Below are 72,089 nucleotides of genomic sequence, written 5' to 3'. Positions count from 1 at the left end.
GCGCCTAATTAGGCCACGACAACTTCGACATCACCCCTGTGGACACTTCTATCACCGTGTGCCCCTGGACACCGCAGCACCACAGAGCAGCCGTCACACACCAGACCATCCGCCTGCCAGTAGCCCTGGTGAAGATGACTGCAATCCGCAATCTTCCAGTCGTCATGTGTAGAAGTAGCCGTTGTAGGTGCTCTTCTTGTGCCGGTCCTTGACATTCACCTGCTCAAAGGGGCACTGGGACGGCAGGGGAGACGCCGCTTCAGCGTGTGCGGCCGTGTGCCAGTGTCAACGTGAGGGTAACCACATCCCTGTGTCCACGTACATCGTACACGTACACTTAGACACGGTTGGTACTCAAACACCAGCATACATCGGCTCGGGAAATAAGAGGGAATAAGAGGGAACGGAGGGAAAAGTTGTGGAGAAATGGGAGAGACGAGAGAGACAGATGCTGCATCAGGCCATTTATGGACTCAGTCTATTGTACTATCATCTTATAGCATCCCTGGCACGTAATCATATGTTACACAGTGGCAATGGGGGTCGCAAAATGCCGATTTATTACTAATGAACCCCAAGAATCAGATCGAAATCCCTAATTTCGATCGGATCATTGGCGGGGGGGGGGCACGTGCCACCCCACCCCCCCCCCCACTGGCTCCGCCAGTGCATACAGTGTTTCGTCAACTGGGGTGCGCGCACCCCCTGGGGGTGCGAGACACGGCCAGATTTGTTTAGAAGGTGAATCATCGTAAACACAAATAAAGCATGGCCACGTAAGTACAACTACTTTGTTTCATCAAGCCCCATGCATGTATTAACACTACAAAAGTTTTAACCATCGAGAACCAAAGAAGTTGAAGACTGCAGTAATGGTGAAGAACCACTGCTCGAATAGAATGGTGATGAGACAGCAACTCGGTCGCCACGTGCGTTACTTTTCGCGCGCGTTCCTACTGCTGCCGTGATCATTGGATAAATCAATGGTGTGCGCGAATACAGGACAGTGTGAAAAAGAGCTTCATAGCTCATCGGATTTTTTCCCATGAATAAATAAAGATTCTGATTCTGTGCCCAACCGGGGGTATGTGAGAGTCGCCTCTGGCCCTCGGAGAGGAGACGCATGTTGAACGTCATTCACGCACCGTACGTAGCCAACCGTGCTCATCGGCGGTGCGGGGGAAGGACAACAAACTAAACACAACAAGCAGTTCTCAAGAGCCATTCAGAGGTTTTTTTGGGTTAGATCGTGTAAATATAAACGTGTCCTTGAACCCGCCGCCACCTGACACAGCCAATTAGTAAAGGTTTGTCACGGAAACAAAACGTGCCAATTAGTTACTAGTTCAGCACACCGGTGTGTTGGAGTATAGCCACAACATCTACAATTCGAGTACTGTGACGTTTCACCGGTAATTACAACCAGCCTCACCAGGCGACAGCCAGAAATGTGGAAAAATCCTCCTGTTTCGCGGTCTTAAATAGAGGGATCAGTTTTAAAGACATGCATTTTCAATCTAGATTTGAAAGTGCATAGCTCCAGTGCCTTCCTCATATTGGAAGAGCGTTCCAGACGGTTCTCCACCCGCGCCATGGGACCGTGTGCGTGTGCTGTGCGACTGGCCGCTGCGTGCGTGCGTACGTACGTGCCTGCAGGCCGAGCCGCAGCACTTCCCACGCAGCAAGTGAGAGCGGCTCGTGAACACGGAGTAGCCGGACACGGGGTCCACGTACGTGTCCTTGCCTGCCTGCACGCACGCACGCAGCGTTTCCATTCCACAAGGTCCCGCGCGTGTCAGTTACTGCGCTGCGACGGTATATCACAGTTCATTGAGTCATCGATGGTGGACGGCAGGATGGGGGTGGTGCAGTGGTGACACTTGTACATCACAGCAAGAAAAGGGCTGACTTCGATTCCAATTTCGGGTGCCTTTGTGTGGAGTTTGTATGTCCCTCCCTCCCTGTTAATTCTCCCCGCTCTGAAGAGTGTGAGTGTGAGTTTGTATGTTCTCCCTCTGTTCCACACAGGTTTCCTCCGGGCTCTCTGGTTTCCTCTTAAATCAACAAAACAAAAGGCACACGAAAAAACAGGTGTCGGCCAAGACATCCCCAATGCTGAAAAATTACCTGAACAATTACTCAACTGCGATCACATACAGCAACATCACCCCCTTACGTCGTCCCAACATCACAATCTTGAGGCCAGATGGATGGCGAAGCCTTACTGGCAAGACCTTACTGACAGAGCGCCACAGGACACATAGCTCTTGTGGGTTAGGGGCCGTCCATAAATGACGTCACGCGATTTTGGACGATTTTTGACTCCCCCCCCCCTTCGTCACACGGCGTCACAAAAAGTCAGACCCCCCCTCAAATATGACGTCACAAAGCTCTGCCCCCCCCCCCCCAAAAGATATAAAACATGCTTCAAATCGCTGTAAACTATTGTCATTGTCGTGCGTATTTAATGTGGCGCTGCACTCTGATGTTGTAGGAGAAAACATTTATTAATAAATTTTGATTTAAAGCTTTCGTGACTGCAGTAATTCAAATTCTTAGCTCTTTCGGTAAAGTCACGTTGAAGGGAAACAATAAAATAATAAAAATATAAAACAATAAAAATTCTCACGACGTTTCGACCATAACGCAAACGGTAATCATGGCAGCATCAGGTGATGACCGTTTGTGTTATGGTCGAAACGTCGTGAGAATTTTTATTGTTTTATATATATTTTATTATTTTATTGTTTCCCTTCAGGTGATGACCTTTTGCGTTATGGTGGAAACATCGTGAGAATTTTTATTGTTTTATATATATTTTATTGTTTCCCTTCAATGTGACTTTACCGAAAGAGCTAAGAAAATGTATTAATAAGTCTATTTACTTAAGTAGAACGTGTTGTCTATATTTATTTAAAGTTGCACAATTTGATGTCACGTCACATTTCTTAAACCCCCCCCCCAGGTGCGTGACGTCATTTATGGATGGGCCCCTTAGCAGGGTCGAGTGACTGCTGGCTGTGGGTGTTACCCGTGTTAAAACTACTCAAATCTACTCAGCGCTCTGCTCACTTCTCAAGGAGAAATTTCCATGCACAATACTCCCGGCACCTCTGCTCATAACGCACGTTTATGGATAAAGATGCAGCCCCTGCAATTGCACTATCACACCAATGCTGCCAGGACTTCCACTACGTATGTCGAACTTCTTTCGCACCGTACGTAGCCAACTGTGCTCATCGATAGCTCGAGAGAACCCCTTCACAGGGTGTTTGGCCTACTCTTCCACGCTGGCCAGACATCTTAGAAGAGGTGGAAGTGCCCACACTATACCCCCGCCATATTAGACGTGTTGATCGACAAACTATCGTCTACCCATTCACACTGCTGGGTGGACAGACACAGAGCATTTAACACAAAAAAACTTGCACAATGGTTTCAAATGCCGTAACAGGAGTTCGAACTGACGACATCTGGATTGCAAGTGCAGCGTGCTGCTATTACACCACAGTGGCAGCATTCAATTTCTGTTCGTCTAGGAATAAAGTGTAGAGGAACGCTTCCTTAAGAGTTCCAAGGAAACGTGTAGGACCCTATTATGCCTGCAACTGCTGGGTCACAAGTCGGTGTGCACGGCTGTGTTTTCACCAACGCAACAGGGGCGGCTGTATTATTGTGATATTATTATGCTTGTTCATGCTAAGTATAATTCCAATTGAGTGATTTGTGGTGCCATTTTTAGAACTTGGCAAATTTGGACCGTGACGGCGGCATAACGCTTGACCTGCTCTTGCAAATCCTGTCACAGGGTCTTTTAACACCCACTGTGAAGCAGACGCCAGGTATTTTTGGTGGTTAAACACCGGCAGTAATAACCAGGGCGGCCGATTGGAATCAGACCGTGAACATCTGCAACAAGCGGTGAACGCGCTACCCCGTCACAGGGTAATGGATGGGGGGGGGGGGAGGCGCTTAGGGTGATATGCGAGGGATCATCGAACATCTAGGGCAGTGTTCTTCACTGCGAGGCCATTGCGGGCCATTGGCGGCCCTGGAGTGCGGCCCATGACATGCGGCCACCCGACAATCCTAATATATAAACACCCAGGTCTGTGATTGTCATTGTGACTAACGCGGCACGGATTGGTTTAAGTGCCTCACGTGACCGGGACCAAGCAGCCAACCAACGCTTGGCGGGGCTATAGAGGGGCGGGTGAAAGTCCGCATCGAACCAAACCCCCAGCAAGGCCATCTACTTAACGACGAGAGGAAATTCACACGAAATGCCGTTTTCAATTTAGTTATTCCAGATGTAAAATGATATAAGCGTATAATGAAGAAATCAAATTATCTAATTCAAAACATAATACAATTCAAAGATGTTTCATTTTAAAGCTTCAAAACGGAGCATCGGGTGCTTGCGCAAATCTGTCGTTCGTGTGCAATTTTTTTCGTGACATTCCTGGCCGAAGGTCGTAAATGGTTGTGAGGGGTGCCACAGGCGCCCCCGAACAACCCCTAGGTACACAATGTGAAAACACCCCCCTTGCAGGCAGTGCGGCGGCCCTCACACTTGTCGGCGAAAGTGCATCCCCTGACTCTGAAAATGAGTCAACACTGATCTAGGGCCTTATGACCATGGAACTGTAGCACCACTCCTGACAAACGGGCGACACCGACCGTGTCATCACCCCTCCCGTGTTTCGTGCTGAATTAGCAAAGCCAAGCACCTGCTCCGGGCCAGCGTTAAAAGCCACCCGACTGCAGCGTTCTGGCCGGATGTCAATAAACCAGGCGGCCCATTCTCACAGACTGTGGCATCATCCCACTGCCTGCGCACGAGAAGGATTCTCAGACACTTGACAACGAGGTGGGGGGGGGGCAGCTTAGCAACACTATTGAGGAAGTGCGTCGGCTTTGCTTCTCCACTCCACTACCGACAGTGACACGTTGTACACGTACAGTCCTTTTGTCAACACACTGCTGGACGAGGGCCCGTGTCCACCCCTGTGTGGTTCAGTGGAGTTGTTTCACCGTGCTTCACCACGCTGCACAGTGCGGGTCGGTGACGTTGGGGAGCGCAGGCAGCGGAGTGTAGCACGGTACAATGAACTTTGTTGCACTGCCCTTTGCCAAAAATGTCGGAATCAATGAATGTATTCATACTGGAGGAATCTGATGAGCTATGGAAGCTATTTTTCACAGATGTCCAGTCGGGGTGGGTCAGAACGTTACAAAAAAAAATACGAAAACACGATGAGAGTGAAAATTAGTGTATAGGAAAGGTAAAGAAATATATTTTAAAAAAATATGCAGTCCTCAGCAGCCTGTAGCACCTATTGTATGCACGGTGGTCACCCATCCAAGCAATATCCATGCCCAGCCCAGCTCAGCGCCTCGCAATATTGGGGCGAATTCCTCGGTGGTTTGGTCGTACGAGTTGACGCGATGCATTGTGCTGAACCAACTGGGACTGGGAGAGGCCCAAGCCAGGTCCAGATGCCAAATGATCAGAAGTGGTAATGTGTGTAAGGAGAATATGTAACAAGACATTAGGATATTGTAGTGCAGCAGTGCCTACATACCTACGCCAAAGACAAAGATGCCCCGTATAGCCTGAACACACTGTTGGGGCAAGTGCTGTTAGCGAGAACCTATGAAGGCCCGGAGCGGTACACGAGGGCGTGGGTGGTCAGCACCACGCCCGGCCACCTTTGTCTCCCCCAGTGGCGGTGTTTACACACATCCCATCAGGTCCTCATTTGAGGCTGAGTCGACCGAGGGGAGGCCCAGGACCAATTCAGATAATCATCACTGGTGTTGGCCGTGAGCGCGGATCGAACTCGGGTCGCCGGATTCGTAGTGCAGCACGCAAACTACTACACTACCATTCCCCATGCGGAGGAGACGCACGCACACAGGATGAGACACATACACAGGGATTCCATAATAAAGGTTTTTGGGTTAGATCGCGTTATTTCTAAATGTGTCGTAACCCTCCGCCACCCGACACGGCCAATCAGTAAAAAAGTGTCACGTTTACAAAGGACAAATAATTCACTATTTTAGCCCACCGGTGTGTTGAAGAGTGAATCAACATCATTTAAAATTTGAGTACGACGTTTCGCTGGTAATGACATCCAGCATCATCGGGCAATTTGCCAGAATGGTAAGGCCTTCCACTTGCTCCCGGTCTTAAATAGAGCAGCAGCAGGGTGACGTCATCATTTAATTAATTCAGGTGCAGTGATTTGAGGCGGAGAGGGGTATTGCAATTATATAATCGATTGGTAATCATTCAATTGTTATTCATTGGTATTTGTTTCCCATAAAAAGAATTGTGATTGTATTACATGAATATTTTTCTTTATTTAATAATACGCTTCCAGGCCGCACTAAGCCTGTAGCTGTCAAACCGACAGAGATTCCACTCTGTTCCTGCACATAAACAGAATCACACGCGAGCACAACGGAGACGCACCAGACAGGCCTCTGTGTGGTTTCTCAGAATTTTCTTCTCCTCCACTGTCAGATTGTTGCCTTCCATTGCAGCCGCAATGTTTTTATCTTTGGATTTCACTTCCGTCACCTGCACACTCCACACACACGCACGCACACGCACGCACGCAACTTTCGTTCGAATGCAATTGGAAAGAATTCGGGTGAGAGCCTGCGGAGATTCACAACACCAAATGTTATATTTTAAATGATGTCACCTTTTCTGCTGGCTCCACCGCTTTGGCTGCATGCTCAATACCTATTGGGCGGCCACAGCACCTCACCCGTGACATCACCACAGCCAGGAGTCTCATGCGCCAGTCACTTGAGGGCCAGGGGCTGCAGAAGAAAATTGTTCCTCTGCGTCGCCTCCACCCCCAAAGGAAGGCAAACGACACGGTCTGCGAAGACAAAAATAAAACCAAATTAAACTCGCACGCACGGCAACGGTAGACTTCAACTGAAGAGACGGGATATTACCAAAACAAATAGGTCGCTTTTGTAAGTTAAGATTCATCCTGGTATCTTGTTTGAGTTCTAAACCTGGTGAAAGAAAATAACACTTGAAACTGGTGACACGGCTCCTTGAAACGGCACAAAGGAGGGTGAGAGGTGGCTTCGGGTCTAAAGCAATGCCCTGTGTATGAGAGATAAGCGAGCGATGGTGAGGTCCCGAATTAAAATCACAGTTCCCAGCTGGAGACCAAAAAAACCCGTGTTCTCAAGCACAGCGTTTGATAGTCACAAACTGCATACACCAAACCATGCGAACAGTCCAACCCATTTCCTTCGGCACTCACTGCTGTCACGACAAATTCTGAGGGCCCATTTGACTTTGCACAACTTTAAACTGATACGAGTTGCTTCAAGTAAGAAGCGTGACAGGCTTTATACTTGAAGACACAAACCTGCACTCTGTGTTCTGGGCTTTCTGACCTTTGCCACGCTTGAACATTTGCTAATGAGGAACACAACCAAATTATCCGTGCCATGATAGCACTATAGTTACGTTTAACACGAAGGCTTTCGTGACCAATATTATCCACATATTTAAGAACGAAACAGGAGGATTTCTCCACGTATCTGGCTGTCGCCTGATGAGGCTGGTGGTAATTACTGGCGAAACGTCGTACTGCAATGGCAAATGTTGTGGGTTTACTCACCAACGAGTCGCCCGCGAGGTGAGTGGTGAGTCGCTCGCGAGGTGAGTGAGGGGTGAGTCGCTCGCGAGGTGAGTGAGGGGTGAGTCGCTCGTGAGGTGAGGGTGAGGGGTGAGTCGCTCGTGAGGTGAGGGTGAGGGGTGAGTCGCTCGCGAGGTGAGGGTGAGGGGTGAGTCGCCCGCGAGGTGAGTGAGGGGTGAGTCGTCCGCGAGGTGAGTGAGGGGTGAGTCGCCCGCGAGGTGAGTGAGGGGTGAGTTGCCCGCGAGGTGAGGGTGAGGGGTGAGTCGCTCGCGAGGTGAGTGAGGGGTGAGTCACCCGCGAGGTGAGGGTGAGGGGTGAGTCGCTCGCGAGGTGAGTGAGGGGTGAGTCGCCCGCGAGGTGAGTGAGTGGTGAGTCGCTCGCGAGGTGAGTGAGGGGTGAGTCGCCCGCGAGGTGAGTGAGTGGTGAGTCGCTCGCGAGGTGAGTGAGGGGTGAGTCGCCCGCGTTTCACTCACCCCGCGCCGGCCCCACTTGATAGGGAACATCTGCGCGATTACGTCATCGTTGCAGCATAACATGACGTCATTTGCCGACAGTTAAACAGGCGTGACGTCGTGGGGGTACGTGCAGTCTCTCCCATCTCGTTCGTTATAGTTTAAGTTTCTATTTACATTGTTACACGGATGGTCTCGTTTAGCCTATCGCCCGACTATTTTACGTAGGAAGATCCGTGGTGTGTGGGCGCTGGGGTGGCTAGGAGATGTTAACTACCTCGCCTGGAATGGGGCCGTCCATAAATGACGTCACGCACCTCTGGGGGGGAGGGGTGGGGGTCAGACATTTGTGACGATTCTCGATTTGAAGCTTTCGTGACTGCAATAATTCATACTCTTTGGTTTTATCGGTTAAGTCACGTAGGTAAACAAACAAATTAAATAAAAGAAACAATTAAAACACAACACAAACTTCCGTCTTCAGGTTCAGCGATTTTTTGCTGTGACTGTTTCCACCTGAAGACAGAAGCTTGTGTTGCCTCCGAAACGTCGTGTTTTAATTTTTTCTTTTATTTAATTTTAATTTGTTTTTTACCTACGTGACTTAACCGAATAAAACCAAAGACTATTTGTGACGATGTGTGACGGGGGGGGGGTGAGAAATGTGGCGTCATATAAAAATGCGCAACTTTAAATAAATATAGACAAAACGTTCTACTTAATTAAATAGACTGTTTAATAAATGTTTTCTCCTACAACAACAGAGTGCAGCGCCACATTAAATACGCACTACAATGACAATAACTCATTGTTTTTTTCGGTAAAGTCACGTATGTAGAAATACAATAAAATTTTATTTTAAAAAAATCACGACATTTTATTGTATTTCTTCATACGTGACTTTACCGAAAAAACCAATGAGTAATTTTATGCAGTCACGAAAGCTTTAATACTTTATTACAATGACAATAGTTTTAAGCGATTTTAAGCATGTTTTAGTTTTGAATTACAGCTTTCGTGACTGCAGTGATTCATATTCTTGGTTCTTTCGGTAAAGTCACGTTGAAGGGAAACAATAAAATATATATAAAACAATAAAATTCTCACGACGTTTCGACTGTAACAGAAACAGTCATCATCAGGTGTGAAAACCAATGGCAAGAACATTTGAAAGAAGTGGCGGTTTGTATTTTTTTTAAACGTTAGCACCACGGAGAGCGATTTGACAGTTTGTTTAGAAGGACGAGTCCATCTATGTTCGGAAAAGAGGAGGGGGGAGACGAAAAATTAATGTATGCTGTCTGAAAGCCACCGTAAGCGTGAACAATCAATTAAGAGTCTAAATGGTTTATCAAATTCTTCCAATGATTGCTAAACCAGAATCCATCTTCTCGGTTGAAATTGTCTCTGTGTTTGTATATGTGGATAGCCTCATGAACGAATCTCTCATGGTAGCCAGATGGCTTGCAAAGAACCTCTGTCTTGGAGAAGTCAATGTCATGTGAGCCTACTGCATTATAACATTGATCTGTCACGGCCGAGGTGTTGCTCCTACCGTGTTTAAGGTCTGCTTTGTGTCACGAATGTGGTCCGAGACATGTCGTTTGGTTTCTCCAATGTAACTACTACCACAGAGGCAACTTAGTTTGTAGACAACAGGGTACTGTATGTCCGGAATCACATCTTTTACAGACGGAACCAGATCACGGATTTTATGTAATGTGTTGAAACGGACCTGGATCTTGTGTTTATTCAAGATTTTGGAGATCTTTTTTGTGATCCCCGCAATGTAGGGTAAAGTGATGGTTTTGAAAGGCTCCTCAAGAGGGTTCTTCTTCATGGTTTGAGTGATAGCTTTGCGGATTGTATAGTCGGAGTAACCATTAGCCCTAAGAGCTTGGTGTACGTGCTTGAGTTCACTGCGTATGTGTTCCTGGTCGGATATGCATTGGGCTCTATGATACAGAGTCTTGATGAGAGAATTCTTCTGTGATGGATGGTGGTGGGAATCCGGTTTCAGATAAGCATCCGTATGGGTAGCTTTCCTGTAGACAGAGTGGCTCATTGAACCATCAGGTCTCTTTTTAATTAGGACATCCAAAAAAGGTATTTTGCCATCTATTTCGACTTCCATGGTAAATCTGATGGCTGGGTGTATGGAATTGATGTGGTCGAAGAATTGGTCTAGAGCAGGCCGGCCATGTGGCCAGATGACAAAAGTGTCATCCACGTACCTCTTCCATAAGGTTGGGCGCAGAGTGGCAGTCTGGATGGCGTCAGTCTCAAATTTCTCCATGAAAATGTTAGCTATAACTGGAGAAAGGGGGGAGCCCATTGAGGTGCCCTCAGTTTGTTTGTAGAAAGTTCCATTCCAAGTGAAGTATGTATTGGTTAAACAGTGTCTCACCAGGGGGGTACCTCAGTGTTTAGTCCTTGATGAACCAAGTCTTCAATGATTGCAATGGTGTCAGGTACAGGAACCTTGGTGAATAAGGAAACTACATCAAAACTGACAAGCAGGTCGTCTGGGGACAGGGAAATACCCTTGATTGTCGATACCAGGTGAGTAGAATTTTGTACCGCAGAGGTGGTCTTTCCAGTGAAAGGACGCAGGATTTCAGACAAAAAACGAGCTAGTTTGTAGGTGGGGGAGCTGATAGTAGAGACTATGGGACGAAGAGGTGTATCTACTTTATGTATTTTTGGTAAGCCGTATAATCTTGGTGGCCTGGCAGCAGAAGGTTTCAACGAAAACTGTTTAGATTGATCAATTAATGCGGTTGAATCAGAAATTATTTTGTTGGTTTGTGTGACGAGGCTGTTGGTGGGATCTCTTTTTATTTTTGTATAACTACCATCGTCGAGTAATTTTTTAATTTTGTTGTTGTATTCTATTTTATCCATGATGACAGTAGCATTGCCTTTGTCAGCTGAGAGGACTACAATATAATTCCTCTTTTTTAATTTATATAATTCAAAACGCTCATCTTTGCTGAGGTTGCTAGCTGGCATCTTAGCGTTTTTGAGGGTTGCAGCGATTTCAGATCTTGCTACGTCTGCAGCGATGTGACCCAGGCCCCTGAGAGCAACGTCTACTTGGGCAATTATATCATTAACTGGTATGTGTTTAGGTGTGACTGCAAAGTTTAGACCTTTAGCTAACACGGATTTCAGACCATCGGAAATAGAACTGTTACTGCGATTCATTACGACTTTATTAAAGTCTAACTTTTTGGTGTGTGGGTCCGGTCTTTTGTTGAAGAGGAGGTTAAATTTGGAAATCAGGCTTTCCTTACATTTGGTCGACATAGTAGCAGCTGAAGAGGCAGTCATATTGTCTACATGTTCCCAATCCGATGTGGACATTATTGCCGTCAATGATAAGTGTGATTTGTAGAGTGTCTTGTCTAACTGATCTAGTTCTGTGCGTATAAGTCTGATTTTTTCTGAGATAAGAGCTAAGCTAGTTTTGAAAAGAATTCGTTTCGCATTAGAAGAAGTTACAGCAGCAGAGGTCAGTGTAAATGCGATTGGTATTACCCCAGAGTCGCGGCATCTCTTCAGGAAGGTGAGAGACTCGATCAGCTGAGCTTTCTTATCCCGGAGTTTGTTGAAGGATCTTAAAGTTATGTGAAAACCCTCCCCGTAGAGGCGATTAAATTTTGATTTAAAGCTTTCGTGACTGCAGTAATTCATATTCTTAGTTTTTTCGGTAAAGTCACGTTGAAGAGAAACAACAAAATAATAAAATATATATAAAACAATAAAAAATTCTCACGACGTTTCGACCATAACTCAAACGGTCATCTTCAGGTGTGTTGGTTTGCATAAATTTATTTTTAAACGGCGCATTTATTTATTTATAAAAAAAACGTTAGCGCCACGCGCAGCGATTTGGCAGTTTACCCAGGACTAGTCCATCTATATTCTGAAAAGAGGAGGGGGGAGACGAAATTTTTTATAATGTATGCTGTCTGAAAGCCACTGTAAGCGTGAACAATCAATTAAGAACTGAAATGGTTTATCAAATCTTTCCAATGATTGCTAAGATAGAATCCATCTTCTCGGTTGAAATTGTCTCTGTGCTTGTATATGTGGATAGCCTCATGAACGAATCTCTCATGGAAGCCAGATGGCTTACAAAGAACCTCTGTCTTGGAAAAGTCAATGGCATGTGAGCCTACTGAATTAGAACAATGATCTGCTACGGCCGAGGTGTTGGTCCTACCGTGTTTAAGGTCTGCACTGTGTTCACGAATGCGGTCCGAGACATGGCGTTTGGTTTCTCCAATGTAACTACTACCACAGAGGCAACTTAGTTTGTAGACACCAGGGTATTGTATGTCCGGAATCACATCTTTTACAGACGGAACCAGATCACGGATTTTATGTAATGTGTTGAAACGGACCTGGATCTTGTGTTTATTCAAGATTTTGGAGATCTTTTTTGTGATCCCAGCAATGTAGGGTAAAGTGATGGTTTTGAAAGGCTCCTCAAGAGGGTTCTTCTTCATGGTGTATGTGCTTGAGTTCACTGCCTATGTGTTCTTGGTCGGATATGCATTGGGCTCTATGGTGCAGAATCTTGATGAGAGAATTCTTCTGTGATGGATGGTGGTGGGAATCCGGTTTCAGATAAGCATCCGTATGGGTAGCTTTCCTGTAGACAGAGTGGCTCATTGAACCATCAGGTCTCTTTTTTATTAGGACATCCATAAAAGGTAGCTTGCCGTCTTTTTCGACTTCCATGGTAAATCTGATGGCTGGGTGTATGGAATTGATGTGGTCGAAGAATTGGTCTAGAGCAGGCCGGCCATGTGGCCAGATGACAAAAGTGTCATCCACGTACCTCTTCCATAAGGTTGGGCGCAGAGTGGCAGTCTGGATGGCGTCAGTCTCAAATTTCTCCATGAAAATGTTGGCTATAACCGGAGATAGGGGGGAGCCCATTGGGGTGCCCTCAGTTTGTTTGTAGAAAGTTCCATTCCAAGTGAAGTATGTATTGGTTAAGCAGTGTCTCACCAGGGGGGGTACCTCAGTGTTTAGTCCTTGATGAACCAAGTCTTCAATGATTGCCATGGTGTCAGGTACAGGAACTTTGGTGAATAATGAAAAAAGAGGGATGACATTGTAATCCTCTCAGCCGACAAGGGCAATGCTACTGTCATCATGGATAACATAGAATATAACAACAAAATTTAAGAATTACTCGACGATGGCAGCTATACAAAAATAAAAAGAGATCCCACCAACAGCCTCGTCACACAAACCAACAAAATAATGTCTGATTCAACCGCATTAATTGATCAAACTAAACAGTTTTCGTTGAAACCTTCTGCTGCCCGGCCACTAAGATTATACGGCTTACCAAAAATGCATAAAGTAGATACACCCCTCGTCCCATCGTCTCTACTATCAACTCCACTACCTACAAACTGGCTCGTTTTCTGTCTGAAATCTTGCGGCCTTTCACTGGAAAAACCACCTCTGCGGTACAAAATTATACTCACCTGGTATCGACAATCAAGGGTATTTCCCTGTCCCCAGACGACCTGCTTGTCAGTTTTGATGTAGTTTCCTTATTCACCAAGGTTCCTGTACCTGACACCATTGCAATCATTGAAGACTTGGTTCATCAAGGACTAAACACTGAGGTACCCCCCCTGGTGAGACACTGCTTAACCAATACATAGTTCCATTCCAAGTGAAGTTTCTACAAACAAACTGAGGGCACCCCAATGGGCTCCCCCCTATCTCCGGTTATAGTCAACATTTTCATGGAGAAATTTGAGATTGACGCCATCCAGACTGCCACTCTGCGCCCAACCTTATGGAAGAGGTACGTGGATGACACTTTTGTCATCTGGCCACATGGCCGGCCTGCTCTAGACCAATTCTTCGACCACATCAATTCTATACACCCAGCCATCAGATTTACCATGGAAGTCGAAATAGATGGCAAGCTACCTTTTTTTTGGATGTCCTAATAAAAAAGAGACCTGATGGTTCAATGAGCCACTCTGTCTACAGGAAAGCTACCCATACGAATGCTTATCTGAAACCGGATTCCCACCACCATCCATCACAGAAGAATTATCTCATAAAGACTCTGCACCATAGAGCCCAATGCATATCCGACCAGCAACACATAGGCAGTGAACTCAAGCACGTACACCAGAGCTCTTAAGGCTAATGGTTACTCCGACTATACAATCCGCTCAGCTATCACTCAAACCATGAAGAAGGACCCTCTTGAGGAGCCTTTCAAAACCATCACTTTACCCTACATTGCGGGGATCACAAAAAGGATCTCCAAAATCTTGAATAAACACAAGATCCAGGTCTGTTTCAACACATTACATAAAATCCGTGATCTAGTTCCGTCTGTGAAAGATGTGATTCCGGACATAGTACCCTGGTGTCTACAAACTAAGTTGCCTCTGTGGTAGTAGTTACATTGGAGAAACCAAACGACATGTCTCGGACCGCATTCGTGAACACAAAGCAGACCTTAAACACGGTAGGACCAACACCTCGGCCGTGGCAGATCACTGTTATAATTCAGTAGGCTCACATGACATTGACTTCTCCAAGACAGAGGTTCTTTGCAAGCCATCGGGCTACCATGAGAGATTCGTTCATGAGGCTATCCACATATGCAAACACAGAGACAATTTCAACCGAGAAGATGGATTTTGGCTTAGCAATCATTGGAAGGATTTGATAAACCATTTCGGGTCTTAATTGATTGTTCACGCTTACGGTGGCTTTCAGACAGCATACATTAATTTTTCGTCTCCCCCCTCCTCTTTTCCGAACATAGATGGACTCGTCCTTCTAAACAAACTGTCAAATCGCTCTCCGTGGTGCTAACGTTTAAAAATAAATAAATACAAACCGCCACTTCTTTCAAATGTTTCTTGCCGTTGGTTTTCACACCTGATGATGACTGATTGTGTTACAGTCAAAACGTCGTGAGAATTTTATTGATTTATATATATTTTATTATTGTATTGTTTCCCTTCAACGTGACTTTACCGAAAGAACCAAGAATATGTTTTAGTTGTTTGGGGGGGGGGGCAGAGCTTTGTGACGTCATATTTGAGGGGGGGGGTCTGACTTTTTGTAACACCGTGTGACTTGGGGGGGGGGGTCAAAAATCACCCAAAATCGTGTGACGTCATTCATGGACGGCCCCTAAGATCACTGCTACATTGTTTTTATAACTTTATGTTGGTGATTTCGAATACTTTTTGGTTTCGCCATATTTATTTGTTGTAGTACAGAGTTAGACTGATCACTTTAATCTAAATAGCCAGAGATAGCCGGGCTAGCAGCAGATAGAGCCCGGGGTCCCTATGAAGGACCCAGTGTAAGGGGCACTTACCTCTTGTGCTGTAATTGCTCCCTTGTGTTAATAAACCAGCGGAAGCCCTGACCTGGAAACCTGCCTCCGAGTCGTCATTCACCACACAACATATTCATAATGGGCCCCAAGCGTGGTGATAGTGTTTATTTATTTAAGTTTTGTTTACTTATTCTTACGTTTATTTTTGTTTCTTTTATTTGTTTAGTTAGGTATCGCACGTACATGTAATAGTTTTACCATCGTTATATGCATGTGCGTTTCTCGCCGGCCAAAATAAATGTGCAAGCTAAATATAAAGCTCTCTGTTTTTACATTCGTCCATGTTCTGGTCCCTCACCAGACGAAAGTGCAAGGTGTTCCTGTACCTGGTGGGCTGCGTAAACACCGCCACTAGGGGGAGACAAAGGCGGCCGGGCGTGGTGCTGACCACCCACTCCCTTCGTGTGCTTTGCCGGCCTTCATCGGCGGTGCTTGCGAGCAGCACTTGCCACAACAGCCTGTTTTGGGGATACGTGGGATCGTCGTTGTGTGCGTGTCTGTGTCTGTGTGCGTGTCTGTGTCTGTGTGTGCGTCTGTGTTTGTGTGCGTGTCTGTGTCTGTGTGCGTGTCTGTGTGCAATTGGGAGGTGGTCCCCCTTCCGACAAGCAAGTCAACGTCAGGACTTAATGTTTAATTTACTTTTCAGTATTATTATTGAGTTTCACATTGCTTACCTTTTGGTGAACTTTAACATATTTTGTAAAACTGTCCTATATGTACTTTAAATATTGTAGGTACATGATTACAACTTACGAACAGTTCCGGATGCGTACGGGTCTGAGGAACGGAACCAGTACATAAGTGGATAACGGTCCCGTGCAGTAATTTAGCACTTAATTAGCTAGTAGTCACATCACAAATTCAATGTCAAATTCAAACTAAGACTGGGGGAAAAAATGTCAAAAAGAGCAATGTAAAAATGTTATGAGTTAACATAGCAAAATCACAAAAATAAACAATGCCAATAATTTACTATCAGATGCCTATACAGAGTGCTTCGCTACGTGAACAAAAATGGCACCCTACCATCTAAACACATAAATCAAGACAGCGGGCAAGCAGGGTCACAGGTAGCGATTGTGGGGCGCGACGTCCACCCTGACGTCCACCCTGCCACCCTCGCTGGGCAGGTGGGGCACGACGTCCACCCTGACGTCCACCCTGCCACCCTCGCCGGGCAGGTGGGGCGCGACGTCCACCCGTTGCGCTCCTTCCTCCACCTTGTCGGTCAACTCCCGCCAGGCCCCCGCTGAGCGAGTGACGGGGGCCCCCGATGCTCGTGCTGCTGGCCTCGGAGCCACACGGGGCTAAAATACACGCCCGTGCACACCACAGCTGCCACTATTAGAGGGGCCGTGGAGCGCGCTATTACCTGCGAGCGCGCTCACACCTGAGCGATTACCTCACTCGCGCAAGACATGGTGACGATCCCGCGGTCACCACCCCGCGTTCACTCTCGCCGCATGTTCCCCCACCGCCACCGAGGACTCGGCTTGCACACGCAGTCGCTCCACACAGAAATTGCGGACACCACACCATCGACGGTCTGTGCTAACTTTTTATTCTTGGTGCAAACCACAATCCCTTAAAGCTGCCCAGTCGGCACTACCGGGGGGAGTATATTGCGAGAAAAGCCTAGGCCTACTGCCGTCTGCGCTCCTGCTCACCCAAGCGTCCTACCATGTACCTCGTAGCCGTACTCGCGGCGTCACACGGACGCTGTGAGAGGCGGAGGGAAGAGGACGAGAAAGACTTGCCTAACACGGCCTCGTAGTGGCGAATGAGTAGTGAATACACACTGCCTTTCTCGCTTTTTCCACCCCGGCTTCCCAGATGTCGTGAATGACTCATCGCGGCTGGCCCGGTAATCTTTTTGCGCCCATACACTATTAAGCCAACTCAGGGGCACCGCGATGTAACTTGTCCTGCGAGGGTCAGCCAATCCCCTGGCACCGGGAAACCGTGGGACTTTCCTCATAGGAACCCTTCGGATTAAAACCCGTTGTGCCAAGCAATCCCACGCCAGGACACTACGTGTGTGCGCTGTGTGTGTGTGTATTCAGTGTGTGGTCGCGGAGTTTGCAGAGTGGCTTCGAGGCCGTGGCACCACACAATCCCTGCAAACTCCAGCATATGTGTGTGTGTGTGAAAGTGCATGTGCGTGCATGTGTGTATCTGTCTTTCTTTGTGAACCCAAACAGTTTGACTTTTGAACAGGCCTCAGGAATAAGGAACCCGTTCGTAAGTCGGGGGACTGCCCGCTCTTTCATTTGCGTGGCCTTTCTTTCTTTGGTCCATTGCGGGATGATTTGTGTGCGCCGGCTTTTTTGGTTTGATTTTCCCGGGCAGGCTTCGTTGGATGCCCAGGCATCTTCACATCGGGCTTCTGTCGTTTCTGCTCTTCCGCAGCGTCCAATCCCTTTTCCATGTCGGGGGCAGATGTTGATTTTTTATTTCGCGTGAAGCACATTACTGAACATAAAAGGGGACAAGGGAGTAAACGGGTTAGTGTGAGCCACTAAATGCACATGCATGTAAGTATCTGTAGTTATCTATTTGTGCATGTGTGGGTTTTCTCCGGGTCAATTTCTGCCTGCATCTTTCCGCGTGTATCTTTGTACGTGTCTGACACTGTCCGTGTCTATAGCTGTCTGTATCCTTCGTGTCTCTCAAAGTGTTTGTAAACGTGTCTCTGTGTCTCTCTAGATCTTAAGAGATTGAAAACTAATTTCTTCAAGAAACTGCTCGTTGTTGTGTTTAGTTTGCTGTCCTTAACTCTGCCCCTCCGATTAGCACTGTTGGCTACGGAAATGTGTGAAAGAAATTCAACATACACACATCTCCCACGATGATCTGCAGAGGACTCTACTTGTTGTTAAAAACGGCTCTGCTATCTGAAGGAACAAGCTAAAGGCTCACCGATGCAGAAGACGATTAAGCATAGCATGGCTGGCACGATCACGATCAGTGCAATCACGCTGGTCTTCGTGGGCTCAAACTCAGGGTCGTAGTCTGGCTCTGGGATGACGTCGGGATCGACGTCGTCCAGAACCTCCAAAGGTGCTCGCCGTTGCTTTTCCAAAATAGTTCCTGTAACACAAAGACAAAGATAAAGGTCCCCCGTGTAGCCATAACAGACTGTCGGGGCAAGTGCTATTAGCGAGCACCTATGAAGGCCGGTAACGGTACACGAGGGGGTGGGTGGCCAGCACCACGCCCGACCGCCTTCGTCTCCCTAGTGGCAATGTTTACACACCGCACCAGGTACTTATTTGAGGCTGAGTCGATCTAGAGGAGGCCCGGGACCGGTTCAGATAATCGTCACAGGTTTTGGCCGTGAGCGGGAATAGAACTCGGGTCGCCGGGTTCATAGCGCAGCGCGCTAACCGCTACACTACCGCTCCCCACTTCCTGTAACACATACATGCATACACGCGCAGGTGAGTTAGTGACGTTTAGACACTTTTTAAAAAATCCTCGAACATTTTTACATCATTGCTTTTTGTAAAAACCTAGCAGAGTGAATTTAGACGTATCCCTGGCAGCAATGTGCAATGGCTGTATCTACGTTGAACTTCTTTCACACCGTAACGTAGCCACCGTGCTAATCGGAGGTGCGGCGGGCGGGGGGGGGAAGGACAACAAACTAAACACAAACATCAGCAATGTTTAAGAAGGCAGAAGCGTCGGGTGATACGAGCCGGCAGCAGCACTCTGGACAGCGCTGCTTGAAGGGCTCCATGCAGAAGTTGTGAGCAAATCTTTTTTGGCCATTCTCACACTCGTGAGGTTGCTCTGCTGTGACATTTTTGAAGGGTTTCTCTGCCTCCTGACAATAATGCCCAGAGTGCACCAGGAAAACAATTCAGAAGACAACGAAGTGCCCGTAAAGTGTATTGTCTTTTTTACTCGGCTTGATATGGAGACTTAGTAATGACATGGTGACACTTTTTTGTTTTAAATGTTACTGCGCTGACGTCACCACAGTGCGAGCGAAATTCATTGTTCCTACAATTTTGATTTGAAGCTTTCGTGACTGCAGGGATTCATATTCTTGGTTCTTTCGGTAAAGTCACGTAGAAGGGAAAAATAAAATAAATAAATATTTTTTCCCCTTCTACGTGACTTTACCGAAAGAACCAAGAAATTTTTTGATTTATATATTTATTATTTTATTGTTTCCCTTCAACGTGACTTTACCGAAAGAACCAAGAATATGAACCAAGAATGTGTTCCTACAATGTTTCTGCTTGTTGCTCTACCCCTGCCTAGTTATGCAAATTGAGCATCTCAAGGCATTGCACATGCATGGAACGATGCATCGATGTTAATGAATAAAATGAATACTTCGATTCATCGTACTTGGATTGCAAAGACAACGCGACAGATTTTACGAGAGTCATATTTTAGGAGTGATATAAATTGCACGCAGTGAGGCATTCCTGACGTTATAACTCCAGGATGACGTACGTTCACAATAAGACAGGCAGACTTCCTTATTCTCTTTCTGGCAGGATTCGCAGCGCAGGGCAGATACATACGTGGGTTCTGCGGACAAAAAAAACACATGGACGGAGTTAAAAGGCTGTTGATGTCTGCAGATTGCAGGGAAGATTGGGGTCACGAAAGTTCACGTGATGGAACCAGATGTCACGTGCATTTTCAGTAGGGGCAAATGTAAACGCTACGAAGTTCCATTTATCACCTTTTTGATTGACTTCATGAGCTTTTTTTTCTCAAATAGAGATAAAAATTTGAAACCAATTTGTACGCATGTTGAACTGCTTTCGCACCGTACATAGCCAACCGTGCTAATCGGGAGGTGCAGGAAGAAGGACAACGAACTAGACTGACTCCAAGCAGTCTGTTACGTTCAGGATAAGACTAAAAACAAAACTGTTGTTGAGCAGGGCCCTACATTTAGATGTTTGGCCAATTCCACGCAAGACTGTTTGGCAGGAAACAAGCGCACTTGGAGACTGTGCCTGCACGTGAGTTGAGAACACTCAAGAGCTCAACACGAGTTGACTCCTCGATACGTTGCTGTGCTGCCGTCACGCCACGACTTCGTTAAAATTGGGCTTTACTTTCAGGTAATCCTTCATTATATTATTCAGTTAGAATATTACAGTAGATCATCGATTATCCGGTGGCTTCGGGGGGCAGGGGGCGCTGGGTTTTCAAAAACGCCGGATAATCAAATCACTATTTAAAATTGCTTATTTTTTGCACGCTGTGTTTTTCGGTGTTGTGCATGTGCTTTTGCGTTTTAAATTTGTTTACTACATAACATTTGCATAAATATCCTACTCTAAAGTAAAAATCCTAATAAAAAAAAGTGACTATTTACTGTACCGTACTTACCACTCTAATCTCGAAGACTGGAGAATACACATGAAGCATTTTCATTGTTTAAATTGTATGTATGTAGTGTATAATGTACCGTATATGATATTTCACAATGAAATCAAGCATAGCTACCTTTTTTGTCACGCCAAACGGTTCCTCTGGAGGGGTTTTGCCAAATCGGCCTGGGACTGCCGGATAATGTGGGAAGCTGCCAGATAATCGAAGATCAACTGTATTTGGTCAATTGTCAGCAGGTTTAGCCTGTACATGTGAAGTTGGTGCAGGTTTTCCGGATAAAAGCCGGGGGGAAAGTGTTGCATTCAAAGGCAAACATTTGTCATGACAATGTTAGAATGTTGGGCAAGCGCCATTATCAAGCGCATGGTGACGTCGTCGTTGACGTGCTTGAACGAGCGTGATGCTGAAGCCGACAGTCGGTAGCGCTCGCTCACATTTCCGGAATAACGCTCGGACCTTTTTGGCCTCATAAATTGTCCACGCACACGGGCACATGCACACATGCGCGCACGCACATACACAAATACAAAGTTCGAGCACCTATGAAGGCCAGCACGGCACACAAGGGGGAGTCGACCTAGAGGAGGCCAAGGACTGGTTCAGATCATCATCACTGGTGTTGGCCGTGAGCGAGAATCGAACTCGGGTCGCCAGGTTCGCAGCGCAGTGCGCTAACCGCTAAGCTACCGCTCCCCTGACACACACACACATGCGCACACACGTATGCATACTGTCTCATGTGATAAGGTGATAAAGACGCAGTCACGGCACCCATACCGTCTTACAGAATCGCCTACATATATGTAGAGTAGTAGTTAGTGACGTCATGTCACGCACGCCCTCCGGTACACGTATGGTGACGTCATGGACAGGGGGCGGGACAGTGACATGTCCCCCTGGGATATTTAGGTTGGGACCCGTGACGTGTTCGTGGTCGTTGCGGGGAGCCAGGAACGTGTGAAGTTGGAAGTTGGGACCCAGGGTAGGGGGAAATTGGCACCAGGCTAGCGTAGCCTGCGGATGCTAGGGAATCCCCAGTACCCTTCCCCTGGGGGAGCGATAAGTGAGCGTGCAGTACACGGAGTCGTGAATGAAGAAAAGTCCTTAATAAAACAACTGGCGCAAGCCCCTACATGAAGATCTGCCTCCGAGTCGTCATTTACGCCTCAACATATATACAGGTGTACACAATCTTACCACAGACAGGGCATGACGGTTCCTTCGAAGCTGAAAAACAAAAAGGAAAGGGCAAAACGTAACGGTTAGTTAAATTATATTCGCATTAGTTGCTTAACAACAGTCACAAATCCCATACATCACCACCACACACAGCAGGGAGTGTAACCAGGTAAGGGTGAAAGTGTCCTGCTCATGCCACTGCTGGCTAAAGGGACTCCACTCGAGGTACAGAGATTCCGTCTACAGAGTATTTGGCCTACTCTTCCATGGTGGCCAGAGACAGGAATATCCACACTTTGCCACACCGTATTGGACGTGCTGATCGACTGATTATGGTGTGTCCCCATGCCTACCGCTCGGTGGACAGAGGAAGAAAGATTTGACAAACTTGCATTAGGGTCACAAGGAAGCGAGCATGGATACATTAAGTTTAATATGTGGGCTTTCGCGACCAATATACATAAGAGGTTTTCTGGGTTAGATCGTGTGAATATAAATGTGTCGTTACTCCCACCACCATCACCACCCAACACAGCTAATTAGTAAGGTTTGCCACGTAAACAAACGTGTCAGTTACTAGTTCAGCAATAACCGGTGTGTTGAAGAGTAAACCCACAACATCTACAATTCGAGTACGACGTTTCGCCGGTAATTACAACTAGCCTCATCAGGCGACAGCTAATTATACCGCTGTATTAATAATAATGATCCTATACCAAACGAAAACCTCTTATGGATGGACGCATTAAGAGTTAAAGTTACAAATCTGTACCGCGCACAAGAGCAAGTGGGAGGGGACAGGTGTTAGCTTGATGCAGGTTCGTGAAGCATCAACAATGCCGTACTATGGTTAGTCTCGTCCCCACCACGGTAACGTGTTAGACACCGGTATTCTCAACATTGCTCATGTGAGCAGGAGGGAGGAGGAGGAAGACAACGATTGATGTTTGCGTCTCGCTGGGTGTGAGGGTGCAATGGGCAGGACTTACTCTTCAAAGCTTCCTGAAAATCCTTCCATAACTTGACGAGTTCTCTCCAGTAGACTGCCATGTGAGAGAGAGAGAAAAAAACGAGTGAACAATTTGTAAATACAGTAAAACCTTGGATTGAGAGTCACTTGGTCTGCGAGTGTTTTGCAAGACGAGCAAAAACTTTAAATAAATATTAATTTGATAAACGAGGTCTTGCAATACGAGTAGTGTACGTGTACGTGTACGCTTTGTCTGCCGAGCGTCACGTGATCACAACTGAGCCGATGGTTCTTCTCTCTGTCTCGCTGCGGGATTGTGGGTAATCATCTCCCATGCTCGGTCTCAGTCGGCGTGTCTCACTCGTATAGTCAACATGCGTGCGAGCGTATACTGTTTACTATAGTACTATAGTGTTGTGACCACGTGTATAATGTTTACTACAGTACTATAGAGTTGTGACCACGTGTATACTGTTTACTACAGTACTATAGTGTTGTGACCACGTGTATACTGTTTACTACAGTACTATAGTGTTGTGACCACGTGTATACTGCTTACTATAGTACTATAGTGTTGTGACCACGTGTATACTGTTTACTACAGTACTATAGTGTTGTGACCACGTGTGTAATGTTTACTACAGTACTATAGTGTTGTGATCACGTGTATAATGTTTACTACAGTACTATAGTGTTGTGACCACGTGTATACTGTTTACTACAGTACTATATATTGTTGTGACCACGTTTATACTGTTTACTACAGTACTATAGTGTTGTGACCACGTGTATACTGTTTATTACAGTACTATAGTGTTGTGACCACGTGTATACTGTTTACTACAGTACTATAGTGTTGTGACCACGTGTATACTGTTTACTACAGTACTATAGTGTTGTGACCACGTGTATACTGTTTACTACAGTACTATAGTGTTTACTACAGTATAGTGTTGTGACCACGTGTGTGTGCGTAAAGCATTTTTGTTTTGTTTGTCCAAGTGTAGTGACTGTTCTTTAGTAACTGTACTGCAACAATGTCCCCCATGAAATCCTCAAAAGGAGGCAAAAGCAAGTGTCATTGGATAGGTTCCTTGTTAAAGTCGCACAAAAATAAAAAGATTCCAGTGAGCCAACAGATGCCAGTGATTCTGTTAGTGACAGTGAAAGTCGTCCTACACAATAACCCTCCTCCTCCTCTCTCTCGTCTCCCTCACACCAGCCACGATTAAATTAAATTAATACATTTGATTACTTTATATTAAATTTAAATAAGAAAAATATAAAAAGGTATTTTGCATTAATAATTTTTACGTGGATATTTTTAGGGTTGTGGAACGAATCATCGGAGTTTCCATTATTTCCTATGGGGAAATTCGCTTTGATATACGAGTGCTTTGGATTACGAGCACGTTTCCGGAACGAATCATGCTCGCAATCCAAGGTATTACTGTATAGTGCAAAGACTTTTAAAATATTGCTTCATGATTGCCCCTGTACATGTCTGTCCATTGTACTTGCATTTATTTTTTTACAGATGACAGCTTTCAGCTCCAGGAACTGGTCACACTTCTGTGAAGGTGGCCCACATTTGCATTCATCACGACAGTTTCCAAAACGTCATAAATATTGCAAGCCATTAAAAGGATGCCAGCAATGTCTTTATAGTTACATGCAACCTGTTACAATTTGCTTATTCGTGTCTCGACGATAAATCATCAGGGCCATATTATCCAATCGGTACAGTGGGTACAGTAGGCACTGTGCCCAGTGCCTACACATACTTAAGGGCCTACAAAAACTAAAGTGCTTACGAAGACACATTTTTACCACGTTTTTTGTTTGTATGTATAAGAAATAAAATGTAACCAGGAAATCTTCTTGAATAGATATATTTGTATAGCAAGGATAGGCACAGTGTACAAAGAAGCAAAGTCACGTCAATGTTATCTGTGGCGCGCAGCACGCTCCCATCAATTTAGGGCACATCCTAAATAATACGTGTATCAGTAATGACGTCTGTACAGCACCTGGACGAAGTACCGTGTGAAACAAGCGGAGTGACAGCGGCGGTAGCAGTAACATGGGGCAGCAGCAGTAGCAACTGTAGAAAGTTGTCACTGAAGGCCTACGAAACAGAAGTGCCCAGGGCCTACAAGAACCTTAATCTGGCCCTGTAAATCATTGATTTTGTTACATCATTCAATCATCCCTTCAAAATATTTTGCAGAACACCTTCCGAACCAGGCAGGTGTGTGTTTCTCGCTCCTGATCACAGGCTGTAGAGTTCCCTGGTGTCCTCTCACATGAATCCCAAACTCTCATTTGTGAAAAAATTAACATCGCCAAAACATCCTCAAGGAGTTTTGAGACTCAGTCAGGATTTCTTAGGTAAATAATGAACATTATTGTACAAGGTGGTCTAAATTAGTTAAGTGAGAAATTAATTCCGTATTTATATTTCGGGAAATTAACTATTGGGCCATCCTGTAGATCTGCCAGCATTATTTGGCTCATCATACAAATCCTGTTGCATTAATGAAAATTATTAATAATAAACGTGTTTTTTTGTGGTTAAATCACGTAAATATTAATCGCCCGATTAAGCTGGTTGTAATTACAAGCGAAACGTCGTACTCAAATTGTAAATGTTGTGCCTTTACTCTCCAACACACCGGTGTGCTGAAGTAGTAACTAATTGGCACGTTTTGTTTACGTGACAAACCTTACTAATTGTCTGTGTCAGATGGTGTTGGCTTAACAACACATGCAATGTACAGATGGAAAAGGTGGAGTCCATGTTTTTCTTGTCGCGCCTTCTCCTGGCAAGCCAGGGTATAGCAGCACCTCGACGCCCACAGTCAGGGAGTTCTGTAACATCTGTGTGCGGTCCACCAACCCTCGCTGCCTCCACAGTGCTGGAATACAGCAATGTATGGCCACCATCGGCAGGCTAATTTCTTGGATTACGAGAATTTCATAACCAATTATACCACTATTGTGCTTTTTGAGGCACACACAATATTTTGGGTAGACATATTGAAATGTCTACCCAAAATATTGTACCTTTATTAAGTAAAAATTTAATATATATTTATTTTCCAGTTTTGCTCCAGAATGATATAATTCTGAGTTTTGGTATTGATAACAGCTGGGTGGTTAGTTTTCTTTTGGGGGTTATCTTTTGAAATAGTTTTTGTGAAAATATTACAAGAGTCTACGGCGCACTGAGAGATGAAATATTCCCAAGCATAGCAAAAAGCAACCAGTCGGATCTCTCAAAACAAATCAAAACTAAATTTCCCACAGTCAGGCACATTGTTTTTCCCCACACTTACTGGCATAGTGTTTTTCACTCAGCTGACCGGAAACTGTGAATGACAAAACCAATACATAGTCAACAAGGCAGGAGTGATCAAGCACGTAAAAAAACGGCAGTGTTTGTGTTTATGCTGATACGGAGTTGTACGAAGCGCACATCATAAACAAACCGAGACAGCATTGAAGGTGCGACCAACAGACATCACGTGTTTAGATACCAGGGGTGGAATGATTAACCGTTGAGTCTTAAGCTCACGATACGTGCAACGAATCACTCGTGTATGAGCCCATGGTGTATCCCTTTTGATTTACATTGAGTCACGGGTTCACGTGACTCTTGAAACCACGAGTTGCCACAAACATTACTGCAATTATCAAATAAATATTTAATAAATATTTGATAATCATTATTCTCGTTGGGCCAGGAAACCCTCAACAATGTCAAGACTTTTTCGGAGAGTTATGCCACATCTTTGCGGAAGAGGGTGATCTTGCTTTGAGAAATCCAAATTGTTTATTTTGCAGATAACTGATCAGCATTCGGGTGTTTGGCCAATACCAGTAATACTGTATTGTTTTGTTGTTGCTATGGGAGGACATTAGGGACCTGGGCAGAAACCCATGCAGAACAGGCGTAGAACAAACTGCACGCAGAGAGGTGCACATGTTGGGAATCAAACTCAGGTCTTGCTGTAATGCTAAACTAAACTACTAAAACTATGTTTTATTTCACCAGGTAAAGCCCACCGAGCTATGTCGCTCTTTTTCAGAAGCGACCTGACCACAAGTGATGGCCCAATTAAGTGGCGTCTCACGTGGACATTTATAGCAGCCGAATACTCTAAACGCGTGATGTTGATACTAAATGTGAAGGGGAAAACTGGAGGACCTGGAGAAAATCCACACGACCGCAGGAAGAGACATGCAAACTCCAAATATAAAAGCATTCGGGTCGGGATCGAACCCTCCACCTCCTGTATACCCGGCGAGGTAGTTAACATCTCGCCACCAATTGTGTCATTGAATCGTTCCACATTGTCATGGAGGGTGGGGAGGTATTCAAATGTATTAATGGGATTACTGTATTTGTATTAAATCAACCGATTTGCTATCCACGATGTTCGGCGTCATTACTTTGAATGCTGTTTTAATTCGTAGGAATCTAGGCCCTGATTACTTTCATGTAGTCAAACTTTTCGTTCAAGTTAACCGTCACAACACCCACTACATGCGTGCAATTTTCAGTCTTTAGCGTGAGTAGCAACACTCACGGCTGACCGTCTCGTCTCTCACACAAATACAGTAGGCCTGTATATTTCAGAGTTCAACGTTGTCGATGTTAGGATTTGTAAACCAAATTGACGATCTTTCTTTTACTTTCAGATCATTGATTTGAGGTAATTACGTAGTACCTTTGTGCTTACAAAAGTGACGTCACACGATGCAGGTTTCTTTTACAGGCCCGTAAATGACACAAACATTTCATTTCCACTTACGTATTTATCAACTAAAAGTGTCAAAAAAAGAGTAAGATCATCCAACATATAGCTAGGGCCGTTTTTGGATATTCAAATCAATCTGACAATGGGCAACAAAGATCCCCCGCATAGCCTTAACAGACTGTTCGGGCAAGCGCTGTTAGCGAGTAGCACCTATGAAGACCGGCACGGCACATCAAATGGTGTGTCGCCGGCACCACGCCCGACCACCTTTGTCTTCCCAGTGGCGATGTTTACACACCCAAGGTCGACTCATCTGAGGCTGAGTCGACCTAGGGGAGACCCAGGACCAGTTCAGATAACTGCCACTGGTGTTGGCTGTGAGCTAGATCAAACTCTGGTCGCCGGGTTCGTAGCGCAGTGCGCTATCCGCTACGCTACCGCTCCCCACACAATGGGCAACACCGATAGCAACACCTGCCATTCGTCACTAAGTGACGGTGACGTCACCAGGGCGCCTGTGCCAGGCCAGGTGCACTGAGGCCACGTGAAGTGTCGAAGGCTCGCCGACAAGAGGTCTCGGGACAGACCCAGGTGCCATGGGCTGGCTGACTGAGACGACTGGTAGATGCACCAGCTGTACTCCCTGCTGTGCCAATGGTCAATACACCCACTAGCACACACACATTATACCCCTTTGTTCGGTGCACTGTCTTCATATGCTCTTGCATTGCTACACGTAGATCGCTTTTTTTGTCTCAATCCACTGATGGATGAGGGTTTCCCTATGCCGTACTCGTCATGGCGGTTATTTCACCATGCTGGTCGTTGTGGGTTGGAGTCAGTGGTGGGGGCTGGACATTGGAGCATAGGAGATCAGTACAACGATGGATTTTTGCGGTGCTGCGTTTGGCTAACAACAGCCTGGTTGAATTTAGATGCTCATGAATATGAAAATGCAAATTGCAAGGTATATATTTCAGAAACATGCACGGATGTTTCAACTGCCATGACGGAGAACGATATTTTTTATTTTACTATTTTTTACCAGGTAAGGCCCACTGAGCTAAATAACTATTTTTCAAAAGCGACCTGGCCACAAATGATAGCTCAACGAAGCAGCTTACCAAGTGGAAATGTATAGCAGCCAAATACTCTCAACGCATGTCTCTAAATATGGAGGGAAAAACCGGAGGACCCGGAGAGAGAGAGAGACATGCGAACTCCAAATATACACGTAGGCTTTCGCGACCATTATATACAGTCGTTAGGGTCAGGATCGAACCCACAACCTCCTTCATACCAAGCGAGGGAGTTAACAGGGGACCATGAGATTGCAAGTTATATAGTGTACAAACCATTACACCGTGGCATCACGCTGCTCATTTGTTAGACAACATATTCAGGTGTTGGATTTGTTTTCTCTCCAAAAATCCTGGAAAACTGTGGAGCAAAGTATCGGTTTGTTTGCGTTCTCTTGAGCTAGGCTGCTGAAACGACTTCTGCCGAGAGCGTGCGAGTCAGCCCGCTGACATGCCCCTCGAGTCCGAACGCACGTACCGTCTCCAATTCTGTTGTTCATCTCCACAAACTTGGAGCCCATGGTTTGCTCCACCTGCTCGTACAAATCTACAAGACGGTGAACAACACGCACGCACGGACACAGAGCGTTCCAGCTAACACGGCCAGCCTTTTCCAAATCCACAAGACGGTGAACAACACAGACGCGCCGACAAAGAGCGTGAACTCACAGAGAGACAGTTATAGAGAAACAGAATGACGGGCTCATAGAGACACAGAGAGACACGGAGACAGAAAGACAAGAGACTCACAGAGAGACAGTTACAGAAAGACATGGAGAGACAGACACTCACAGCGACTGACAGAGAGACAGTTATAAAGACACACAAACAGATGAGCTCATAAAGACACAGAGAGAGAGACATGGAAATACAGACACACACACACAGACACTCACAGAGAGACAGTTATAGAGAGACACACAAACAGATGGGCTCATAGAGACACAGAGAGAGAGAGTGAGACATGGAGATACAGACACACACACACAGACTCTCACAGAGAGACAGTTATAGAGAGACACACAAACAGATGGGCTCATAGAGACACAGAGAGAGAGAGACATGGATACACGCAGATAAGTGTACATACAGGCACAGAGATAGAGACGCATGATGTACGCCGGATGAGACAATCAAATGCAAAGAGACAAAGGACGAATGCATCGTAATTATACCTCTGTGCATTTATATTGAATGCCTCTCACCTACGTCTTATATTTCTCTAATGATCGTATTTTCCCGCATATAGCCCACATACGCATATAACCCGCAAAAATAACGTTTTGTGTAAAACAAATTTCAGATAGCCCAAACCTCCATATACCCCGCAGGGTCTTGTTTTGTTTGTAAAAAGTGGTATACCCCGCGGGTGAGATGCGGGAAAATACGGTACTGCCTCTAATTCCTATCGTTCTTTCATACCTCGCTACAAATGTAAATAATCTTATAACTCTCTTGATGACTGTATCTCTCTTCTCTTCGAAATTAACATCTCTCCAAATTTTCTCATAATATATAAATGTAATCACCCAAGCGAGTCGGCGCATGGAACACCTAAGAGACCGGGGTGTGGAGCCAGCAGAGGGCAGGAGTAGGGGCACGGTGACTGTGCATCTGTGAAAAAGAGCTTCATAGCTCATCGGATTCCTCCAGTATAAATAAATATTCCGATTCTGTATGCAGGACATAGCAGGGGAGGGACGAGGTCACTCGACCTGGCCACAAGTGATAGCTCAACGGAGTGTACTTATCGCGTGGACACTTCTCTCAGCCAAATACTCGGAAGCACGTTTCTCAATGTGGAGGTAAAAAGAGAAAAATCCACGCGGCCACAGGGAGCGAGAGAGAGAGACGCAAACTCCAAATATACAGCAGACGTTAGAGTCGGGATCGAACCCCCGACCTCCTGCATGAGCCGCCCGAGCGGCGGGCGGCGTTTACAGGGGAGGCCTCCTGGGGCGAAGGGGGAGGGCAGGGGGACAGCCACACGGCCGAGAGGCCACGTGGACGGAGAGGAGAGTTGGTGGCAGTGACTGGGCGGTGTGTGCGGAGTTTAATGTTCAGTGTTAGGCTCCACAGTGATGGTGGTGATGCACGCCACTCATTCACGAATCGTTGTGGAGTTGTCACGAAAGCCGCGTCGAGTTGAAAGATAAGTCTTTGAGTCGTCCCTGATTGTTGCGGTGGGCATTGCATATATTCTGAAACGCATCTTCATCCTCCAATGTCTTCTGAATACCTCTCATCTCTATTCTGTTTCACGTCCAGCTCATTTGAATACATCTTACATTCCTCTTCTGTCTAACACATGCATTGCACTAAACAGATCTGGACTAAATTACATTTTTAACACATCCACTATCTCGAGCATACATTTCCATCATCTCTCAGATACGTGTCTTACAGCTCTATTGCAGACACATCTCAGACACGTGTGTGTGTATATATATACTCATAATAGAGGTTTTGGGGTATATCACGTAAATATAAATACGTCGTTCAACCCGCCACCACCCGATACAGCCAATTAGTAAAGGTTTGTCACGTAAACAGAACGTGGCCAATTCGTGACTAGTATAGCACACCGGTGTGTTGGAGAGTAAACCCACAACATTGACAAACCTTGATAATTGGCTGTCAGGTGGTGGCGAGTTTAACGACACATTTATATTCACACGATCTAACCCAATAACCTCTACTATGGATGATATTGGTCGCAAAGGCCTCCTACGTGTTAAACTGATGATATATTTACTCTTTGCACCGCATGCCTCTCGGCCTGTCAGTTGATGTGACGTGCCGAGACACAGGCTGCCCTCGTACTGCACCTCGGTGAGGAAACGAGCGCGTTGCGGGGGCTAGGAGATGTTAACTCCCTCGCCTGGTATGCAGGAGGTTGTCAGTTCAATCCCGAACCCTGACACCTGTATATTTGGAGCATACGTGACGCTCTCCCCGTGGTCGCGTGGATTTTTCTCTGGATCCTCCGGTTTTTCCCTCCACATTTAGAATCAACATCACGCGCTTAGAATATTTGGCTGCCATAAATTTCCCCGTGATAAGGCACTGTGTTGAACTATCACTTGTGCTAGCCAGGTTGCTTCTGAAAAATAACTATATAGCTCAGTGGTCCTCAGTTGGTAAATATAAAGAGTAAAAAAATGAAATGAAAGTAAAAAGGGTGACTCACAGATCAAGCGCTTGGAATGTTCTCCCAGCAGCTTGGAGATGATATTCTGCACGCCCTTGTACGTCTTCGTGCGAATGAAGGGCCTGTCGATCTCCATCCTGTTCAGCAGCGCTTTCAGGGGCACCGCGATGGCTTCCGTGCACTTGAAGCACGGCTCGCACGGGCGGGCGACGAGCAGCAGTAGCAGCAGCGTTGGCAGCACTGCGGTCACGAGGCACGAGGAGCGCTGGGGAGCCATGGCCTGGGGAGCGAGAGAAGGGGTCACGTTTAGCGACTCGACCTTTACTCGTTGTGCCAGTGAAGCAGGCACCCATTAACGTGGGCCATTTTGGAAATACAGGGGCTCCTCTACTTACGAACGAGTCAGAATCCAGAGGTGTGTTCGTAAGTTGATTTGTTCGTAAGTCCAACTTACTCCTGTCGGTTCCGAACATTTTGTATGACATGTACACTAAATAAGAGAATAGCTCTAAAAGTTGTATAATCTCCTATAAACATAGATGCCACTGGTTCTTCAAGTTCTGCCGATGCCACCAATGACATCTATTGCGCGGCGGTTTAACTTACGACTTTCGGTCCGAACAGGCAAACTGGACGCACAGACAGGTTTGTTCGTATCTCTAAGTCGAATTTTCCTCAGTAGAGGAGTGTCTGTAGAACTTTATGGTCATAAAATATGTAAAACGATTGCGTTACGGTAAACAAGATTGCTAAATTTGGTCATCAAAGCCAAAACATCACCAAATGCAGTTACGTGGCGTGTTTACGTTTTCACGCTACGATTCGTAGTTCACGTAAAAAGACTAGAACCAATACGACCAGTTATAAATAACAGTGGAGCGTTGGCATTGGGCAACGGACCGTGGTGGTGGTGGTATTAAACCAGTATAGGGAAGGAGATGAATCTTAGAAAGCGGGTGGGCACTCAAAACAATAGCAGCGTGCACGCCCCCATTAAACCAAATCCGTCACTGGCAGCAAGGCGAGGAATGGAAATGTACTCTTTGGTTTTATTCGGTAAAGTCACGTAGGTAAAACAAATTAAAATAAAATAAACAATAAAAACACGACGTTTCGGAGGCAGCGCAAGCTTCATTTTATTTTAATTTGTTTTACCTACGTGACTTTACCGAATAAAACCAAAGAGTATGAATCCTTGCAGTCACGAAAGCTTCAAATCTAGAATGGAAATGTCTCAGTGAGGAGAACGACTCCCTAATGAGAGGCCTTGCAGCAGCCAAACCGTGCAGCAGGAGCAGCAACAGCAGAAGTAGCAGCAGAAGCAGCAGCAGGAACAGCATCAGCAGGTACAGCATCAGCAGAAGCAGCAGCAGTAACAGCAGCAGCATGAGCAGCAGCAGGAACAGCAGAAGCAGGGGCAGCAGCAGCATGAACAGCACCAGGAGCAGGAGCAGCAGCAGCAGGTGGAGCAGCAGCAAGAGCAGGAGGCGGAGCAGCAGCAGGACCAGCAGCAGGTGGAGCAGCAGCAAGAGCAGCAGGAGTAACAGCAGCAGTAACAGCAGCAGAAGCAGATAGAGTGCTTCCATGCTCATGGCCCTGAACTCCTCTGTGCAGGAGTGAGGCGTGCTGCACATTCCACATTCCCCAGCCTCTCTGCCCGTTGCCACCGCTATCGATGTCCAAATGACGAGCCACTTTGTTGAGCTATCATTTGTGCTAGCCATGGCGCTTCTGAAAAATAAGTTAATAGCTTCGTGGGCTTTGCCTGGTAGGATGGGGATGGTTTAGTTTCATTTGTATGATTTGGGTGATTGTTTGCTTTACCTGTACTTTGCCCCTGCTGAACATCTGTGGAAGAGAGCTTCATAGCTCATCGGATTCCTCCAGTAAAAAGAAAGATTCTGACTTTAGTTATGAATTATAAGGTTGCCAGGATAGCATTTTTCACGATACGATGCGATAATTTTCACGATCTTATTGACTATCGCAATAATTTTCCCTTAACTTTGCATTTGTATTTCCCACATTCTATCATGATTGTGCTTGGCTGGACTTAACACTCCGAATAAGGTGCTTTGGCAGTTGTTCAAAGGCAGCTCACCCAAGACAAAGCAGCCACGCCTCTTATAATCGTTGCACCTTCAAATTACAGTATATCGTTGTCACAACGCGCTTGTCTCTCCAATCAGTTCGCATGTCAACCACGAACGGGACCAGAGTGAGCCCTGCCTCGAGATCGTCGTCCTAAGCGCGGGTCACGTGACCCCCGTTCTCTGTGCGCCACCCAACCAGCGATGATTATTCTACGTGCTATGATTACGCTATGTGCTATGAATACTCTACGTGCTATGATTATTCTACGTGTTATGATGTGCTATGATTACTTTGCGCCCTATAATGATTTAATGTGCTATGATTATTGTACGTGCTATGATTACTCTAATTGCTATTATTCATACACTATGATTACGCTGCGTGCTATAGATTACTCTACATGCTATGATTACTCTACTATGATTATTCTATGTGCTATGATTACTCTACGTGCTATGATTATTCTACGTGTTATGATGTGCTATGATTACTTTGCGCCCTATAATGATTTAATGTGCTATGATTATTGTACGTGCTATGATTACTCTAATTGCTATTATTCATACACTATGATTACGCTGCGTGCTATAGATTACTCTACATGCTATGATTACTCTACTATGATTATTCTATGTGCTATGATTACTCTAGGTGCTATGATTAGTATATTATGATTATTCTATGTGCTATGATTACTCTACGTGCTATGATTATGTCTGTAATATCAAGGAGGCTCTTTCCCCGAGTCACTCACTACAAGCCCAGTGTAGTAGTAGTAGTACAAGTAGGGTCGCTTACCGCTTTTTCTTTCCAAAACGGGACTTCTCTCCAACAGTGGTGACGAGGTAATGTTGTTGTATCCCTCCCGTTGTGTTCTAACACCAATTAAGTTTTGCCTCTCCAATCAATTCGAACGTCAACCACGAACGGGACCAGAGTTGAGGCCTGCCTGGACACAGCCTGGAGATCCGTCGTCGTGAGCGCGCGAGTTGGTTGTCGTGACGACGCAGTGACGTAACAGAGTCACGTGGCCCGTTCTACTTCCGGGTCACGTGGCTCGATCTCCCAGTTACGGGTCACGTGGCTCGTGTTCCGTGTGCTCGTGCGAGCCATCCAACCAGCGACGCTGCCGCGTGCACCTCGTGCACCTCGTGCTCGGCTGTGATTTGAATTCCTTAGAGACCCCCACCGGTGCCCTAAATAGGCGTGCGATGATGGTGCATGCGTGATGTTGGTCGTATTGGCGGTTGTTGCTGTAGTCGGTGGTAGTTGATGAAAGATACTGTTATCGGTTTGTGGTGGTTGTTTTATTGGTAGTGGTTGTTGGTGTTGACTGGTGGTTGTCATTGTGTTGGATGTGGTTGTTTTATTGGTGGTGGCTGAAAGTGTTGGTTGTTTTATTGGTGGTATATGGTGGTGGTTGTTGTGTTGATGGTGGTTGTTTTATTGGTGGTGGATGGTGGTGGTTGTTGTGTTGATAGTTGTTTTATTGGTGGTTGTTGGTGTTTTGTTATTGTTCGTGGTAGTGGTTGACGTTATAGGTAGCGGTGGTTGCTATCTGTTGGTGGTGATGGTTATAGATGTAATTGTTGTTGGCGACCATTGATGGTTGTGGTTAGTGGTGGTTGTTGACATTGGTAGTGGTTGTTGGTAATGATTACAGTTGTTGGTGATTAAAAGCGGCTTTGGTTTATAGCTGGTGGTTGTTAGTGCTGTTGTGGTAGTTTGTGCTGATGGTGGTTGCTGATCGCGTGCTGCTGGTGGTGGTTGCTGTTGAGGTGGTTGTTGTTGATGGTCATTGATAGTTGTTGTGGTTACTGTCGACTCAGTCTCAAACGAGTTCCTGGTGCAGTGTGTAAACATCGTCGCTGGAGAGACAAAGGCGTCCGGGCGTGGTGCTTGCCACACCCACCCCCTCGTGTACCGTGCCGGCCTTCATCGGTGCTCGCTTGTAGCACTTGCCTCTAAAGTGTGTTAAGGCTACACGGGGAACTTTGTCTTTGACAGACCAGGTGAGTGCGGCGGAACACATGCAATGCCGCACATGAGGCCACAGGACAATTTGTCATCATCATCGTTGTTGTTGTTGTAACAAGGCGAGAGTTTCCCAAACGTTGAACGCAGAATGTCTCATCATTCATTGGTCTTTGTGATCAATCGCACGTGCCACTCTCATGCTGACATGGACAGCTTGTGTGATGGCTCACCTGAATTATAGGAATATACGTGAACACACACTTGGGGATCGCCTAAGAAATAATTAACTTATTGGTTTTTTTTAACCGAAACAAAATCGAGTAATCCGATAGATTCCCCGGGGTCCTGCCACTGCGCTGTTGTGGCTGTCTGCCGTTAGTGATAAACAAAATACATTAGTAACGTCTCCTTTTTACAGATGCGTTCCACACTGTAAAAGTAATGTTTAAAAAAAAAAACCTTTTTTTAAAAACACGCTTTAATAAAATGTACCGTACTAGTGTTGAAAGAACTCCACGACTCCAGGGAGTGGAATCGAAGCTCGCCACAACGTAAGGGGACCGTGGTGCTTTACAGCCAACATCAGTTTAGCGTGGACAATTAGACCCAAGCAAAAAAATAACATAAAAAATAATTTGTAAAAATATATATTTTATTTTAATGATAGAATACAGTATTGTCATCAGTATGACATAAGCATACCAAGTTTGCAGTCGATACCACATTGGGAAGTGGGTAAAAATTGAGTTACAAGATTTGAGGATACAACAATAGACAGCGTTAATAAACAGCGTGTAATAATAATAAAACTTAAATGATTTATTACACAACGCAACGACCGCACCCACCGCCGCCTGGCGGTTCAAAACTGCGGCGGCACTGATTGTGTACGCGCATTGAATGAACTCTGCTGAAAGTATGCGCTCCCCCAGAAGGTCCGTGTGGCTGATGGGATGTGTCAAACACACTTCAAACCGGTAGATGGAGGGAGCGATGTATGGACAAGGTTGGCGTATTGCCTGCTGAGTTATGTTGTAACGTTACACGCAAAGAAGACGATGCCTCTCTGACAGCGGAATTTGCTTCGAAGCGATCTGTGCGCGCGTGAACTCCGCACCGTGTAACCACGACGCGTAAACACGCGCACACAACGTGGAAACGAAGATCAAATATATTTTTTATTTAATGCTTTCGTGACTGCAGGGATTCATATTCTTGGTTCTTTCGGTAAAGTCACGTAGAAGGGAAACAATAAAATAATAAAAATATAAAAAAAATCTCACGACGTTTCGACTGCAACACAAGCAATCATCATCAGGTGTGAAAACCTTCACACGTCGTGAGATTTTTTTTATATTTTTATTATTTTATTGTTTCCCTTCTACGTGACTTTACAGAAAGAATCAAGAATATAAGGATAAAAGATCCCCCGTGTAGCCTTAACAGATTGTAGGGGCAAGTGCTATTAGCGAGCACCTATGAAGGCCGGCACGGCACACGAGGGGAGGGGGGGGTGAGTGGAAAACACTACGCCCGGCCGCCTTTGTCTCCCCAGTGGCGATGTTTACACACCGCACCAGGTACTCATTTGAGGCTGCGTCGACCGAGGTGAGTCCCAGGACCGGTTCAAGTAATCGTCACTGGTGTTGGCCGTGAGCGGGAATCAAAGCGCAGCGTGCTAACCGCTACACTTACCCCTCGCCCCACGTGGAAACACACACACATGTCAACGCACACACGTGTAAACACGTAAACAGGAAAAACAGCAGCCATTCGCCACTAAGTGCAGGTGAGGTCACCACGGCGCTTGTGCCAGGCTAGCTGCACTTTGAGGCCACGTGAAGTGTCGAAGGCTCACTGACAGGTCACGGGACAGACCCAGGTGCCATAGCTTTGACTGATTGAGATCACTGACAGATGAATCGTCACCCGTGCCTCCCCACTGTGCCAACCTAGCCGTTTTCATTTCAACAAGTTGGGGCCTCTGTGCAAACACAGCACAGTATACAACGCATCACTCGGTAATGTCGGCATGAACAAACGAATCATGTTGAAGCAAGTCTGAAAGACCCGTTATGCTGTTAATTCAAAGCTATTCTATGGAGTCAGAGTTGTTGTGTCCTTCATGAGCATTCTGAAAACAACCTCCTCCCTTCCCCCAGGTCAGGTGCCGGCAAACCAAAAAAGTAACAAGCAGAGCCACTTGTTTTAGAATTCGATAACAAAAAAATCAATATTTCAAGAGCCGAAATGCACTGTGTGGTGAATACGAGACGGTGGGTCCTTAATAAACAACGTCACGAAACAGCAGGCCTTAAAGAACCACATTTGCCAACCCATGCCCTAGGCCCTGCCCTTTAAAACAACCAGTCGCTCTGCCTCCGCCAGCCCATCGGATTCCTCCAGTCGAAATAAATATTCTGATCAAATTGGTCTTATATCACGAAAACATTGTTTAAACTGTAATGGTACAATATTCCAAAACAAATGCTACACATTTGACAGAATACGTGATATCAACCAACCTCTAAAAAACTCACATTTCAGATGTCCATACTTTGTTAATTTGTTCAACCTTACTATTTTACAAAGTATATTTTGTAAATAATGTCCCTGTTTTTTTGTACGTGTGTGCGCGTGAATATATTTGAATTTGGTTTAACACGTAGGCTTTCGCGACCAATATTATTCATAATAAAGGTTTTTGGGTTAGATCGCGTTTATTTATAAATGTGTCGTAACCCTCCACCACCCGACACGGCCAATCAGCAAAAAAAAGTGTCACGTTGACAAAAGACATAATTCACTACTTCAGCCCACCGGTGTGTTGAAGAGTTAATCCACATTTACAGTTTGAGTACGACGTTTTGCTGATTGGCCGTGTCGGGTGGTGGAGGGTTACGACACATTTATAAATAAACGCGATCTAACCCAAAAACCTTTATTATGAATATTTGAATTTGTTCACTTGGAAAACTCAGGAAACTCTGTAGGGAGATGCAGTCTTGAGAGTGCCTGATGAGGGGGTTCTTAGGGGGTATCTCTTCCACTAATTTCTTACAAGGTGAACGCAGGGGTACGGAGCTGCATGCTTGTAATTTAAGAGTCTACAACCTTCACAGAGCCCTCTACCTATGCCTGGAGTCTCTGTACCTGAGTCTGGAGTCTCTGTACCTGAGCCTGGAGTCTCTGTACCTGAGTCTTGAGTCTCTGTACCTGAGTCTGGAGTCTCTGTACCTGAGTCTGGAGTCTCTGTACCTGAATCTTGAGTCTCTGTACCTGAATCTGGAGTCTCTGTACCTGAGTCTTGAGTCTCTGTACCTGAGCCTGGAGCCCTGTACCGAAAGAGCTAAGATTATAATTTTCAATGGTACAGTATATTTTTCAAGTAATGGTACCCCAAACTTTCGCAGCTCTTAAAAAATCCCTTTTCACACCATCAATAAGTACACCCCCCCCCCCCCCCGCGCCAAACGGCAAGTCCACCCGCACGTACACCACCTCTATGCTAAGTCGGCCAATCAAATGCTATTTTTTTATGCTAATTCCTTTGTCATGGCACCTTGTTTCCTCGCACACAGCTTAAAGGTCCGCGGTCTGAGCGTGGCTGTGTTTCACTCCAGCGCTGTCCTCGAGACAGCCTGATCCCTTCACCTGATGAAGGCCGCTTGTGTTGTGGCCGAAACGTCGTGATTTTTGTTGTTTTATTTTTTATCTACGTGACTTTACCGAATAGAACCAAAGAGTACGTTCTGCTTAATTAAATACACTTTTCATTAAAAATTGTATCCTACAACATCAGTGCAGCGCCACATTAAATACGTACTACAATGACAATAGTTTAAAGTGATTTGAAGCATATGCTTAGCTCTTTCGGTAAAGTCACGTTGAAGGAAAACAACAAAACAAAAAATATATATAGAACAATATATTTTATTGTTTTGTTGTTTCCCTTCAACGTGACTTTACCGAAAGCGCTAAGGATATGAATTACTGCAGTCACGAAAGCTTTAAATCAAATTTGATTTGAAGCAGGTTTTTTTTGGGGGGGGGGGGGGCAGAGCTTTGTGACGTCATATTTGAGGGGGTGTCTGACTTTTTGTGACGCCGTGTGAAGAGGGGGCGGGGGGGTCAAAAATCGTCCAAAATCGCTTAACGTAATTTATGGACGGCCCCTTATACCCATCTTCTCGGTTGAAATTGTCTGTGTTTAAACATTTGGATGGCTTCATGAACAAATCTTTGATGGTAGCCCGAAGGTTTGCAGAGTACCTTGGTCTCGGAAAAAAACAATATCGTGCGAGCCCACAGCGTTATAACAATGATCAGCCACTGCAGAGGTATTGGTTCTGCCGTGTTTTAAAACTGCCTTGTGTTCGCGAACACGGTCCGAGACATGTCGTTTCGTTTCCCCAATGTAACTGCTGCCGCAGACACAACTTAGCTTGTAGACACCAGGGTATTGCATGTCTGGATGACATCCTTTACAGATGGGATAAAATCACGGATTTTGTGTACTGTATTGAATCGGACCTGGATCTTATGTTTGTTAAAGATTTTGGAAATCTTTTTGGTAACACATGCCATGTATGGCAAGGTGATGGTTTTGATTGGGTCCTCAGATGGTTGTCTCCCCGTGGTTGGGACTACAGCTTTGGGGATTGTGCGGTCTGAGTATCCATTCATCTTGAGGGCTTGGTGTACGTGCTCCAGTTCACTGGCTAGGTGGCGCTGGTCGGAGATGCAGCGGGCCCTATGGTGTGGTTTTGATGAGGGAGTCAGACTTTCAATAGGAATCCGTGTGGGTGGCTTTCCTGTAGACGGAATGTCCCAAAGAGCCATCAGGCCTCTTCTCGATCAAAACATCCAGGAATGGTAGCTTGCCATCATTTTCCACTTCCATGGTGAATTTGATAGATGGGTGTATGGAATTTATGTGGTTGAAAAACTGGTTCAGTGCTGACTGGCCATGTGGCCAGATGACGAAAGTGTCATCTACGTATCTCTTCCACAGGGAAGGACGTAGGGTGGATGTCAGGATGGCATCTGTTTCAAATTTCTCCATGAAGACATTCGCTACCACTGGTGATAAGGGAGAGCCCATAAGGGTGCCTTCATTTCGTTTGTAGAATGTACCATTCCAGATGAAGTAAGTGTTGGTAAGACAGCGCCTCACCAAAGTTGGTACATCAGGATTCAGTCCCTGTTGGACCAAGTCTTCAATGATTGCTATCGTGTCAGGTACAGGTACCTTGGTGAACAGAGACTACATCGAAGCTGACAAGCAAATCATCTCAACAACTCCACAACCAACAATCACCTCAACAACTCCACAACCAACAACAATCACCTCAACGACAACTACACAACCAACAACAATTACCTCAAAAAGAACTCCACAACCAACAGCAACCACCATTTACAACCACCACCACACGAACGAAGCCACCAACAATCAACAGAAATAAACCACCGCTACTACCACAACACCAACAGACACCACTAAAACAAACAACCAACAATACCCCCGACAACAAACTACCACCACCAGCACACGACTAGCACAAAACACCACGACAACAACAAGCCCAATTCCAGAACGAACAATAATCACCACCAGCCACCAGCTAAACCCAAGGCACTTACAATGACGACTAACAACCACTACTACCATCAACAACAACCATCACCACCAACAACTAACACCACGACCTATAACGTCAACCAAAGACAAAGATCCCCCGTATGGCTTTTACAGACTGTTTGGGCAAGTGCTGTTAGCGAGCACCAATGAAGGCCGGCACGGTACACGAAGGGGTCGGTGGCCAACAACCACGCCCGATCGCCTTTGTCTTAATTTGAGGCTGAGTCGACCTAGGGGAGGCCGGTCTAGATTATCATCACCGGTGTTGGCCGTGAACGGGAATAGAACTCGGGTCGCCGGGTTTGTAGCGCGGCACACTAACTGCTACATTACCGCTGCCCACTAACGTCAACCACCACCATGATCAATATTAAAGTATTACCACCAACAGCCACCACTAACATCAACCACAATTACCACCAACAAACCGACACCACTACAATAACAACACTAGCCACAACCAACAGCAAGCGTACACAATACAGGTTTTTGTTTGGGTTAGATCATATAATTATGTCGTCAAACCCACCCGACACAACCAATTAGTAAGGTTAGTCACGTAAACAAAACATGGCAATTCGTTACTAATTCAGCACACCGGTTGTGTGTTGGAGAGTAATCCCACACTTACAATTATAGTACAAGGCTTGGCTATGGCTCGCTCACGACACTGCCGACTTCTGGCGCATGGCGGGGTAAACCATGGATACTTCCAACTCATTCTGGCTTTATTGACCTGGTCAAGGCACTATAATACCATCAAGAGGCCTCTCGGCTCTGGGTTGTTCTTCATGCTTTCGGAGTCCCTGACACTCGGCTCACAATCATTAAGGACCTTCATGATGGTGAGCGGGCCCGGGTAAAACGACGAGGCCTGAAGTCAGAGCCATTCCCTGTTCACCTTGGGGTGCGACATTATTATCCTCTGGCCCCTACATTATTTAAACACCTTTTTCGACCACGTAGTTTAAGCTTTCCATGGATGTACCGGAGTAATTTCCATCTGGTACAGATACAAAGGGATGCTGATCGATGCTCCGGTGCGGTCGAGAGATGGTTCCCTATTGGTCAACCATATTATGTATGCTGATGATCTAGTCATTGCTTTTCACCGAGGAGTTGGAGACGCTGCCGCTGAATCTGGAACGTGCTATCCAGAGGCGAGGCCTTACCATCAGCCGCTCCAAAACTAAGCACCTGACTGGGTATTGTGTCATCAAACACTCCACCATACCTGGGCAGTGTGCAAAAACCAGCTCCAGTTTGACAGCAGAGGTGTCGCTCCGAATCAGCCGAGCGGCATTACCTTTTCATCGGCAATGTAACGCTGTATGGAAGCTACCCGGTCATGCAAAGCTTCAGGTTCTGTCGGCCACAGTCATGTCCTCCCTTCTCTATGCTTGCGAAATGTAGACCCTCTAATCTTCGCCAGTTAGAAACATTCAGGCTGCCATGCTTACGATCAACCTGGGTTTAACCAGGCTGGATTTGTGAGTTCACAAATCCTCTAAATATCTGGACAGTCCCATCGGTGAGCTCTTCCAGGAGTCAAGGCTGCGTTGGCTGGGTCATGGAGCACACATGCCCATACAGCTTTTGTTTGGTTGGATAAAGGGGGCTAAACAGACACAGCACGGGCTCGAAAAGAGATGGAATTATGTGGTGCAAGAGGATATGGACTTTCCAATAACTGGTACCAGCAGTGTTAAGATTGGCCTCTGTGGAGGAGAATCGTGAAGGATGCTACGGGGCAGTTGGAGGCAACCGCCCTCCGGCAACAAAGGAGGGCAGAGGAGTGACGCTCACAACAATGAGTGGAGCGCCAGGCGGCTAAAACACAGCAATTTGGCATTGTAGGGGGCACAGATTGTGCATCGGCCAGTCAACCCATGGCACCTGGGTCTCTCCATGACCTGCCAGCAGGCGTTTGACACTTCACGTAGCCTTAAAGTGCATATAGGCTGGCACAGGTGCTGTGGTGACGTCACCGCCACTTCGTAGCAAATGGCAGTTGTTCTTGTTGCCTGTGTGTGGACATTCAAAGCAGACAATTTATCAAGCAAAAAGGTCCTAGCAATGTTCCGATTCAATAGGAAATGGTAGCAAGCCCGAGCTACTGGTCGGCTTCATCATTCCGCTCGTTCAAAAACGTAAATGACAGTGTCAGCATGTGCTTGATAATAGCGCTTGTCCAACACTAACATTTTAATGACAAATGTTTGCCTTTGAATGCAAAACTTTCCCCCGTCTCTTTTGCTGGAACACCTGCAGTAGTTTAGTGATGGAAACACGGCAATGTATCGAGGAGTCAATTTGGGTTGAGCTCCGAGTGTTCTCAACGCGCATGCATGCACATTCTCCAAGTGCTCTGGTTTCCTGCCAAACGGCCTTGCATGGAATTGGCCAAACATCCCAACATAGGACCCTGCTCAACAAGTCTTGTTTTTAAGTCTCATCTTGAACGTAACGAACGTCACAGAGTTTCTCAACACGCGCGATCCACCAACCGTCGCTGCCTCCGCACTGCCGGACTAAAAACGCACGCCCCACGACCGTTCTCGGCTTGAATTTACACAAGCGGCCTAGGCAGAAGACGCATTGAGCAACACGCTCTCCCCGAACAAGCGACGGTGAAGACAGAAGGCGTGAAAGTAAAGGCAACAATGCAGTAGGAACGCTCCTGCTGAAAACTTCCAGGACCGCTGCCAGAAGCTGCGTGAACGCTCCGATTGATGTATCGGAGAGAGGGGAAACTCACTGAATGGGGGACTGCCATTGGAATCTCAACTTGGCCTTTGTGGATATTTCACAAACGTTGACTTGCACGTCACTTAGATGTAATGCAGAGGGAAGCCAACGCATTTGGGGTGGCACCACTCCATCGGGTCACTCAAGGGAGATGCCTGCACAAGAAACACGTGGGGGTTTTTTTACCCCATAGATTTCTGTTAATTTGTGGGTTTTCATTTATTACTTTTTTACATACATACGTACACACCCCCATGTGTCTACAGGCATGTGTGCGCCAGTCTCTTAGTGCTTGTTCAGCGAACGGTTCGTGACTAATCACCTAGTAAACGGTAAGCATGTGACAATTTACCCTCCCCCTACGTGCGATTTCATCGATCGTCACGAATGAGTGTTAAGCTTTTACTGTTTGTCATGTTTAGACCATCCTACCGGTGCTCAATATCTAGGCACCCGTGTCGTCTGTACTTGCTCGACTGCACGCTATTGTTTCGCCGAGTCTTGCTTCACGAGAGACACTTGCGTGTATTGAGTGAACGTCACACACTTGCCTCACACCGATGCGCGCACACAAAGATAAAGATCCCCCATTTAGCCTTAACAGACTGTAGGGGCAAGTGCTGTTAGCGAGCACCTATGAAGGCCGGCACGGCACACGAGGGGGTGGGTGGCCAACACCACGCCCGGCCGCCTTTGTCTCCCCAGTGGCGATGTTTACACACCGCACCAGGTACTCATTTGAGGCTGAGTCGACCTAGGGGAGGCCCGGGACCGGTTCAGATAATCGTCACTGGTGTTGGCCGTGAGCGGGAATCGAACCCGGGTCGCCAGGTTCATAGCGCAGCGCGCTAACCGCTACACTATCGCTCCTCACACACACACACAAGTTCCCTGCACCTCCAATTAGCACGGTTGGCTATGTACGGTGCGAAAGAAGTTCAACATACACACGAGTCCATGGCATGAGCACACTCAGGCACGCACAAGTCCATGGCCTGCATTGGATTAACTGACCTTGCTCAAACAATTATCATTATGCATGGTCAACTTGAAGGTAAATGCACTTGTTGCATCAATGTTCCAGGGATTATAAATCAATGTTCCAAGGATTATTTTAAAAAAAAACCTTCAAAACACGTCTGTACACAGCTCATCCAACTCATTGGCAGTCCTGAGCTGGCAGGGAAAATGTCATTCACCCAGTAAATATTAACGTTGGGCAAACATTGGCATGTGGTTGGAACTGTTGGACAAACGATCGCCAAACGTCAGCCTAATGTTCCATGTTTACCAGGTATACGGTATGGACCAGCCCGCTGGATAACAACCACCTTGAATTCTCACGAAAAAACACGAAGAATCACTGAATGTATTAACTCCCAGAGGGATGATTGGCTGAATTTACCCTCAGCTGAGATTTAAACTCATGCCGTTCTAATTGTGAATAGGGTGCCAAGACGCAACGCCACCCAGCCAGAATCGCCCAGTACCCGAGTGCAGGCTTCCCTCGCTTCATCCGGTAAATGCCTTCCAATAAAACGGCGCACAAAGCGAAACCGCACGATGACCGCTGCGTGCAGAGTAGTAGAATATGGTACACACAGTACATAGAGCACACAATGTTGTCCCACATCCAACCGCATAGCCTGCTGGGTAGCACATTCAGTCCACACAATGTTGTACCACGTCCAACCGCACAGCCTGCTGGGTAGCACATTCAGTCCACACAATGTTGTACCACGTCCAACCGCACAGCCTGCTGGGTAGCACATTCAGTCCACACAATGTTGTACCACGTCAGACCGCATAGCCTGCTGGGTAGCACATTCAGTCCACACAATGTTGTACCACGTCTGACCGCATAGCCTGCTGGGTAGCACATTCAGTCCAGACAATGTTGTACCACGTCAGACCGCATAGCCACATATGAGTAAATTCAAACTGCATACGGCGAATTTTGAGTAGACAAATATGAGCTCCATATAAATCGCTCACACAAACCTTACCCAATTGGTTAATAATGAGAACACTCCAGCCCACGACAGGTTAACGACTGATCATTTGAATGCGGAGCATTTTCCCCATCGCCCGCTGTCACGGACAGGGGCTTGCGAAGCGCCAGGTTTACACGAGCTTGCAACGAGCGTTTGCCCGATTTGCATAGTGCGAGGCCGCTCACCTTTTGATTTGCCAGGGAAGGTGAAGAGTACAAAACCCTGGGGAAATTAAATTGGTAAAACTGGGGTCCGCTAAAACAAAACCCCTTGGGGAGATTCAAGTGGCATTGGTCAGGAGAGAGGAATGGGTTGAGAACTCTTAGGTCCGAGGACTAAATGTGCCTTTGCGATTCTGCTTGCTCGAAGCGTCGTGGTGTGGGTTGGCTTCATAAAGAGCACGGTTCCACTTTGCCGTGTACTCCTTTACACCGTTAACGTTTGCTGTTTTGATCACAACATTCTGAAACATGAGCGTTTGCGGCTAAAGGAGAGTTCTGTGCTCCTGGTGCTGTGATAACGGCGTCAGCCGCTTGCCCATTCCGATGGCGTACAAGTACGTCATCATGTACGTAACCAGAAGAAAAACGAAGATGAAAGAACTTTTATCGGTATCGAAGCTTCCACAAGGCCATGTGGGAGGGCGTGTGGCACAGTTTGGCGCCAGCGATTGTAGAGTGCGGTCGTGTCGCTACAGTTCTCTACGGTGACTACAATGTCTTGAAAAACAACGGCGCTACGCCGCCTCTCCAAATAAAACCAACCGCTTACGCGTTCCGAGATTTACCAGTGAACGAGACATCCCAGCCTGCAACCTGCAGTCGCCTCGGAACGGGAAAGGGTTAGCACACACACTCGTGTTGCACATGCAGCTCCATGCTAACACGACCGCATTCACGCCAACGTGAGCGCCATGACGCTGCTAATAAAACAGAGGAGGTTGCTTCTCGTTTGCTGTATTAGTGTACCTCCTCGCACAGTAGCATCACGCGCATTGTGCACGCGACCGAGTGCCACTCGGCACAACGTGCTAAATACTCGAGCGTAAACGACGGTGATGGGACTGCACGCGCGTTGCGGGGGAAAGGGTCCGGGGGGGAGGGGGTGTGGGGGGTAACAGCTCGCGCCTCGCCTGCTCAATGAGCGCCTGCTGCTGGCGCAGCAGCTCCGGCTCCGGCACGCCAAGCGCCTCGAGGCGACGGGTGGCGCGGCGGCGGCGAGACAGCGCCAGCGCACGGAACTCGGCGTGACACGCGCGCAGCTCGCCCATGCTGCCCGCCAGACCCAGGCGCTCCAGTGCTAGACGGACGCACGCGCACACGCCGCTCTCGCGTCAAGACAGAGACTCGACCCCGTGCAGCCTCAACAGACTGCTCGGGGCAAGCGCTGTTTGCGAGCAGCTATTGAGACCGGCGTGGCACCCGAGAGGGCGAGTGGACAACAACATTTCCGCCGTTTTTTTCCTCCCCAGTGCCGATTTAAGGCTGAGTTGACCTAGGGAAGGATGAGGACCGGTTCAGATATCCGGGTCGGGGGATTCGTACCGGAGTGCGCTAACCACTGCACCGCCGCTCCCCAGTGTTACACACACACACAGTGCTCCAGTGTTAAACACACACACACAGTGCTCCAGTGTTACACACACACACAGTGCTCCAGTGTTACACACACACACACAGTGCTCCAGTGTTACACACACACACAGTCCTCCAGTGTTACACACACAAACAGTGCTCCAGTGTTACACACACACAGTGCTCCAGTGTTACACACACAGTGCTGCAGTGTTACACACACACACAGTGCTCCAGTGTTACACACACAGTGCTCCAGTGTTACACACACACACACACAGTGCTCCAGTGTTACACACACACACAGTGCTCCAGTGTTACACACACACACAGTGCTCCAGTGTTACACACACACAGTGCTCCAGTGTTACACACACACAGTGCTCCAGTGTTACACACACACACACAGTGCTCCAGTGTTACACACACACAGTGCTCCAGTGTTACACACACACAGTGCTCCAGTGTTACACACACACAGTGCTCCAGTGTTACACACGCACACAGTGCTCCAGTGTTACACACACACACAGTGCTCCAGTGTTACACACACACACACACAGTGCTCCAGTGTTACACACACACACAGTGCTCCAGTGTTACACACACACACAGTGCTCCAGTGTTACACACACACACAGTGCTCCAGTGTTACACACACACAGTGCTCCAGTGTTACACACACACAGTGCTCCAGTGTTACACACACACACAGTGCTCCAGTGTTACACACACACAGTGCTCCAGTGTTACACACACACACAGTGCTCCAGTGTTACACACAGTGCTCCAGTGTTACAACAACAACCGCCATTCGCCACTAATTGGCGGTGACGTCACCACGACGCTTGTGCCAGGCTATGTGCACCGTGAGGCCACGTGAAGTGTCGAACGCCCGCTGGCAGGAGGTCACTGGGCAGACCCAGGTGCCACGGGTCGACTGACTGAGATGACTGGCTGATGCACCACCTGTGCCCCCTACTGTGCCAACCTGCTGTGCTTTAGCCACCCAGCGTTCCGCTCGTTGTTGTGAGCGTCGCTCCTCCGCCCTCCGTTGTTGTTGGAGGGCGACTGCCTCCAACTGCCCAGTAGCATCCTTCACGAGCCTCCTCCACAGAGGCCGTTCTTGACACCGCTAGTACCAGTCATCGGCAAGTCCACTCAGCTCCACGTCCTCCTGTACCACATCACTCCATCTCTTCTCTAGCCCGTGCCGCGCCCGCTTAGCCCCCTCAATCCGGCCAAACAAAAGCTGTTTCGGCATGCGGTGGCTGGGCATGCGGGCTACATGACCCAGCCATCGCAGCCTTGCCTGCCGGAGGAGCTCACCGATGGGACCCTGCCCAGATCTTTCAAGGATTTGTGAGCTCCTCACACAATCCAGTCTGGTTAAACCCAGGATGGATCGTAGGCAGGCCAGCCTAAATGTTTCTAACCGGCGAAGATGTTCCACCAGGGGGGTCCACGTTTCGCAGGCGTAGAGAAGGGAGGGAATGACCGTGGCCGAGAAGACCTGAAGCTTAGTGCGGAGCGACAGACCAGGTAGCTTCCACACAGCGTTACGCAACCGATGAAAAGATATTGCCGCTCGACTGATTCGGAGTGAGACCTCTGCTGTTAAACTGGAGCCAGTCATAAGCACACTGCCCAGGTATGGGAAACTCTCCACTCTCTCCACAACTGCCCCATCACCGATTGGGAGTTGTGGGGGTGGAGTGTCCGATGGTACAAAATACCCAGGCAGGTGCTTAGTTTTGGTGGGGCTGATGGTAAGGCCCCACCTCTTAGTGGCACGCTCCAGTCTCAGCAGGAGCGTCTCCAACTCCTCCTCTGACTGAGCAGCTATTACCAAATCATCAGCATACATAACGTGGTTGAGCAATAGGGAGCCATCCCTTGACCGCACCCGGGCATCGATTAGCCTCCCATTATATCTGTACCATATGGAGATTCCCCCGGTACAGCTATTGAAGGCTTCACGAACTACGTGGTCAAAATAGATGTTAAATAATGTGGGAGCCAGAGGACATCCCTGTCGCACCCCAAGGTGTACAGGGAATGGCTCTGACTCCCGGCCACGTAGTTTTACCCGGGCCCGCTCACCATCATGAAGGTCCTTAATGATCGTGAGCAGAGGGTCAGGTACTCCAAAAGCACGAAGAACGACCCAGAGCCCAGGCCTACTGATGGTATCATAGGCCTTGACCAGGTCAATAAAGCAGAGATGTAGGTCTTGTTGGAATTCCCTACACCTCTGCTGTAGCAGACGGACAGAAAATATGGCATCTGTGCAGGACCGCCCTTTCCTGAAACCGCATTGGGGCTCCGCAAGCCTCTCCTCAGCGTGCCTGGCAAGGCGATGCTGAATAATCCTTGCCAGGACCTTTCCTGGCACACTGAGGAGTGAGATGCCCCTGTAGTTGTTACAGTCTGTGCGGTCCCCCTTCTTAAAAAGGGGGACCACCAGGGCATCCTTCCAATCCTGCGGAACCCGTCCAGTGGTCCAGACTGTTGTTATGATGTCATATAGGGCAGTCTGTGCACAAACGCCACCCTCCCTCAGCATTTCGCTTGGGAGATCATCTCTGCCCGCTGCCTTTCCTGGTCTCAGACTCCGGATCGCCTTCAATACTTCCTCAGCAGATTGAACCTCAGCCAGCCACTCACAGGGGGTGACTTCATCCAATATTTGAGGCACCGCAGCCTCAGCAGGGTCATCCTCACTTTGTGCCACGATGTTTTCCTGGATGAGGGATTTTCCCTCCCCCAGGACCTCACAGAAATGCTCAGCAAATCTGCGAACCTGTTCCTGGGGGTCGGAAATTGGATCACCGTTTTTTCCCCTAATGATGGTAATAGGTGTGGCGCTGCAGGTTACTTTTTTGATGGACTTAAATAGAGATTTGTGATCACGGGCCACTGAGGCAGACTCCATCTCCTCAGCAACCCGCAACCACCACCCATCCTTGCAGCGCCTCACGGCTCTCCGAACCTCCGAGCGAAGGCTGCGGTAAGCCTCCTCATTCTCTGACGTGGGATTCTGTAGCCGATGACAGTGGGCCTGTCGCTTTTTCTCAACCATCCTGAACAACTCCTCTGTCAGCCAGGGTGTCTGGGGAGGTCTGGACCGCGTACCCAAAGCAGCCATTGCAGCTGCATGAGTCACAGTCCTAAACCTCGCCCATTTACCCTCGACATCAGGAGGAGTCGGGGACGATGCCAATCCCAGCCGCAAGCGATGATGAAATTCTCGCTTGCAACTTTCATCAGATAACTGAGACCAGGCCACTTTAGGTTGGAATGGGGTCCTGGGTGTACACCCACCACCGGAGTGGAAGAATGGCAGGCGCATCTTACAGATGACTAGTCGATGGTCAGAGGGCAGATCAGCTCCACGGTAGGTCCTGGTGTCAAGGACATGGGCTCGCATTCGCTGGTCCGTCACTATGTAGTCCAGCAGATGTTCTTGCTTGGACCCGGCATGCATCCATGATGTTGTGTGGATGCGCCGATGCCGGAACAGCGTGTTGGTAATTACAAGCCCATGGGCTGCACAAAAATCTAGCAGCCTCCTACCATTGTTATTGAGCTGATCTGGCCCATGCCCTCCAATCACTCCAGACCAGGTGCCAGCATCATGACCAACTCGGGCATTGAAGTCACCCAACATGATGACTCTATCCCGAGGGGCCACTTTAGCCAGCACCTGTGACAGGAGGTCATAGAAGGCATCTGACTCATCGGCTTTGCCTGCATCCCTCCACGGATGTTCATCTTCGGTGGGGGCATAAGTAACCACGACCACCATTCCTCGCCTCCGGTTGATGGGAAGGCGAGCCCAAAGTAGCCTGGGGCTTACAGCTTCCCACACCTCACCGCCACGCTCCTACGCCCCCTTCATTCTTTTGTTCAAAAGAAGACCCACACCCTGTTGTTTGGCAGTCTGCTGCCCCGAGTAGAGGACTGTCCACCCCTCATGGTGGCAGGAGCCAGAGCCGGTCCACCGGACCTCCTGAATGCCGCATAGATCCAGGCGGTACCGGTCCAGCTCCCGACAGAGGAGTGGCAGCCTCTCCTCTGCAGTGAGCGTTCGAACATTCCACGTGGCCACCCGTAGTGGCTTTTCGTTGTTTCTGGAGTAGCCCCGAGGGTAGGTATTCAATCTCCTGGCTCCGCCAATTGGGGTTTGGCCAGGAGACGTCATAGACGCCTGGCCCCCCGGGGCCTCCGGCACAAGCTTAGTTGTTACATATTTCAGTTTAATTCGTGGTTTCGTGGTAATTAATTGAAGGTGAAGGGGTTACCAGCCCCTCGCACCCGTCCAGAGCCCCCGTTTAGCCCCTGTGGTGGACACATATGCCATGAGGGGAGGAGCCAATCAAAATTGGATCTCCCCCCACAGCGCTGTCCACGACAGAGTTGCCCGTCCGTGTTACACACACACACACACAGTGCTCCAGTGTTACACACACACAGTGCTCTAGTGTTACACACACACACACAGTGCTCCAGTGTTACACACTCACACACACAGTGCTCCAGTGTTACACACTCACACACACAGTGCTCCAGTGTTACACACACACAGTGCTCCAGTGTTACACACACACACAGACAGTGCTCCAGTGTTACACACACACACAGTGCTCCAGTGTTACACACACACACACAGTGCTCCAGTGTTACACACACACACACAGTGCTCCAGTGTTACAATCATAGTGCTCCAGTGTTACAATCACAGTGCTCCAGTGTTACAATCACAGTGCTCCAGTGTTACACACACACACACACAGTGCCCCAGTGTTACACACACACAGTGCCCCAGTGTTACACACACACAGTGCCCCAGTGTTACACACACACACAGTGCTCCAGTGTTACACACACACACACAGTGCTCCAGTGTTACACACACACACACACAGTGCTCCAGTGTTACACACACACACAGTGCTCCAGTGTTACACACACACACAGTGCTCCAGTGTTACACACACACAGTGCTCCAGTGTTACACACACACACACAGTGCTCCAGTGTTACACACACAGTGCTCCAGTGTTACACACACACACAGTGCCCCAGTGTTACATACACACAGTGCTCCAGTGTTACACACACACAGTGCTCCAGTGTTACACACACACAGTGCTCCAGGGTTACACACACAGTTCCCCAGTGTTACATCAACACAGTGCTCCAGTGTTACACACACACAGTGCTTCAGTGTTACACACACAGTGCTCCAGTGTTACACACACACAAACAGTGCTCCAGTGTTACACACACACACAGTGATCCATTGTCACACACACACACAGTGATCCATTGTCACACACACACACAGTGATCCAGTGTTACACACACACAGTGCTCCAGTGTTACACACACACAGTGCTCCAGTGTTACACACACACACACAGTGCTCCAGTGTTACAAACACACACAGTGCTCCAGTGTTACACACACACACAGTGCCCCAGTGTTACACACACACACAGTGCTCCAGTGTTACACACACACAGTGCTCCAGTGTTACACACACACACAGAGTGCTCCAGTGTTACACACACACACAGTGCCCCAGTGTTACACACACAGAGTGCCCCAGTGTTACACTCACACACACACACAGAGTGCCCCAGTGTTATACTCACATACACACAGTGCTCCAGTGTTATACTCACACACACACAGTGCTCCAGTGTTACACACACAGTGCTCCAGTGTTACACACACACACAGTGTTCCAGTGTTACACACACACAGTGCCCCAATGTTACACACACACAGTGCTCTAGTGTTACACTCACACACAGTGCCCCAGTGTTACACACACACAGTGCCCCAGTGTTACACTCACACACAGAGTGCTCCAGTGTTACACACACAGTGATCCAGTGTTACACACACACAGTGATCCAGTGTTACACACACAGTACTCCAGTGTTACACACACACACAGAGTGCCCCAGTGTTACACTCACACACACACAGAGTGCCCCAGTGTTATACTCACACACACACACAGTGCTCCAGTCTTACACACACAGTGCTCCAGTGTTACACACACAGTGCTCCAGTGTTACACACACACACACAGTGCTCCAGTGTTACACACACACAGTGCCCCAGTGTTACACTCACACATACAGTGCTCCAGTGTTACACACACACACACAGTGATCCAGTGTTACACACACACACACACACAGTGATCCAGTGTTACACACACACACACAGTGATCCAGTGTTACACACACACAGTGCTCCAGTGTTACACACACAAACACAGTGCTCCAGTGTTACACACACACAGTGCTCCAGTGTTACACACACACAGTGCTCCAGTGTTACACACACACAGTGCTCCAGTGTTACACACACACACAGTGCTCCAGTGTTACACACACACACAGTGCTCCAGTGTTACACACACACAGTGCTCCAGTGTTACACACACACACAGTGCCCCAGTGTTACACACACACACAGAGTGCTCCAGTGTTACACACACACACACACAGTGCTCCAGTGTTACACACACACACACAGTGCTCCAGTGTTACACACACACACAGTGCTCCAGTGTTACACACACACAGTGCCCCAGTGTTACACACACAGTGCTCCAGTGTTACACACACACACACACAGAGTGCCCCAGTGTTACACTCACACACACAGTGCTCCAGTGTTGCACACACACAGTGCTCCAGTGTTACACACACACACACAGTGCTCCAGTGTTACACACACACACCCAGTGCTCCAGTGTTACACACACAGTGCCCCAGTGTTACACACACACACAGTGCTCCAGTGTTACACTCACACACACACAGAGTGCCCCAGTGTTACACTCACACACACACACAGAGTGCCCCAGTGTTATACTCACACACACACAGTGCTCCAGTGTTACACACACACACAGTGCTCCAGTGTTACACACACACACACAGTGCTCCAGTGTTACACACACACACAGTGCTCCAGTGTTGCACACACACACACAGTGCCCCAGTGTTACACACACACAGTGCTCCAGTGTTACACTCACACACAGTGCCCCAGTGTTACACTCACACACACAGTGCTCCAGTGTTACACACACACAGTGCTCCAGTGTTACACACACACACAGTGCTCCAGTGTTACACACACACACCCAGTGCTCCAGTGTTACACACACAGTGCCCCAGTGTTACACACACACAGTGCCCCTGTGTTACACACACACAGTGTGCTCCAGTGTTACACTCACACAGAGTGTGCTCCAGTGTTACACACACACAGTGCCCCAGTGTTACACTCACACAGAGTGTGCTCCAGTGTTACACACACACAGAGTGTGCTCCAGTGTTACACACACACAGTGCTTCAGTGTTACACACACAGTGCTCCAGTGTTACACACACACAAACAGTGCTCCAGTGTTACACACACACACAGTGATCCATTGTCACACACACACACACAGTGATCCATTGTCACACACACACACAGTGATCCAGTGTTACACACACACAGTGCTCCAGTGTTACACACACACAGTGCTCCAGTGTTACACACACACACACAGTGCTCCAGTGTTACAAACACACACAGTGCTCCAGTGTTACACACACACACAGTGCCCCAGTGTTACACACACACACAGTGCTCCAGTGTTACACACACACAGTGCTCCAGTGTTACACACACACACAGAGTGCTCCAGTGTTACACACACACACAGTGCCCCAGTGTTACACACACAGAGTGCCCCAGTGTTACACTCACACACACACACAGAGTGCCCCAGTGTTATACTCACATACACACAGTGCTCCAGTGTTATACTCACACACACACAGTGCTCCAGTGTTACACACACAGTGCTCCAGTGTTACACACACACACAGTGTTCCAGTGTTACACACACACAGTGCCCCAATGTTACACACACACAGTGCTCTAGTGTTACACTCACACACAGTGCCCCAGTGTTACACACACACAGTGCCCCAGTGTTACACTCACACACAGAGTGCTCCAGTGTTACACACACAGTGATCCAGTGTTACACACACACAGTGATCCAGTGTTACACACACAGTACTCCAGTGTTACACACACACACAGAGTGCCCCAGTGTTACACTCACACACACACAGAGTGCCCCAGTGTTATACTCACACACACACAGTGCTCCAGTCTTACACACACAGTGCTCCAGTGTTACACACACAGTGCTCCAGTGTTACACACACACACACAGTGCTCCAGTGTTACACACACACAGTGCCCCAGTGTTACACTCACACATACAGTGCTCCAGTGTTACACACACACACACAGTGATCCAGTGTTACACACACACACACAGTGATCCAGTGTTACACACACACAGTGCTCCAGTGTTACACACACAAACACAGTGCTCCAGTGTTACACACACACAGTGCTCCAGTGTTACACACACACAGTGCTCCAGTGTTACACACACACAGTGCTCCAGTGTTACACACACACACAGTGCTCCAGTGTTACACACACACAGTGCTCCAGTGTTACACACACACACAGTGCCCCAGTGTTACACACACACACAGAGTGCTCCAGTGTTACACACACACACACACAGTGCTCCAGTGTTACACACACACACACAGTGCTCCAGTGTTACACACACACACAGTGCTCCAGTGTTACACACACACAGTGCCCCAGTGTTACACACACAGTGCTCCAGTGTTACACACACACACACACAGAGTGCCCCAGTGTTACACTCACACACACAGTGCTCCAGTGTTGCACACACACAGTGCTCCAGTGTTACACACACACACACAGTGCTCCAGTGTTACACACACACACCCAGTGCTCCAGTGTTACACACACAGTGCCCCAGTGTTACACACACACACAGTGCTCCAGTGTTACACTCACACACACACAGAGTGCCCCAGTGTTACACTCACACACACACAGAGTGCCCCAGTGTTATACTCACACACACACAGTGCTCCAGTGTTACACACACACACAGTGCTCCAGTGTTACACACACACACACAGTGCTCCAGTGTTACACACACACACAGTGCTCCAGTGTTGCACACACACACACAGTGCCCCAGTGTTACACACACACAGTGCTCCAGTGTTACACTCACACACAGTGCCCCAGTGTTACACTCACACACACAGTGCTCCAGTGTTACACACACACAGTGCTCCAGTGTTACACACACACACAGTGCTCCAGTGTTACACACACACACCCAGTGCTCCAGTGTTACACACACAGTGCCCCAGTGTTACACACACACAGTGCCCCTGTGTTACACACACACAGTGTGCTCCAGTGTTACACTCACACAGAGTGTGCTCCAGTGTTACACACACACAGTGCCCCAGTGTTACACTCACACAGAGTGTGCTCCAGTGTTACACACACACAGAGTGTGCTCCAGTGTTACACACACACAGTGATCCAGTGTTACACACACACAGTGCTCCAGTGTTACACACACAGTGCTCCAGTGTTACACACACAGTGCTCCAGTGTTACACTCACACACACACACAGTGCCCCAGTGTTACACTCACACACACACAGAGTGCCCCAGTGTTACACTCACACACACACAGTGCTCCAGTGTTACACACACAGTGCTCCAGTGTTACACACAAACACACAGTGCTCCAGTGTTACACACACACACAGTGCCCCAGTGTTACACTCACACACACAGTGCTCCAGTGTTACACACACACACAGTGCTCCAGTGTTACACACACAGTGCCCCAGTGTTACACACACACAGTGCCCCAGTGTTACACTCACACACACACACAGTGCTCCAGTGTTACACACACACACAGTGCTCCAGTGTTACACTCACACACACATAGGGCCCCAGTGTTACACACACACAGAGTGCCCCAGTGTTACACACACACAGAGTGCCCCAGTGTTACACACACACACAGTGCTCCAGTGTTACACACACACACAGTGCTCCAGTGTTACACACACACACAGTGCCCCAGTGTTACACACACACACAGTGCTCCAGTGTTACACTCACACACACAGTGCTCCAGTGTTACACACACACAGTGCTCCAGTGTTACACACACACACAGTGCCCCAGTGTTAAACACACACACAGTGCCCCAGTGTTACACACACACACACACAGTGCTCCAGTGCTGGAGCCGTGTGTACCCTGGATGACGTGCTCAGGGGAGATGGTCTTGCGCTGCGCATGGGCGCACGCCGTGTTCGCCTCGCTGGACACGTGGCGCACGAAGCGCGTGCACGCCACGCGCAGCAGGTCTCGTGCGCCCGCCGTCAGGCGCAGGCACGGCACCAGCTCGCCCACGAGGTGGCGCTGCACGGACGCGTAGGGCAGCGTCACCTGGTCGGCTTCGTGCGCCGGACCCCCGACCCCCAGCGGAGACGGCATTGCCTCCTTCTCACCGATCTTACAAAAGTACCGCAACGACGCACAGATCAGAACGCTGGGCTACGTACGGTGCGAAAGAAGTTCAACAGGCAACAACGTTCATCGCTGCCTCCCACCCCGTAGGGCCTCTTGAATAGACTGTTGGGGGCCCAGTGCTGTGCGCGGGTACCAATGAAGGCTGGCACGGCGCCCGAGGCAGGTGGGTGGGTGATTAACACCACGCCCGGTCGTCTTTGCCTCCCTAGTGCTGATGCTTACTAGCCGCACCAGGTACTCATTTAAGGTCGAGATGACCTAAGGCCCTGGGACCGGTGCAGACATTCGTCACCGGTGTTGGGCAGTAAGTGGCAATCGAACTCGGGTTGCCGGGTTCGTAACGCAGTGAGCGCCAACCACTACACCACTGAGGATGCGCTTCGAATTCATCGACTGAACGTATTCAACCTGCACTGGCCAGCCTGGTGAAGTATGGTCAAACTGCCTTCATCCAGCAACAATTGACAAAAGCGCCTAAAGGAAAAAAGATATACTTTATAGCATTCCTTCTCTCTCGCCTCCTCAATTAGCTCGAGTGTAAGAACTCCGCACAACTTTCACCGATTTCAAAGTCTACTGTTGAAAACCTTGAGTTCGACGCGTAATGGAAGATATAAATCCATAGATCAACGATGCATTGACAGGAGGCTAATGGCGAGCCATTAGTCAGCATTCTTCAAAAGGCCATGCAGCAAACAGCTGATGGCTTACTCATTGTTTTTTTCGGTAAAGTCTCGTATGTAGAAATACAATAAAATTATATTAAAACAAAACAATTACGACGTTTCGATCACAACACAAGCGATCTTCATCAGGTGTCAATAACAAATCATAGAGGTAAATACAAGAAGATGAGAGACGAGAATTCAACAAACCTAAGAAACATTATGTGAAGCACAACCAGTCAGGCCAACAACACAGTTAGACACTTCCTGGCGGACCACGAATTTCAGAAGAATGTTAAATTTCGTGTTCAACCTCTGGATTGCACCTACCAGCATAGAGTGAACAAATACGAGGTACAAAGTCAGCAGAAATACATATACAGGCCCACCAAGAGGCAAGGAGGGAGGAAAGACGCCTTCCCTTCCTCCAGGCATGGAGAGCGAAGCAGAGCTTTACAGAGAATCCAAACTTTTTTTTTTTACCAGGTAAGGCCCACTGAACTATATGGCTCTTTTTCAGAAGCACCCTGGCCACAAATCATAGCTCAACGAAGTGGCTTATCATGTGGAAATGTATAGCAGCCAAATACTCGAAACGTGTGTTGATTCTAAACGTTTAGGGGGAAAACCAGAAGACCCGGGAGAAAACTCCACACGACCAGGGGGAGAGACGCGCACGTTCCAAATATACAACAGGCGTCAGGGTCGGCGTCTAACCCACGACCTTCTTGCATACGAGGCGAGGGAGTTCATACAAATAAAACACGTGTGGTTAATACAGACTTGATTCTTTGCAAAAGAAATGTATTTGTCGTCAACATCTTAAAACCTCCTGGTTTTTTTGCCAGAAAGGGTAAAACCCATCAATATTTTTTATAATCTATTTGTGAGGCATTTGGATGACGTGTACATCGGAAATGTTTTTGCATATTTGTTGCATACGCAATTTTTTTTTATATCTCATCTTGCCCGATTTTGTGATCGCTTTGTAATCACGAAGATGTGAAATGTCAGTGCTGCTGCCGCCGCACAGTAGGGAATAGGTTCTACCTTATAAAACTGTAAATGTGGCCGAAATGTACACCCACTAGTAAACAAGTAACGTTGGGAAAACGTTTGGCACGTGGTTTGAACTGTTGGACCAACGATGGCCGAACGTTCCACGTTTACCGGGCAGTCCCTTAGTAAAATGTTCTTTCAATTGTGATGGAGATGGCAGATTGGCTCAGCCGGCTCGTTCAAATGAATCTCTTTAGGGGGGACTTTTGTCGACACTGGAGCACGTGCTCAAATCGATGAACAAACAATATCGGCAACAATTACAGTGCAGGCTACACGGCGAGTGGACACAAGTCCCCTCCTGCCACGAGCAAGGCTCATTGCCGTACAGTACCGGTGTCAGAAGGTCACGGACGGGAAGGTCACGGACGGGAAGGCCCTGCCGATATCTCTTTCGTTGTTACAATTCTGTGATGACAACCACGGGCGGTGGTGGTGGCCGCTTGTGGGTTAAGTGAGCCCGATGGTCTTGGCCTGCTCACGCGATGGCTTACACACACAAAGCCGTCGAGCATCGTCATTATCACCACCACCAACCACCACGTGCTAGTTCATGCCATGGCGGTCACCGTTCACTCGTACCGTGCGTATGGTGGGTGGGTGGGGGGTCACAGATGGTTGACAAACACCACAAAAAAATATTCCACCGCGGGATGTGTGCAGCGAGTGCAGCAGCGTGGAGACTGCTGGGACCGGAAGGGCGAGAGGTTCTCATCTCAGTCTCTTTTGAACAGTGCCACATCCCACCCCACTCGTTCAACACCCGAGAACACGGATGTAATTCTCACGGTCCTTAGTGCCCCAATGATTGAGGCACATTGCTGGGCATCCGTGATAAAGAGCTTCACAGCACTTGGTCGGATTTCCCGCAATCTATCCGATTCTGACATTGCAATTCATAACCCTTGCAACATTAATGATCATTATCAGAATGCTAAACTTTCGAAACCACAATGAAAACCACCATTATCATCAAGCACAGTGTAAGCTGCCAATATACCGGATTCATATAGCGTGCATCACAATACAAATTCGCGTCATTGTAGATTACATGACGGTAACACAAAAATACACACAGTACGAGTCCCTCGCATATCTGTACACCCTCCACGTAAAAAAAAGTCCTACAACATCCCATCGGTCACACGGCCTTCCTCCTGGGAGTGGGGAACTTCAGCAGGCACGAGTTCCAACCCACAAAGCAGAAGTGGGCTGACTTGTTCGAGATATCCACTGCTGGTGGAGTGCCCAACGTGAACGCACAAACACCGTGACGGGCGTGGTGCAGGAGTGTCGTGAGTTGGAGCAGTGTAGTGTGTAGTGTGTAGGAGCAGTGTAGTGTGTAGGAGCAGTGTAGGGTGTAGGAGCAGTGTAGTGTGTAGGAGCAGTGTAGTGTGTAGGAGCAGTGTAGTGTGTAGGAGCAGTGTAGTGTGTAGGAGCAGTGTAGTGTGTAGGAGCAGTGTAGTGTGTAGGAGTGTCGCGTGTAGTGTGTAGGAGCAGTGTCGTGTGTAGGAGCAGTGTAGTGTGTAGGAGGAGTGTTGTGTGTAGGAGTGTCGTGTGCAGGAGGAGTGTTGTGTGTAGTAAGTGCACTTCACTATCGTAACGCACGGTATGCGAGTGCAGCTGTTGGACGCCGGCACGTGGCTTCACACGTGGCGTCGTATCGCCCTTTAAATACAGTAGCGTCACGTGACGTCTGAGGTTGTCAGAGTTGCGGGGGAGGGATGGGGGTTGGGGGGGTGAAGGGTTGGGGGGGGTGAGGGGTGGGGGGGGTGAGGGGTGGAGGGTTGTTGGAGACTCTCACTTCTCCTTGTCGTATGGCTGCTGATGTTCGATGCAGGGCAACAACTACAATTTCACATTCAGGTGGTGGTCAAGCCAGCAGACAACCGCGTCAGGAGCCAGCTGAGTGGAGTATCGCGGTGATGTATCTTTGTGGATCGGGCCATTACGTCGTTACAGGTGTAGTGATTGTAGAATCACTACTGTGTACACACGCACAAGCGTGACGTCACTATGCGGGGGAGCGTCATGACCACGCGGGTCTACACACATGCATGACGTCATCCCGGCTGGAGGCGGGAATGACGTCAGGGCCGGTTCTGGGCTCCGGGAGGCCACGAGGGTGGTGTGAGGCCGTGGCACTCTCTGTGACCCCGGCTGGACACGTGACTGGACCCCAGTGGGGGCTGGGGGCCTAGGGGGTACCTCGGAGGGCACGTGGACAGCAGGGGGGCTTCGAGAGGGTTTTCGAAGGGAGGCGTGGCCGCGGTGGGGCCCGGGCACGCCGAGGCCCATATAAGCAGCCTCCTCACGAGGTTCGAGGCTGCCCGTATCAAGAACGAGGATGCATCGTGAAGACGCCAAGAAGAGTCAAGCCTCCAGTCAGCGGACCTGGCAGTAGCCCACCTCGCTGGGTCACGCTAGAGTATTTGAGAAGTATGTGTTAGCTAGAGTAGGTTGGTGGTCACCACCTTATGTGCAGTGTTATATTACTTACCGTTCTAATAAATCAGCGTTGCCTCCCAAGGAGTCGTGTGTGCACCTAATTCGAACCCACTACACAGGTTGTACTACGGTGTGTTCAGGATGAAAACAGCCGAATTTCCATTTGTGCATCAGGGCATCCACATCTACTGCCGTGGTTTGTTAAGTGGATGCGGTTTAGGGTGGACCGTGAGCAGTTTCGTGGAAGATGAAACCCAGCGACCTTCTTCGTTGGGCTCTTTCACAACAAGCTGTGACTTCTTTTGAACTCCCATTCCGCTCTCAAAGACTCTTCACTCAAGAGGCGGAGCAGATGCTCTGTCGTTCAAGCGCGCACCCACACGGATGGTTTGCGTTGTCCTCGGATCACAATACCTCTGGGTGAGGGCCACCCCACAGTCGTCACCATGCACCACGGTCCCCCGTGATGGCAACAATCCCTCTAAGCGGCTGACCTCACCGCTCCATCTCCACGAAGGTCGCCTGCTCCGTGCGTCTTCTCTCCCTTGGGCTGCCATTCTTGTCACTCGTCTCGTCCATCGACAAAATAAATATAATCGGCGACATTTCGAGGAATGGCCCTTCAGAGCACATGGTAATACCACGGGGCTTGATGTGAAAGGTTTTTATATTTGTTAAATAGGTATATGAAGTTATCTAATAGTATGTAGTAAGTACTTTCATTTTAACACGTAGGCTTTCGCGACCAATATTCATAAGTTTTTTTGGGTTAGATCGCGTAAATATCGTTAAAACCCGCCACCACTCGACACAGCTAACTAGTAAGGGTTGTCACGTAAACAGGACATGCCAATTCGTCACCAGTACAGCACACCGGTGTGTTGGAGAGCCAAGCCACATTTAAAATCTGAGTATCATGTTTCGTCAGTAATTACAACTAGCTCCATCAGGCGACAGCAAAACGTCGTAGTCAGGTTGTAAATGTCGTGGCTTTACTCTCCAACACACAAACGGTGTGCTGTACTAGTGACGAATTGGCCACGTTCTGTTTACGTGACAACCCTTTCTCGTTGGTTGTGTCGGGTGGTGTCGGGTTTAACGACACATTTATATATTTATGCAATCTAACCCAAAAAAACTCTATTATGGAAGGACCTTCATATAAACAAAAGGATGAATGAATAAACGCATTTATGTTAAAAGTACAATTATTAAAATGTTGCCGGCACAATGCATTATGGGAAGGTTTGTGCTTGCAGGGCGGTGTTCTTCACTGCAAGGCCCGCGGGCCACTGGCGGCCCTTAGTAGCCTTTCGTCCTGCCCCTGCCGTGCGGCCCTCCGACAATACACAAAGGGCGAAAACACCCCCCAGCATCATCATCGCGCTGCTGTCAAACCCCTAATGGTTTCAAATGTGGCGAAAATGTTTTTTTTGGTTTTGGCCATGTTTTTGTTTATTGTAGTACGGAGTTAGATGGCCTTAATCTTAGTTGTCTTGTGGTTGTTGTTGTTTGACTTGCATCCCACTGGGATTTTTGCACACAGCGTTGGTGTACGGTGCTATTTCAGGAATATTTTGATGTTTTTTCCTGGATTATCTGTTTGCAGTCACCTAGTCACTTTAAGATGTTTTCTTGTTCATGTTTTTGTTTGTTGCAGTTGCACCCGATTCAAGAGCCGAATGGCTCACAGGGCTATACCAAATAAATGAACTATGAACTGCTGATGTCTCCTTCGGTGAAAGTGGGCTCTGAAAATTAGTGAAGGACCCACCGGTGGAGGGCAAGGCGCGGCCCCACTGGCAGGACATTCCTCATCAGCGTTGTTGAGTGCACTACTGGACAGCAGGGGAGGTCCAAACCCCACCTCGACATGGTACTTGAGATGAAGGCCCACACAGCATCACACAAACCACGTTGGTTTCCATCAGAGCCGTTTTGACATTTTTCCTTGATTATCTAAATCACAAAAACGCACGAATAGTTTAGCAATGTTTAATCACCAAAGCAGTACACGTACGTACTCAATACACACATTTTTCGATTTTATAATAATAGGCTCACACCGTCGTAATAATTCTGTTCTATATAGGATCTACATAGCACACTTTCCACGAGGTAGGGAATCACACAACTCGCACTCCTCCCCACTGTGTGTGGACCTCCCACCAGCAGCCAGAGGAGAGACATCACCAACGCAAGCTTTCTTACGCACCGCTCTCAATCGCTTCTGTTACGCAGTTATCTTGGCCGTAGTTATTTACTCTAATTCATATTTGCTTGATCTTCGCCGACTTCTATTTGCTTGAGTTCGCCATGACATCGATTGGTGTCACTGTTGTCCTCTGCTCTTTAATTTGTTCTGCTTTTGCCACTTTGGCCATCCAGCTGACTCTTGCAAAATGAAAGTCGCTCCAGGCCTCGAGTTCTCACCCTGGTTAAACAAAACCATCTTGAACCTGAGTCACTCCCTTAGGACAACTTACGCAATACCAGATGGTACAGTGAAGGAAAAAAGTATTTGATCCCCTGCTGATTTTGTACGTTTGCCCACTGACAAAGAAATGATCAGTTTATAATTTTAATGGTAGGTTTATTTTAACAGTGAGAGACAGAATAACAACAACAAAATCCAGAAAAACGCATGTCAAAAATGTTATAAATTGATTTGCATTTTAATGAGGGAAATAAGTATTTGACCCCCTCTCAATCAGAAAGATTTCTGGCTCCCAGGTGTCTTTTATAAAGGTAACGAGCTGAGATTAGGAGCACACTCTTAAAGGGAGTGCTCCTAATCCCAGCTTGTTACCTGTTTAAAAGGAACCTGTCCACAGAAGCAATCAATCAATCAGATTCCAAACTCTCCACCATGGTCAAGACCAAAGACCTCTCCAAGGATGTCAGGGACAAGATTGTAGACCTACACAAGGCTGGAATGGGCTACTCGACCATTGCAAAGCAGCTTGATGAGGTGACAACAGTTGGTGTGATTATTCGCAAATGGAAGAAACACAAAAGAACTGTCAATCTCCCTCGGCCTGGGGCTCCATGCAAGATCTCACCTCGTGGAGTTGCAATGATCATGAGAACGGTGAGGAATCAGCCCAGAACCACACGGGAGGATCTTGTCAATGATCTCAAGGCAGCTGGGACCAAAGTCACCAAGAAAACAATTGGTAACACACTACGCCGTGAAGGACTGAAATCCTGCAGCGCCCGCAAGGTCCCCCTGCTCAAGAAAGCACATATATATGCCCGTCTGAAGTTTGCCAATGAACATCTTAATGATTCAGAGGACAACTGGGCGAAAGTGTTGTGGTCAGATGAGACCAAAATGGAGGTGGAAACATGCTTTGGGGGTGTTTTTCTGCTAAGGGGACAGGACAACTTCACCGCATCAAAGGGACGATGGACGGGGCCATGTACCTTCAAATCTTTGGTAAGAACATCATTCCCTCAGCCAGGGCATTGAAAATGGGTCGTGGATGGGTATTCCAGCATGACAATGACCCAAAACACACGGCCAAGGCAACAAAGGAGTGGCTCAAGAAGAAGCACATTAAGGTCCTGGAGTGGCCTAGCCAGTCTCCAGACCTTAATCCCATAGAAAATCTGTGGAGGGAGCTGAAGGTTCGAGTTGCCAAACGTCAGCCTCGAAACCTTAATGACTTGGAGAAGATCTGCAAAGAGAAGTGGGACAAAATCCCTCCTGAGATGTGTGCAAACCTGGTGGCCAACTACAAGAAACGTCTGACCTCTGTGATTGCCAACAAGGGTTTTGCCACCAAGTACTAAGTCATGTTTTGCAGAGGGGTCAAATACTTATTTCCCTCATTAAAATGCAAATCAATTTATAACATTTTTGACATGCGTTTTTCTGGATTTTTTTGTTGTTATTCTGTCTCACTGTTCAAATAAACCTACCATTAAAATTATAGACTGATCGTTTCTTTGTCAGTGGGCAAACGTACAAAATCAGCAGGGGATCAAATACTTTTTTCCCTCACTGTACATCCTACATGCGCCTAATTAGGCCACGACAACTTCGACATCACCCCTGTGGACACTTCGATCACCGTGTGCCCCTGGACACCGCAGCACCACAGAGCAGCCGCCACACACCAGACCATCCGCCTGCCAGTAGCCCTGGTGAAGATGACTGCAATCCGCAATCTTCCAGTCGTCATGTGTAGAAGTAGCCGTTGTAGGTGCTCTTCTTGTGCCGGTCCTTGACATTCACCTGCTCAAAGGGGCACTGGGACGGCAGGGGAGACGCCGCTTCAGCGTGTGCGGCCGTGTGCCAGTGTCAACGTGAGAGTAACCACATCCCTGTGTCCGCGTACATCGTACACGTACACTTAGACACGGTTGGTACTCAAACACCAGCATACATCGGCTCGGGAAATAAGAGGGAATAAGAGGGAACGGAGGGAAAAAGGAGTGGAGAAATGGGAGAGACGAGGGAGACAGATGCTGCATCAGGCCATTTATGGACTCAGTCTATTGTCCTATCATCTCATAGCGTCCCTGGCACGTAGTCATATGTTACACAGTGGCAGTGGGGGTCGCAAAATGCCGATTTATTACTAATAAACCCCAAGGATCAGATCGAAATCTCTAATTTCGATCGGATCATTGGGGAGGGGGGGGCACGTGCCACCCCCCCCGCCCCCCCCACTGGCTCCGCCAGTGCATACAGTGGTTCGTCAACTGGGGTGCGCGCACCCCCTGGGGGTGCGAGACACGGCCAGATGTGTTTAGAAGGTAAATCATCGAAAACACAAATAAAGCATGGCCACGTAAGTACAACTACTTTGTTTCATCAAGCCCCATGCATTTATTAACATTACAAAAGTTTTAACCATCGAGAACCAAAGAAGTAGAAGACTGCAGTAATGGTGAAGAACCCATGAATAAATAAAGATTCTGATTCTGTGCCCAACCGGGGGTATGTGAGAGTCGCCTCTGGCCCTCGGAGAGGAGACGCATGTTGAACGTCATTCACGCACCGTACGTAGCCAACCGTGCTCATCGGAGGTGCGGGGGAAGGACAACAAACTAAACACAACAAGCAGTTTTAAAGAGCCATTAAGAGGTTTTTTTTGGGTTAGATCGTGTAAATATAAACGTGTCCTTGAACCCGCCGCCACCTGACACAGCCAATTAGTAAAGGTTTGTCACGGAAACAAAACGTGCCAATTAGTTACTAGTTCAGCACACCGGTGTGTTGGAGTATAGCCACAACATCTACAATTCGAGTACTGTGACGTTTCACCGGTAATTACAACCAGCCTCACCAGGCGACAGCCAGAATTGTGGAGAAATCCTCCTGTTTCGCGGTCTTAAATAGAGGGATCAGTTTTAAAGACATGCATTTTCAATCTAGATTTGAAAGTGCATAGCTCCAGTGCCTTCCTCATATTGGAAGAGCGTTCCAGACGGTTCCCCACCCACGCCGTGGGACCGTGTGCGTGTGCTGTGCGACTGCCCGCTGCGTGCGTGCGTACGTACGTGCCTGCAGGCCGAGCCGCAGCACTTCCCACGCAGCAAGTGAGAGCGGCTCGTGAACACGGAGTAGCCGGACACGGGGTCCACGTACGTGTCCTTGCCTGCCTGCACGCACGCACGCAGCGTTTCCATTCCACAAGGTCCCGCGCGTGTCAGTTACTGCGCTGCGATGGTATATCACAGTTCATTGAGTCATCGATGGTGGACGGCAGGATGGGGGTGGTGCAGTGGTGACACTTGTACATCACAGCAAGAAAAGGGCTGACTTCGATTCCAATTTCGGGTGCCTTTGTGTGGAGTTTGTACGCTCTCCCCCTGTTCTGAAGTTTGTGCGTATGTGGAGTTTGTATGTTCCCCCCCCCCCTGTTAATTCTCCCCGCTCTGAAGAGTGTGAGTGTGAGTTTGTATGTTCTCCCTCTGTTCCACACAGGTTTCCTCTGGGCTCTCTGGTTTCCTCTTAAATCAACAAAACAAAAGGCACACGATAAAACAGGTGTCGGCCAAGACATCCCCAATGCTGAAAAATTATCTGAAAAATTACTCAACTGCGATCATATACAGCAACATCACCCCCTTACGTCGTCCCAACATCACAATCTTGAGGCCAGATGGATGGCGAAGCCTTACTGGCAAGACCTTACTGACAGAGCGCCACAGGACACATAGCTCTTGTGGGTTAGGGGTCGTCCATAAATGACGTCACGCGATTTTGGACGATTTTTGACCCCCCCCCCCCGCTTCGTCAGACGGCGTAACAATAAGTCAGACCCCCCCCTCAAATATGACGTCACAAAGCTCTGCCCCCCCCCCCCCAAATAAAACATGCTTCAAATCGCTTTAAACTATTGTCATTGTAGTGCGTATTTAATGTGGCGCTGCACCATGATGTTGTAGGAGAAAACATTTATTAATAAATTTTGATTTAAAGCTTTCGTGACTGCAGTAATTCATATTCTTAGCTCTTTCGGTAAAGTCACGTTGAAGGGAAACAATAAAATAATAAAATATATAAAACAATAAAAATTCTCACGACGTTTCGACCATAACGCAAACGGTCATCATGGCAGCATCAGGTGATGACCGTTTGCGTTATGGTCGAAACGTCGTGAGAATTTTTATTGTTTTACCGAAAGAGCTAAGATTATTTATTAATAAGTCTATTTAATTAAGTAGAACGTGTTGTCTATATTTATTTAAAGTTGCGCAATTTGATGTGACGTCACATTTCTTAACCCCCCCCCCGGTGCGTGACGTCATTTATGGACGGGCCCCTTAGCAGGGTCGAGTGACTGCTGGCTGTGGGTGTTACCCGTGTTAAAACTACTCAAATCTACTCAGCGCTCTGCTCACTTCTCAAGGAGAAATTTCCATGCACAATACTCCCGGCACCTCTGCTCATAACGCACGTTTATGGATAAACATCTCTTAATGTTCGACGGCTTGTGCACCAGATCTTATTTATTCACGATGTACTTACAAAAAATTCCGCAGACTACCTACTGGATCTCCTCTGTTTCAAAGAACAAATTTGACCTCAGGTCTTCGCTCATTTACCAGCTTCACATTCCCTATTGCCGTACAAAAACTGGAGGAAGAGCTTTTGCTATTGATGCCCCCAGGGTCTGGAATGCTATTGCCAATAAACTGCAACTTAAATCACTACCTATGAGATCTTCACTCAAAACTGCTCTAGAGGAGTTGTACAACCCTAGCTGCCACTGCTATTCAGTGGCCTAAATTATGGCCCTAGATTTTGGTGTTATAATTTCTTTATGTAGTTTATTGTTAAAAATTCGGTCACAGTCCCTATGATCACTGTTACATTGCATTTATGCCTTTTATTTTGGTGATTTCGAAAAGTTTTTTTTTGTTTTGGCCATGTTTTTGTTTGTTGTAGTACGGAGTTAGACTGATGGCCTTAATGTTAGTTGTCTTGTGGTTGTTGTTGTTGTTTGACTTGCATCCCACTGGGATTTTTGCACACAGCGTTGGTGTACGGTGCTATTTCAGGAATATTTTGATGTTTTTTCCTGGATTATCTGTTTGCACAGTCACCTAGTCACTTTAAGATGTTTTCTTGTTCATGTTTTTTGTTGTTGCGGTTGCACCCGATTCAAGAGCCGAATGGCTCACAGGGCTATACCAAATAAATGAACTATGAACTATGAACTAACTAAAGATGCAGCCCCTGCAATTGCACTCACACACCAATGCTGCCAGGACTTCCACTACGTATGTCGAACTTCTTTCGCACCGTACGTAGCCAACTGTGCTCATCGATAGCTCGAGAGAACCCCTTCACAGGGTGTTTGGCCTACTCTTCCACGCTGGCCAGACATCTTAGAAGAGGTGGAAGTGCCCACACTATACCCCCGCCATATCAGACGTGTTGATCGACAAACTATCGTCTACCCATTCACACTGCTGGGTGGACAGACGCAGAGCATTTAACACAAAAAAAACTTGCACAATGGTTTCAAATGATGCGCCAGGAGTTCGAACTGACGACATCTGGATTGCAAGTGCAGCGTGCTGCTATTACACCACAGTGGCAGCATTCAATTTCGGTTCGTCTAGGAATAAAGTGTGGAGGAACGCTTCCTTAAGAGTTCCAAGGAAACGTGTAGGACCCTATTATGCCTGCAACTGCTGGGTCACAAGTCGGTGTGCAGGGCTGTGTTTTCACCAACGCAACAGGGGCGGCTGTATCATTGTGATATTATTATGCTTGTTTACCCAAGGTAAGCCTCAAGGAGTCTCTCTTTTTAGAAGGTTCATGCTAAGTATAATTCCAATTGAGTGATTTCTGGTGCCATTTTTAGAACTTGGCAAATTTGGACTGTGACGGCGGCATAACGCTTGACCTGCTCTTGCAAATCGTGTCACAGGGTCTTTTAACACCCACTGTGAAGCAGACGCCAGGTATTTTTGGTGGTTAAACACCGGCAGTAATAACCAGGGCGGCCGATTGGAATCAGACCGTGAACATCTGCAACAAGCGGCGAACGCGCTACCACGTCACAGGGTAATGGATGGTGGGGGGGAGGCGCTTAGGGTGATATGCGAGGGATCATCGAACATCTAGGGCAGTGTTCTTCATTGCGAGGCCATTGCGGGCCATTGACAGCCCTGGAGTGCGGCCCATGACATGCGGCCACCCGACAATCCTAATATATAAACACCTAGGTCTGTGATTTTGTCATTGTGACTAACGCGGCACGGATTGGTTTAAGTGCCTCACGTGACCGAGACCAAGCAGCCAACCAACGCTTGGCGGAGCTATAGAGGGGCGGGTGAAAGTCCGCATCGAACCAAACCCCCAGCAAGGCCATCTACTTAACGACGAGAGGAAATTCACACGAAATTTCGTTTTCAATTAAGTATTCCAGATGTAAAATGATATAAGCTTTTAATGAAGAAATAAAATTATCTAATTCAAAACATAATACAATTCAAAGATGTTTCATTTTAAAGCTTCAAAACGGAGCATCGGGTGCTTGCGCAAATCTGTCGTTCGTGTGCAATTTTTTTCGTGACATTCCTGGCCGAAGGCCGTAAATGGTTGTGAGGGGTGCCACAGGCGCCCCCGAACAACCCCTAGGTACACAAATGTGAAAACACCCCCCTTGCAGGCAGTGCGGCGGCCCGCACACTTGTCGGCGAAAGTGCATCCCCTGACTCTGCAAATGAGTCAACACTGATCTAGGGCCTCATGACCATGGAACTGTAGCACCACTCCTGACAAACGGGCGACACCGACCGTGTCATCACCCCCCCCGTGTTTCGTGCTGAATTAGCAAAGCCAAGCACCTGCTCCAGGCCAGCGTTA

General features: G+C 47.7%; 1 protein-coding gene and 1 long non-coding RNA gene across 4 annotated transcripts in view; both read right to left on the bottom strand.

The window, feature by feature from the left end:
* Positions 1–1,944, bottom strand: part of LOC142913925 (uncharacterized) — a 5,015-nt gene extending 3,071 nt beyond the window's left edge. Inside the window, exon 1 of the long non-coding RNA XR_012934983.1 lies at positions 1–1,944. This exon is cut by the window's left edge and continues 765 nt beyond it. This is a non-coding gene — a long non-coding RNA (uncharacterized LOC142913925).
* Positions 1,945–45,555: 43,611 nt separating this feature from the next.
* LOC142913898 (protein Dr1-like) lies at positions 45,556–62,024 on the bottom strand. Of its 3 annotated transcripts, none has more exons than XM_076061023.1 (4): positions 61,913–62,024; positions 60,639–60,793; positions 58,304–58,562; positions 45,556–47,804 (listed from the first exon to the last, which is right to left on the bottom strand). In XM_076061023.1, exons 3-4 carry the CDS (start codon positions 58,542–58,544, stop codon positions 47,536–47,538), a joined length of 510 nt encoding a protein of 169 aa, XP_075917138.1. In that variant the 5' UTR covers positions 58,545–58,562; positions 60,639–60,793; positions 61,913–62,024; the 3' UTR covers positions 45,556–47,535. The 3 variants fall into 3 exon arrangements, with proteins under 3 accessions (XP_075917138.1, XP_075917137.1, XP_075917142.1); XM_076061022.1 differs by having other exon boundaries at positions 60,639–60,778; positions 61,913–62,022; XM_076061027.1 differs by lacking the exon at positions 61,913–62,024 and adding an exon at positions 61,503–61,906.
* Between the last annotated feature and the right edge of the window lie 10,065 nt (positions 62,025–72,089).

This window comes from Petromyzon marinus, chromosome 5 (genome assembly GCF_048934315.1).
Source record: "Petromyzon marinus isolate PM22_M1 ecotype Great Lakes invasive population chromosome 5, UKy_Petmar_22M1.pri1.0, whole genome shotgun sequence".
NCBI lineage: Eukaryota > Metazoa > Chordata > Hyperoartia > Petromyzontiformes > Petromyzontidae > Petromyzon > Petromyzon marinus.
This window is presented reverse-complemented; position numbering and strand designations above follow the sequence as displayed.

Bases quoted from the DNA above. Each gene is read 5' to 3' on its own strand.
- LOC142913898 (XM_076061023.1), bottom strand. From the start codon at position 58,544: ATGCCGTCTCCGCTGGGGGTCGGGGGTCCGGCGCACGAAGCCGACCAG. The intron at 47,805-58,303 runs GTACACACGGCT...GCGTCCGTCTAG, and splicing joins CCCTGAGCACGTCATCCAGG to CACTGGAGCGCCTGGGTCTG.